General features: G+C 44.4%; 1 protein-coding gene across 3 annotated transcripts; it reads left to right on the top strand.

Moving 5' to 3' along the window:
* The first annotated feature begins 26,196 nt into the window (after positions 1-26,196).
* On the top strand, positions 26,197-55,399 carry LOC138288377 (uncharacterized). Of its 3 annotated transcripts, none has more exons than XM_069229948.1 (7): positions 26,197-26,816; positions 29,943-30,662; positions 33,736-33,831; positions 39,854-39,958; positions 40,583-40,678; positions 42,884-42,973; positions 53,855-55,399. In XM_069229948.1, exons 2-7 carry the CDS (start codon positions 30,254-30,256, stop codon positions 55,192-55,194), a joined length of 2,136 nt encoding a protein of 711 aa, XP_069086049.1. In that variant the 5' UTR covers positions 26,197-26,816; positions 29,943-30,253; the 3' UTR covers positions 55,195-55,399. The 3 variants fall into 3 exon arrangements, with proteins under 3 accessions (XP_069086049.1, XP_069086047.1, XP_069086048.1); XM_069229946.1 differs by having other exon boundaries at positions 29,943-30,911; XM_069229947.1 differs by lacking the exon at positions 39,854-39,958 and having other exon boundaries at positions 29,943-30,911.
* Positions 55,400-72,089: the final 16,690 nt, after the last annotated feature.

Raw genomic sequence — 72,089 nt, 5'->3', positions numbered from 1 at the left:
TTCCTTAATTCTCTCACCATTTTTCACTGGTGAACCAGAAGAGGTCATGAACTGACCACAACTGGCCAAAATCATGGACTATTCCAAATCCATACTGGCTATCCGTATAGATTGTAACTGTCAGCTGAGCAGAAACACTACCTGCTCTAGTAAGGGCTACCAGTTCTGCTACTTGAGCAGAATACACTCCTCGAAGCCAAGAAGCTTCCAAAATACCAGTAATTGTGCACACAGCATATCCTGCTCTCAATGTCCCCGCATTGTCTCTCAGACAAGAACCATTAACAAAGATAATTTGGTCATTTTCTTCCAATCGGGTGTCTCTAATGTCAGGTCTCGGTTTTGTGCACAAGTCAGTTACTTCAAGACAATCATGCTTAACATCTTCCACTTGCTCAATTTCAACATTTTCATTTGGGAGTAAGGTTGCCGGGTTCAGCACTGTACATCTTTTCAATGACACATTTGGTGACCCTAGAATACTCGTTTCATATCTGTTCAACCTCACAACAGTCAAATATTGGGTTTTCGTCCTGGTAAGTAGAATCTCAATAGAGTGAGGGACCATTACAGTTAGGGGATGTCCCATCACAATGCCTTCACACTGTGTAAGGCTTTGACCAACTGCTGCAACTGCGTATAAACAACCTGATAAGGCTGCTGCAACTGGGTCGAAAGTAGCTGAAAAATATGCTACTGGCGGTTTACACCTCCATGGACCTGTGTCAAGACAGACAAAGAACATGCATCACGCTCATGACAAAACAATGTGAAAGGTTTCATGTAATCAGGCATACCCAATGCTGTAGCCTTGCACAGACTCTTTCTCAATTCAGTGAATGCTTTTATTCCAGCCTGGTCTAATACTAGAGGATCAGTGACTTCTTTATGAGTCAGCTTCTGCAATGGTCTCGAAATGACTGAAAAATTTGGAATCCATTGGTAACAATAGCTTACCATCCCTAAAAACATCCTGACATCTCTCTGTGTGGTCAGAAGATTTATCTGTAATATGGCTGTAATCCATTCTCTGGATATCTTTCTTGATCCCTCCTCAATCTGGTGACCCAAGTATTTCACTAATTTCTGACAATACTGCAGTTTAAGCAGAGACACTTTGTGTGACAAAATGGTTCAGTAATGCAATTGTATCGTACTAGCATTCGTCCCTTGTTTTGGACGCAATCAGCAAGTCATCAATGTACTGCACCAAGGTCGATTGGAAAGGCAATTCCAACAACTCCAAATTCTTTTTCGAGATCTGATTGAATATGGAAGGTGACTCTGAAAACCCTTGAGGAATTCTGCACCAGAAAAAACTTGATCCAGAAATTTGAAACAAAAGAGAAATTGACATTCCTCATGAAGAGGCACAGAAAAGAATGCTTTTTACAAATCAATGACAGAGAACCACTCGGCATCACATGGAATCTGAAACATTATCACAGCTTAATCTGACACCACAGGACAACATTTGACCACGATCTCATTTATTTTTCTCAAGTCCTGGACAATTTGAACTTTCCCACAGGACTTTTGCAAACCCATTATCGGTGAATTACATGGACTGCTCAATACTTCCTTCAAAACCCTTTGCTTCACAAAGTCTGCAATTATCTGGGCAACCTTCATAAGGACATCTTGCGGCATGTGGTACTGCGGAAGTTGAGGCAAAACTGCATTCGGCTTTACATTAACTTTAACTGGCTCAACTCCCTTTATCAGAACTACTTCTTTTCCTGAAAAATCCCACATGTTTTCTTTAACCATTCCTTGCAAATCAGGATGAAGCTCTTTCACTATGAACATTACGAAAAATTCAATCAGAGGGTACTCCTCATGTGTAGTCTCCTCTTCTGTCTCTGGGGCTTGGTCATCCTCATCATCACTGTTCGTCTGAATCTCAATTCCATCATTTGAACAAGTTATCGAATATTTCGTTTTACACAGCAAGGGCCGTATTTATACTCTGGTTGCGCCGAATTTGCGTCGTTTTTTTCGACGCAAATTCGACGCTAAACTAACGCCAACTAACGCCATATTTATACTATGGCGTTAGACGCTTCGGGCGCCAAAGTGCCCGGAGTGTGCGTCATTTTTTAGCGTGAACCCCTTCCTTGCGTTAATGATATGCAAGGGAGGCGTTCCCGTCTTAAAAAATGACTCCCAGGCCTTTACGTGGAATTTATACTCCCGGGCAAAAATGACGCCCGGGAGTGGGCGTGGCCAAAAACGGCGCATTTGCGCCGCTTTTTAACGCCTGGGTCAGGGATGGCGTTAAGGGACAAGTGGGCTCAAAATGAGCCCAGAGTGCCCTCCCCTGCCCCCAGGGACCCCCCCTGCCACCCTTGCCCACCCCAGGAGGACACCCAAGGATGGAGGGACCCATCCCAGAGACATTAAGGTAAGTTCAGGTAAGTATTTTTTTATTTATTTTTTGTGGCATAGGGGGGCCTGATTTGTGCCCCCCTACATGCCACTATGCCCAATGACCATGCCCAGGGGACATAAGTCCCCTGGGCATGGCCATTGGGCAAGGGGGCATGACTCCTATCTTTACAATGATAGGAGTCATGTTGATGGGGGATGGGCGTCGAAAAAAAATGGCGCAAGTCGGGTTAAGACGATTTTTTAGCGTCAACCGGACTTGCGCCATTTTAAGACGCCCTAACGTCATTTTTTCCCAACGCCGGCGCTGCCTGGTCTACGTGGTTTTTTTCCACGCACACCAGGCAGCGCCGGTCTGATTGCGCCGTCTAACGCCATTCCATAAATACGGCGCCCGCATGGCGCTTCAGAATGGCGTTAGACGGCGCAAAATATTTTGACGCTAAACTGCGTTAGCGCAGTTTAGCGTCAAAAAGTATAAATATGGGCCCAAGTCTCTTCCTAGTAGGGATACCGGACTTGAATCGCAGACTACGAATTTATGCGATCTCTGAAAATTGCCAATTTTAACCTGAACTGGTTCTGTAATCAGGTTGTTCAAATATTGATTTGCTACTCCTACAATCTGAACTGTTCTACCTGAAAGGGGCAAATTTGGAACTTCTGCACTTCTCACTGTAGAGCGTGTAGCTCCCGTATCAACCAAGAATGAAACTTTGTGACCCATAACCTTTCCCTTCACATAGGGACCTTTTTGATCTACTTCTAAGGAACTTGCAAGCACACACTGCTCCTCATCTGAAATGTAGGTCATCCAATCATCATTTATTCCATTCTCACTGTGTAACGGGAATTGGTGCACTGTGTTACTATTTTGGTTAAGCCTCTGACCTGTGACCTGTTGAGAAAGCATCATCTGTTGCTGTTCCAGTGAGGCTTGAGGTACTTGAATTTGTTGTATAGATACCATGGGAACCTGCTGTTGCATTGGCTGCAACTGTGACATTTGTACACGTGGCGTTTGCACCTGCTGCATGGGCTGAAAAGTCTGCATTTGGTTCACATTATTTGAAAATTTGGATTAGGACCTCTCACTCTCAGTCCTTTCACGTTCTGGAATGAAGTGACGTCATTACTCTGCTGAACGACACCTTCCTGCACTATCATTGGACACTCCTGTTTCCAATGTCCATTGGCTCCCCAGACGTGACATGGCAATAGCTTCTTCATTCCCTGCACATCATTCTGAACCCCTACAGTACCTAAGTCTAGACCACGATTCACATTTCCACCACGGCCTCTACCTATCATTTGAGGCTGAAACATCATGTTCCCCTGCTGCTGCTGCGGTAACTGCTGCGGAAAATTCCCTTGCAATCCTGTCTGAGCTGCTTTAATCTGCATCACCATTGCCTTCTCTTTCAACTTTTTCTGCTTTAACTCAATTTCATCACTACAGTATTTTGCATACTGCAACACCTCATCAATTGGCTTTGCTTGCCAGCAAATGAAATGACTCTTAATCATCTGGCTAATCTCAGGTGTCAACCTTTCCACAAATCTGAACACAAAATGGAACATGTCTTTCGCCTCAATTGTTTCTGTGCCACTGTAACGCTTGAACGCCTTCAACAATCTCTCATAATACACATGTATCGACTCCTTTGAGCTGTCCTGACAATACTCTGCCAATCAATATTCTTGAGCGAAATTCTCATTTTCAAAAATTCAATCACCTTATAGTAATATTTCATTACCTCAGGAGATGGTGCACCTGTATTCTTGTCTCTCTCCGGTTCGCTTGTTGGCCAATCTATACTCCTCTTACACTCGATCCATAGATCAGTTGGAACCACTATCTCTAGTAATGTGTTCAAGTCCTCCCACAGACACTTTGCGAGTTTCACAAACCTGTCTGTCTGCTGATACCACCCTACTGGCTTCTCTCTCAATCTTGGATAATCATTCATAAATGATAGAATATCACCTCTGATCTACGGGACATGAACAAAATTTCCCCCTGGAATCTCTCTCATTGGTAAAATTTTCACTGGATCTATATCCTACTGCACATTTGCAGTCAGCTCCACATAATCCCTTTTTCTCTTATCGCTTTTCTTCACCCATCTGCCTTACCACTTGCCTAATGCTCCCAGATCTGGGGACTTTGAAGCAATTCCTTACGGTGTGCCTTCATTCCGGCATCTATCATGTGTTCAAAATCCTTAGCCTCAAAATCTAATCTGTAACTCCTTTTCAAATGCTTTGTTTTCTCTATTTCTATGCCGTACTTCTCTGCCAAGTCTGCTAGTTTCTGATGCACATTGCTCACTTCCCTCGTAATCTTCGGGCACAAATATCTCAATTCTGCCTCTGTTTAGGATTCTAACCTGTTCACCCCCATAGTTCCCTACTATGAACTATACACTCCTCTCCTGTATGAACACTCTGTGGGGTGTTCAGCGAAATGTTACTTGCTTGGACTGGTGGCACCTGCTGTGCAACTGCATTCGGGGTCTGCGGTGTCAACAACTTCAGACTCTGGCTAACATTTGACCCTGCCATAGTATCTGGAAGTGCTACAAATGGACTAAGGTCTAGCAACGTTCTTGATCCATCAAAAGTCTGTCCCACAGGAGAGACTATCTGAACATTTTAATTATGTCCTCCCCTCATTATACTCTGGGACATTGCTCCCTGTTCACTTACAGTGGTTTTCTTCTGTGCAAATAGGGATAGAGCTGGACCAACAATAATAGGTAGCGATATAGCATCTGGGGTTGTTCTGGCACTAACACTTTGTGGGAGAGTAACTCCCATATTCTGATTCATCATTGGAGTCATATCTGACTGTGTCCCTGTTACTGGAGGAAATCTTGGCATTACCTGCGGCTGCACTTGGGGCAGTAAAAGTGGAGTTGGCTCAGTCTGAACCAATACCGGTCTCCGGAAAACCTGTTTCGTAGGCACCATTAAATTCGAAGTTGTTTCCATAAGGGGCACATCAGGATAAATTCTCTGAACCTGTGGCGGTTGCATCTAATTTTGTACTACAGGAGTAGCAGGCACATTAAGACCACTCTGCATCGCATTCTGTGTCAGGCTAGCATTAACCTGCATCTGACTCATTGTCCCATTAACCAGTGTCGGGGGTGTCGGATCAGCATTGGTACCTGGACCAATCTCATGTGCTGTATATGGTGCTGGGCGATTTCTCAACAACTGCGTAATAAACTCATCATCATCTCATTCCTCCTCCACTGTTGAAGTCTTCCTAGCCTCCCTACTTTCGGACAGACTTCTGTTAGTTTGCTTATTAGCTTTCCTTCCTTTCTTCCCATTGTCCTGCGTAATTGCCTTAAACAACTTAATTCCATGCAAAGTCTCCATCTTCCAAACTCCCTGATCACTGTCCCATCTAGCCTCTGTTAAAGTCTTTTCTGCCTTTCTCATTCTCCTCTTGAATTTCTGTTGCTGTTGGCTACTCGCTCCCAAATCGCTAATGTCTCAAACTGTGCTGGTCTCGCAAGGGGCTTCGATTCATATAGCACCAAACTTAAATGCTCCAAAACCCTCAAATTGAACGTCCCTGTGGTAGGCTACTGGCGGTACAGAGGACTCTGAGCCGTAGGTGTGGTGAGTAATTTTTATTTATATTTTAAGAGGGTGAAATTCAGGTGATGTAAAAGTACTGTGATGACCATAAACCTTGTTGACTCTTCCTTTATCTTTTAACCGTCTCTGTTCTTTCGCTTCCTCTAGGCTTGTTGGACGTCAGCTCACACAGTCTCCCGTTGGTACTGGAAAAAGAACACAGGGTATAACAAAGGTAAGTCGGTTGTGGGGTTCTCTGTGTGGGTTTTAGTGGTTTCGGCTTGCAAGGAGGGAGGGTACTCTGGAGTTAGAGGTGGAGGAATAGAAAGGAAGTGTCCAGTAGTGAGGGTGTGGGTCTCGGGTACTTGCGCAGGCTCTCTCTCTATCTCTCAGAGTTCTGTCCACTAGAGTGCTCCCAAGTGCTGTCCCCGGTGTTCCCTTTTCCCTGGCCCACCTCCACCCCGCCCCTCGTTTCCCAGTTTCCCTTTCCTTGTGCTCTTAGAGGTATTCTAGGTGGTCGCTGTCCTAACAAGGACCGTACCTTGGTGAGCCACGACCCTCCAGGGCCGTGGCGGGATTTGTAGGCCTTGGCGTCTTGGTTCCGCCTTGAATCTGCTTCGCGGGTCTCTGGAGTCTTCTCAGGGTGGACCAACACTTTCTTGGCGTGCGGCGTCTCTTTCTCCTCCGTCTTCCTCGTTTCGCTCGGGAACTCCTCCTCTCCTTCTCTTGAGTCTGTCCTCTCTTTTGGCGGCGAAACCCGGAAATCCGGGTTTGGAGCGTCTGGAGGCGTTCCCATGTTACCATGGGAACGCGGGAGGGCTTCGAGGGAGGCGCGTGAAAGGCGCCAGCCCGGGGAACTGCAAGACGCGGTCGAAGAGACCCGTCTACAGTCCCATTTGTAGGAAATGCTAAGTTCCCATCCTTCTCTGTCAATTTGCACCATTGCTTTAGCCAAAGATGTAAGCTGGTGTATTTTCTGGCAGTGCAGCCTTGCCTATACTCGCTGTAATATACATATCTCCCCTTAAGGCACTCTTTAAAGCTGTGAAAAATGTCATCTTTTCAACCTTTTTGTTATTCAAAATCAATTCAGGAAGTGACTTTTAATCCCAAGATTCCTTTCACCTACCCCTCAACCAATTGCCTCTCATGGGCGGCTGCCAATCGGTGCGCGACCCTTCTCACTACCCGACCTATCCCAGCACGGCTCCAATGACGTCACACTCACACGTACTGTGGCTGACAAAGTCTTGCGGCTTGTCCTCCCAAACTCGGATTCACACAAACTAATGCGAAAATTGGAGCACTAATCAAAACCAAAAACCAAATCTGGTTTACTATAGGAAAGGTAACACAACCGCTTCAGACACCTTATCGATTTTTCACTGACGGGTCTTGCTGTAACAGCTACTTCTTTCTCGCTCTCCCAGATTCGCAAGCAAAATTCAACCCGCAAATTTTACCCTCAACTGATCAGTGGGTCTGTCCTGGTGCATATAGGACTTGCCAAATCTCAGTCGAAATTTTCTTTCACTCACTTTGACTCACACTCTGACTTGTTGACCACACCCGATCAACCTACTAAACCAAACAGATTATAACATAAAACCAAGTATCTCATACACTTTTCAATATACTTAGGCATCTTAGACCACGCAGGGTCCGTACATCAACAACCACGTGGACAATTTTTGAGCATAAAGCGCCACAAACATGTGAAGTTCGACGACTTCCCTACTCTCACACTGCGGAGTACACACATTCCTTCTACAACTTCATTTGGAGTATGCAAACTCCTTAAACCCTTACAAACCTCACAATTCACCTGCCATGTGCATAAGCTGTGCAAGCGCAACCTACTTCATTCACACTGTCACTAGAACGCCAAGAACATCCTCAACCAACCATTAGCAGGATCCAGGATTCTGTGAAAGTCATTTCTGGGCCTAAGGAAACATTTTCTCTCCAGTTAGCATCATTGAAAAACAAAATCCAAATCTCAATAATAATGAACCTTCCCCTCTGTTACTATCTCCGGACATCTAGCTTGGGCTCTTAAGGAGACAAACTTTCACCTCTCTTTACCAACACTGTTATCACCTGTTACCTTGTACCGGACATCTATGATAAGCTCTTAAGGAGACTAACCATTACCTCTGCTCCCATCTCTGTTAGTGTGTCTTACCTTAATAAGCAAACTTACAAGGGGACGCGAATAGGTCGATGAACCTTTTGACTCGCAATTAAGATGTTCTTACCATAGCTCCAGTACATAATTAATAACCAATACACAATATCAATAATCAACAACAATCAATAACAGTAATAAGCAATGGAGTCAGTAATTATCACTCACCGTGACCTTTCAGTCATGAATAACCACACCTTTTAGTAAAAGTTAGAATATTTATTTCCCTATATTATCAATGCTATGGTCATGTAGATTAATCTCAAAATCAAATGAAACACATACAGAAACAATACTGGCTGTCAAAAGCGGCAGAAGAAACGTAATCTAATCATAGCTTGAATTACAACACATTCTAAGGCTACAGTGCAAATTAACAGCAAAGTCGACTGCATGATTACATACATTCGAGTTCAGCAGAGAAATTCTTCAAGCATTATTCCCTATTAGCACAATTTCATTAGTGAGGATCCTTAACTAACATCAAATTGGCATTGGCATGTTGGGCTTCATGTAAAACAATTTAGTAACCCAAATTTGGAAAAACATCTAACTATGGCTCTAGCAAAACAGTGCAGTTGGTACCTAGAAAGAAAAGGCAAATATGCATGATAATCAACAGTCTAATTCATAATACCTATCCTCAGTGTGGATCAGCAAGCAGAGTCAGTCTTCAGACTCAGGACATCAGTCGATCAGCAAGGCATCAGGATTCAGCATCAAAGTTCAGGAAAACACAAAGGGGGTCATTCCAACCCTGGCGGTCGGTGTTAAAGCGGCAGCCAACCCGCCAACAGGCAGGCGGTAAAAAAAATGGAATTCTGACCGTGGCGGAAACCGCCAACAGAGACTGCCACTTTAACACTCCGACCGCCACGGCGGGACAAACAAACAGCGCGGCGGTGACCGCCAACAGACAGGCGGGAGACAATGTACCGCCCACCCTATCACAACCCACCAATCCGCCACCTTTTCCGGGGCGGTAGCCCCGCCGATAAAAACACGGCGGAAACAGACATTACGAACGGAAAACGCTCACCTCTACACACTCCACGAGGAATCTGGACAGCATGGAACCCGAACTACACATCCTACCAGCTATTGTCTTCCTGCTCCTCTACCAGGAGCACGAACGCCGGCGCAGAAGACAACGATGAGTACTGTACCTACGACACAGGGGAGGCAAAAAGATTACGGGGACACACATACGCGACACACCCACCCTCACCCTCACCCACAACTACATACACATCAATGCAGAGCAACAACTCAGAGTGACACCCGGAAGAATGCAAAGACAAAAAATAAATGATCATGAAATTTGAAGTATATTGTACGGCTAAGTTAAAAAATATATCAAACATCTATAACTATATATACATATGTAAATTGTCCAGTCCAAATTGGGTATCAGCCATTGTTCGTGGGCCAATGGGCCTAAACACATGGGCAAAGCCCACACAGGATACCCGGCTCCAATGGAGAGAACACTGCAGGGGCATCAGATAGCAAAACTACAGGCACCACAGGGGGAAGGGAAGGGGGGGCACCTCAGCCAGATGAGTCCACAACGCCAGATCCACGAGGGGCCTCCATGGCCACTGTTCAATCCTGGGGAGTGCAAAGCCACAGTCTCTCAAGTCTCTACAGTGGGTGGATTGCCCACTGTGCCATCCTGGGGAGTGCAAAGCCACAGTCTCACAAGTCTCTACAGTGGGAGGGTTGCCCACTGTGCCATCCTGGGGAGTGCAAAGCCACAGTCTCACAAGTCTCTACAGTGGGTGGGTTGCCCACTGTGCCATCCTGGGGAGTGCAAAGCAACAGTCTCACAAGTCTCTACAGTGGGTGGGTTGCCCACTGTGCCATCCTGGGGAGTGCAAAGCCACAGTCTCACAAGTGGATTACTGACTCCACTGGTTCCGGAGGAGGCATGGTGCCCAGAGTGCTTCGTGCAGCCCTGCCCGACACAGATGCGGGCCTGCCCCTTCTGCCAATGGGCCAGCGGTGCTTGAGACGGCGGTGCCCAGCGGAGCCGTGCTTGAGACGGCGGTGCCCAGCGGAGCGGTGCTTGAGACGGCGGTGCCCAGGAGAGCGGTGCTTGAGATGAAGGGCCCAGCGGACGGTGCTTGAGATGAAGGGCCCAGCGGAGCGGTGCAGAGACGGCGGGGCCCAGCGGAGCGGTGCTTGAGATGAAGGGCCCAGCGGAGCGGTGCTTGAGATGAAGGGCCCAGCGGAGCGGTGCTTGAGATGAAGGGCCCAGCGGAGCAGTGCTTGAGATGAAGGGCCCAGCGGAGCAGTGCTTGAGATGAAGGGCCCAGCGGAGCGGTACAGAGATGGCGGGGCCCAGCGGAGCGGTGCTTGAGATGAAGGGCCCAGCGGAGCGGTGCTTGAGATGAAGGGCCCAGCGGAGCGGTGCAGAGACGGCGGGGCCCAGCGGAGCAGTGCTTGAGTTGAAGGGCCCTGTTCAGCAGTTCTTGAGATGGCGGTGCCCTGTTCAGCGGTTCTTGACTTGAAGGGCCCTGTTCAGAGGTTTTTGACTTGAAGGGCCCTGTTCAGCGGTTCTTGAGATGGCGGTGCCCTGTTCAGCGGTTCTTGACTTGAAGGGCCCTGTTCAGCGGTTCTTGAGACGGCGGTGCCCTGTTCAGCGGTTCTTGACTTGAAGGGCCCTGTTCAGCGGTTCTTGAGATGGCGGTGCCCTGTTCAGCGGTTCTTGACTTGAAGGGCCCTGTTCAGCTGTACTTGACTTGAAGGGCCCTGTTCAGCGGTTCTTGAGATGGCGGTGCCCTGTTCAGCGGTTCTTGGCTTGAAGGGCCCTGTTCAGCGGTTCTTGAGATGGCGGTGCCCTGTTCAGCGGTTCTTGACTTGAAGGGCCCTGTTCAGCGGTTCTTGACTTGAAGGGCCCTGTTCAGCGGTTCTTGACTTGAAGGGCCCTGTTCAGCGGTTCTTGACTTGAAGGGCCCTGTTCAGCGGTTCTTGACTTGAAGGGCCCTGTTCAGCGGTACTTGACTTGAAGGGCCCTGTTCAGCGGTTTTTGAGATGGCGGTGCCCTGTTCAGCGGTTCTTGACTTGAAGGGCCCTGTTCAGCGGTTCTTGAGATGGCGGTGCCCTGTTCAGCGGTTCTTGACTTGAAGGGCCCTGTTCAGCGGTTCTTGACTTGAAGGGCCCTGTTCAGCGGTTCTTGACTTGAAGGGCCCTGTTCAGCGGTACTTGACTTGAAGGGCCTTGTTCAGCGGTTCTTGAGATGGCGGTGCCCTGTTCAGCGGTTCTTGACTTGAAGGGCCCTGTTCAGCGGTTCTTGACTTGAAGGTCCCTGTTCAGCGGTTCTTGACTTGAAGGGCCCTGTTCAGCGGTACTTGACTTGAAGGGCCCTGTTCAGCGGTTCTTGACTTGAAGGGCCCTGTTCAGCGGTTCTTGAGATGGTGGTGCCCTGTTCAGCGGTTCTTGACTTGAAGGGCTCTGTTCAGCGGTTCTTGACTTGAAGGGCCCTGTTCAGCGGTACTTGACTTGAAGGGCCTTGTTCAGCGGTTCTTGAGATGGCGGTGCCCTGTTCAGCGGTTCTTGACTTGAAGGGCCCTGTCCAGCGGTTCTTGACTTGAAGGTCCCTGTTCAGCGGTTTTTGACTTGAAGGGCCCTGTTCAGCGGTACTTGACTTGAAGGGCCATGTTCAGCGGTTCTTGACTTGAAGGGCCCTGTTCAGCGGTACTTGACTTGAAGGGCCCTGTTCAGCGGTTCTTGAGATGGCGGTGCCCTGTTCAGCGGTTCTTGAGATGGCGTGGCCCTGTTCAGCGGTAGTTGACTTGAAGGGCCCTGTTCAGCGGTGCTTGCCTTGGCAGTCCTTGCCATGTTCAGCGTTGCTGGAGTTGGCGCTCCTTCATTGCCCAGCTGGGCTGTGGCTGGCGCTCCTTCATTGCCCAGCTGGGCTGTGGCTGGCGGGGCCCTCCTGTGCAGCTGGGCTGTGGCTGGCGGGGCCCTCCTGGGCAGCTGGGCTGTGGCTGGCGGGGCCCTCCTGGGCAGCTGGGCTGTGGCTGGCGGGGCCCTCCTGGGCAGCTGGGCTGTGGCTGGCGGGGCCCTCCTGGGCAGCTGGGCTGTGGCTGGCGGGGCCCTCCTGTGCAGCTGGGCTGTGGCTGGCGGGGCCCTCCTGGGCAGCTGGGCTGTGGCTGGCGGGCCCTCCTGGGCAGCTGGGCTGGCGTGGCCCTCCTGGGCAGCTGGGCTGTGGCTGGCGGGGCCCTCCTGGGCAGCTGGGCTGTGGCTGGACTTGTCGGGCGTGCTGCCCTTGCCACCCTTCCCTGCTCGTCTGTGGCCCTTTCCTCCCTTTGCCGGTGTGCCAGGTGACACCCCACTCCCAGACGGTGCCAGGGTAGTGCTTTTGGAGCCTGCTGTCTTTGGCCTCTTACGCCGGGCACTGGCTTTCTTGGCTTTTTTTGCAGGGGGTGGGCTGGCCGTCTCTTTACTCCTAGCCGAAGTAGCTGGGCTTGAAGGTGGTGGACTCCACAATCCTTGGACTATTGTCTTTGTAGGTCCAGGTTTTGTGGTGGCTGAGGTGCTGATTGGAGCCTTATGAGATGGAGGGGGTGGGTCAGTTGATGGGAAGAGGTCAAGGTTGGAAAGGAAAAGCAATTTAGTAAGACAGGGACGGGTAGTTGTAGTGGGTATGGGAGTGGAGGAAGAGGATGTGGTTGTAGGAGAGTGAAGTCTGGTGTCTTTGGGTGCAGGTGCTTGTGCTGGAGGCTGTCGTGAGGTGGATGGCTGTTGGGTGGGTGGCCTGCGTTTGTGTGGTTTGGAAGAGGGGGTGACAGACACACTGGGAGAGGACACAGGGACGTGTAAATGGTAGTGGGGGTGCTGACTGCACGTGTGCGGAGTGTTCTGGTGGGTGTGCTGGTGATGGACGTAGTGGCTGAAGATGTTGTGCATGCAAGTGTGAGTGGAGACGTCACAGGGAGGGAGGAGGGAGACGAGGAGGAGGTGGACACAGAGGAGGCAGTGGCTGTTGGCATGTCTGCATGTGGATGTTGCTTGTGTGAATGCTTGTGTGATGTGTGGTGCTTATGTCTGGATGAGCTTCCCTTGGGTGTTCAGGTGTGTGCAGGCTGGTCTGTAGGTGTGTCTGGGATAGGCAGAGGTACAGGGGAGTGGGACTGGGTTGAGGAAGTTGGAGGAGGGAGGCAGGAGACAGGGACAATGGCTGCCGTCAGTGCTGAGGCCAAAGCATTGAACGATCGCTGATGGGCAGCCTGACCCGAATGAATGCCCTCCAGGTATGCATTACTCCGTTGCACCTCCCTTTCTACACCCTGGATGGCATTCAAAAGGGTAGACTGCCCAACAATGAGCGTCCTCAGGAGGTCAATGACCTCCTCACTGAGGGCAGCAGGGGTAACTGGGGCAGGGCCTGAGGTGCCTGGGGCGAAGGAGATGCCCACCTTCCTGGGTGAGCGGGCACGGGGTGAAGGCTGAGGGGCTGCTGGGAGGGCGGAGCTGGTGCGCTGGGTGGCGGCTGTACCTGTTGTTGCGGTGGGCACGGATGTTGCCGCCACCACAAGGGAGCTCCCTTCCGAGGACGTGTCTGTGTCGCTGGTGTCACCACGTGTCCCCGCTGTGGAGCTCCACCGCCCTTCGTCTCACTGGTGAAATCAGAGTCAGTTGCATGGCCCTCCATGGCCATGTGAGATGCAGCTCCCTCGTGCTCCGATGCCACTTCTCCTCCGCCTGATGATGCTAATGCACACATGAACAGGAAGACCACAAAAAAGGGGAGGGGGAGAAAGAAAGACATGTTGAGTGCATGGATTACCGCTACCGTTGGCGGAGAGGATGGACACAGAAGCCCCCTGAACTACGCCGCGCACTTGGGGTACACTACTCAATCCATGGGAGATGACCTACAAGCCTATGGACGACTACTCCACACATAGGTGACACAGGGCCATGATTAGCTGTACTAGGCAACCTACAGAGGTGGGGGGCGGGGGTACAGGGCCATGCCTAACGGAGGGACCTAGCCTACAGAAAATGCCATGGCCTAGGGATACCCACAGCCCTCCTCCCCCACCCAGACACCTCCAATGTGCGCAAAATCAGCAGAATGTGCTTGTACTCACCCCCTTGTGTCTGCTGTGATGTCCTCACGCGCCCATCCAAATCGGGGTAGGCCACCGCCAGGATCCGGGACATCAGGGGGGTCAAAGCACGACTGGCACCCCTCCTATGTTGGGAGACCATCCCCAGCAGAGCCTCCGCGGTCTTCCTGCTCCCGCGGCGGATGTCCTCCCACCTCTTCCGGCAGTGGGTGCCCCGTCTGTTGTGGACCCCCAGGGTCCGGACGTCCTTGGCGATGGCACGCCAAATGTCGATTTTCTGATGGGCGCTGACCTATGTGCAGGGGGAGAAAATGAAACAAACATCACCTTCTACATGCTCGATGTGAGTGGCCCCCCATCCCCACCCTTGCCATGTGGCACATACTCTCATCTTTCGTTTGATGCATGCCTCATTCGCTCCCCTCCCCACCATCTTTCATTCACCCCACTCAACCCAGGCATTGGCCACAAACCATGGTCCCAGTGTACTTACATGTTGGTCTGGAGGACCGTAGAGTAGCGCATACTGGGGGAGGACCCCATCCACGGGTTTCTCCAATTCTTCAGAAGTGAAGGCAGGGGCCCTTTCCCCAGTCGCAGCAGCCATTGTCTCTTCCAGACCTAGGTCACAGCAGCACTTGCAGTATAGGTCCTCTCCTGTGGATGATCAGGTATCGAGTGATTAAGCAGATAGAAAATGGCGGTCACGCCCGCGGCGGTGCGTACCGCGCCCGCCGGCGCACATCCTCATTGGCTCCTGAAACCCATAGGGTTCAATGTTAACCAATGCGGCTTTGCGCCGCGGTCTTCGACCGCCTACCGCCACGGTGTGCCACGCCAGCGCATTGACCTCACATCCCACTGTCGCACTTCACAGGTCAGGCAGCCGCCATTTCAAGGGCCCCCATATCTTAATTTCTACTGCGTCACACATACCTAGGCCTTGCATCAACACTCATACAAGCCATTCAATGCATTGAGAATCGTGTACTGTGCAAGCTGTGGGAACGTACCTGTGGGTTGATTGACTCTGTGCTCCATGTTGTCCTTCCTAGGCACCGTCCGCTGGGACTTGCGAGGAGATGGAGGAATCTTCCCGTGTACAGACCGCTGGTGGACCTGTCGACAATGGAAGAAAGACATGTCATACTGACATACAGGCTTGACAGAGCCACTATACAGGAACTGTGTGCCCAGCTGGAGCCAGACCTGATGTCACCCATCCGCCAACCCACAGGGATCCCCCCTCTAGTGCAGGTGCTGTCAGTACTCCATTTTTTGGCAAGTGGGTCATTTCAAACAACAGTGGCCATTTCATCAGGGATGTCTCAGCCTATGTTTTCCAAGGTGTTGTCCAGAGTGTTGTCTGCCCTGCTCAAACACATGCGGAGCTACATCGTTTTCCCTGAGGTGGGGGATTTGCCTACAGTGAAGGGTGACTTCTATGCCCTTGGACATATCCCCAACATCATAGGTGCCATTGATGGGACCCATGTGGCTTTGGTACCCCCCAGAGAAAGTGAACAGGTGTACAGGAACAGGAAAAGTTATCATTTCATGAATGTCCAGGTGGTCTGTTTGGCTGACCAGTACATCTCCCATTTAAATGCCAAGTTCCCTGGGTCAGTGCATGACGCGTACATCATGCAAAATACCAGCATCCCTTACGTGATGGGACTACTTCAGAGACACCGTGTGTGGCTAATTGGTGACTCTGGTTACCCCAACCTGTCCTGGCTACTGACCCCAGTGAGGAATCCCAGGACAAGGGCAGAGGAACGGTACAATGAGGCCCATGGGCGTACTAGGAGGGTGATCGAGCGGACCTTCGGCCTCCTGAAGGCCAGGTTTAGGTGCCTCCATATGACAGGTGGATCCCTAATGTACTCAACAAAGAAGGTGTGCCATATCATCGTGGCCTGCTGTATGTTTCACAACCTGGCTTTGCGACACCAGGTGCCTTTCCTGCAGGAGGATGGTCCAGATGGTGGTGTTGTGGCAGCTGTGGAGCCTGCGGAGAGTGAAGAGGAGGAAGACGAAGAGGACGACACAGACAACAGGGACACAGTGATACAGCAGTATTTTCAATGACATACAGGTAAGAATCAACACCGCCATTTTACATTTACTTAAAGTTTCCCTCCAATGTATGTTAACTGAGTTGTGACTTTCCCTTCCAATTTCAGAGATGTGGGTCCCACTCCGTGACCTCTGCTTTGTTTCCCCATGGACTACAGCTGTGTGACAGTGGTATGTTGTCATCACAATGTAACTGGACATTTTGGCACGGTTCTGTGTAATACATTTGTTCACAAATCCAGGCAGACTCCAGATTATTTTTGTGCAATAAGTGTGTTTATTAAAGTGCTCAATTTTGGGTAATGGTTGCAATTCGGTGATGGTGGAGGAATGTCCATGGCAGAGTCCAGATTTTCAGTCTCACAGGTGCATTGTCCATATGCCTGTGGAAGGTGGAGCAGGGGCAGTTTAAGGTTGGACACGGTGACAATGTGGGACAGTGGGATGACAATCAGGGGGTATCCTTTCCTAGCGGGGGTCTTGGCATCCTACTCTGTCTTCTTCCTAGATCTCAGGCACCGCTTGCGGGGTGGTTCTCCTTCAGCAGGGGGTGGGGTTCTGGTGGCCTGTTGTTCTTGTGTCGGGGCCTCCTGTCCACTAGCGCCAGCGGAGGTGGTAGCCTGTTCTTGGTCCATGCTAGTGACAGGGGCCCTTTGTGGTGCCACATGGTCCCGCAATGTGCTGACAATCTGATTGAGAGCCACAACGATGGTGCCCATTGCGGAACTGATATTTCTGAGTTCTTCCCTGAACCCCATAAACTGTTCCTCCTGCAGTACCTGGATCTCCTGGAACCTGGCCAGGACCGTCACCATCGTCTCCTGGGAGCGGTGGTATGCTCCCATGATGGAGGAGAGGGCCTCGTGGAGAGTGGGTTCCCTGGGCCTGTCCCCACCCTGTCGCACAGTAGCCCTCCCAGTTCCCCTGTTTCCCTGGGCCTCTGTCCCCTGGACCGTGTGCCCACTACCACTGCCCCCAGGTCCCTGTTGTTGTTGGGGTGGTGGGTTAACCTGGGTGCCCTGTAGTGGTGGACACACCGCTGATTGACGTGTCCTGGAGACAAGAGGCATGGGCCCGCTGGGTGGGTGTTGTGCTGGTGTTCCCAGAGGGGGGTAGGTCTGCTGTGGCCTGTGGCTGTCTGAGGGGAACCGACTGTCCCGAGGTCCCCGATGGGCCGGGCTGGTCATCTGGGTCCAGGGAGACAGAGCTGCTGTCATCACTGTGGGCCTCTTCTGGGGGTGGAATGGACATTTCTGGACCCTCCTGGGCGGTGTTGTGGCGTTCGGGTCCTGCAGGGGTATAAGAGTATGGTTATTGCTTCTGTGTGTGCCATAGCGTGCAATGGGTGGGTGCCCGTGTACCCCAGTGCTGGCATTCCCTTGTGGGGGCTGTTGTGACGGTGGTTTGGGGGGGGATGGGTATGTGCAGTGGGCATCCTTAGGTGATGGGTGTCCATGGTTTGTGGTCGCATGCAGGGCTTGGTGTTGGGATGGGTGGGTTGTGATGGTGAGACATTAGCAAGGAGGATGTGTGATGGGGGTGGGGGGGAGGGTGGGGGTATGATTTGGCCTGCCGGTGGGTGGGGGGGATGAAGTAGTTGAGATTAGACTTACCAGAGTCCATTCCTCCGCCTACTCCTGCGAGGCCCTCAGGATGCAGGATCGCCAAGACCTGTTCCTCCCATGTTGTAAATTCTGGGGGTTGAGGTGGGGGTCCGCCGCCAGTCTTCTGCACCGCGATGTTGTGTCTGGATACCATGGAACGCACCTTCCCCCGTAGGTCGTTCCACCGCTTCCTGATGTCATCCCGATTTCGTGGATGCTGTCCCACAGCGTTGACCCTGTCCACTATTCTTTGCCATAGCTCCATCTTCCTGGCAATGGGGGTGTGCTGCACCTGTGCCCCGAAGAGCTAGGGCTCTACCCAAACTATTTCCTCCACCATGACCCTGAGTTCAGCGTCTGAAAACCTGGGGTGTCTTTGGGGTGGTGTGGATGAGGTGTGGGGTGGCGTTTGTGGTGACGAGTGTGGTGGTGTGTGGTGTTTTGTGCGTGGATGTTGTGTGAGTGATGGTGTTATGTGCCTGTGAATGCTCTGTACTAGCTGGTGGTGTCTCTCTCTGGCCTTAGTCAATAAATGGTGGTCGTAGGGGTTTGTGGGTGATGTGGGTGTGTGTTTTATATTGTGTTGGGTGTGTGGGAGTGGTGTTTGTATGTGTATCAGGTGTGTGTGTTTCAAAATGACCAATGTGGCAGTGTTTTGGAGCTGTGTGTGTATTTTGACCGCAGCGGTGTGTACCGCCAATGGAATACCGCGGTTGAAAGACCGCCGCGTGGATTCGTGGGTCGTAATGGAATGGGCGTATTTCTGTTGGCGTGACGGTGGAGGTTTGGTCATCGCCAGTTTTCCGCTGGCCGTTGGTGTGGCGGACTTTTGTGGATGTCGGGTTTTTGGCGGTTTGCCTGTTGCGGGTCAGAATGACCGTGGCGGTTTCCCGCGGCCGCGGCGGTGTTATGGCGGTCTTCTGACCGGCGGTAAGCGCCTTTTACCGCCGAGGTCAGAATGACCCCCAAAGTCTTTAAGCATTAAAGTTAAGCACGCCTCTTGTCAGGACGCAAAATGGGCAAGAATGAGCTAGCCCTCTCCTGTGCACTTCTGGTAAATTTAAACTACTAAAACTATTTCCCAAATACCTATTGGTCACTTAATCGCATGTTCACACTTTGACCAATAAAACTAAAATTCCAAATCTATGAATTCTACTATTACTCCGTTCACATGTCGTTGATTGGTTGTCCTGCAATGTCCTCATCTTCTGGCTTGTCAGGTAACAATATCGTTGCAGCTTCCACTCCAGTCTGTATCTCCATTGTTCTCCTCCTGAAAAAGTCAGTCTCACACACGCATTACACACAAAATGTTACATTAGTAAGAACAGCATCTTCTAGCAGTCGGATCACATGAGAACATTTAGTTATGAGCACTTTTAAACAATGCAAAATGGAAAAATCACAGTTTTAACTCAGCCATTTACTAAACGTTAAGAAATAGAGCTTTGACATGAGGCCTGGCAAGTAGGCCAAGACATTCTCTAACTTAAGGCCTACAATTAATAGAGGTAGAACATAATGCATAACCCTTAATATGACATATTACTACATTAGTTAACATTTCACAATATTAAACTACTAGTAAGTACATTTAGTGAACATTGGCGGCCACTCATCGTAATCACATTTTCAAATGAGTGCATTATTTTTCTACATTATTATATTTTCTACACAAACCCCTTATTCAAAATACATAAACACTCATTAGTAATTTTTATTAATACACCTGCGCTAGCAGTTCACCACACTCTTTCTGGGTCAAAAGATCCGTCGACCTTGGTGAAGCGCTGGATTCCTGTGAATGATGAAAAATGCGCTTGCACACTTAATGCGTCATGTTCGGTTTTAAGTTGTTGAACTGCATTAACTAGACTGAAAGGGGCACCCACTTAGCTTTGCCAATGCTGGTTTTTACTTTACATGTGCTGCTATTTGTAGAGTCCTGCCAATTGCCACGCATGTCGCGTTAGGGTAACACAATTTAAGTTAAGTTCCTGCATTACCACGTGATCGGTAATTTGTCACACGAACAAGATGAAGAGAAAGCTAAGGATGATATCTCTAATTCCCTGCCTTGTTATGAATGGCTCTACTGTTTTCAATTAGCTGCCAGACAGTGACACCTAGTGGCAGCCAGCTCCTTTGGTCAAAGCAGCTGTAAGAGTTCTCCCAACACATGGCCATCTTACATACACCTGAGAAGAGGGGCTCTTACCCGACCAGGCCTGAGAGTGTTTCAGAACTATGTTGCAGCTGCTGGTAAGTGTATTGGGGCCACGTAGATAGAGCATCTTAACACTTGCTAACTGTAGTGAATGGGTGGCAAAATAAATCCAATATCTTCTCACTGTTCTGCTCGCTACAGACTTGTAAGTGCCACTAGTACCTTCTCCAATCCTTATTTAATTTACTTTTAGTGCATCCTGGGCCTAAGTAAATTTGGCATTGGATTAGTTTGCTTCCATTTCTGGTGCTTTGCAGCAGTTTTAAGATCTTCTTAGAGTTTCTCGGCTTGAATGGTTGTAATTTCTGATATTTATATTTCCTTAATCTTCATTGCTTGATTTTGCTTGCGAGAAAATGTCACTCGTAGTCCTTGAATGTCACTCATAATTACGCCGAAATTATGAAAATGTCACACGTAAGCAATATGGAACCTTGGCAGCTATGTTTATACATACATGCCAACAGACCTGATTCAAGTGGGAGACTCCCAGGGTTTTAATGCAAAACGACTTTATTTTATCAGTCTCCTGTCTGAAATTGCCTCTACTTCAGTGACAGTTTTTGGGGAAAATACAGTCCCTCCATTTTTTAAAATGTGATCTAAGTCTTTCTTATTTCAAAATGTTGGTGTGTATGTTTGTGGTCAAGAAGAAATAGTGTGAAATTAAAAACTTCAATTAGCAGACTGCAATAATTAAAAGGAGGGCTATTAAGGCCTCTTATGTCTGACCCTGATGTGGAGCTTTTGGAAGCTCTCAGTTTATGAAAACTGAAAACTTTTCGAGCATACGCGATAAGAATTTAAGGACACGGAGGAGAGGATTATGCTTCTCCTTCTTTGCTGTTTCTTATTTTGCAAAATCACAGCAGCCAATCAAATACAACTTTACAAAAAAACTACAACTCCCATAAACCTGACGTCGACCCTCACTACCAATGGGCAACCGTACTGCCACATATCTGTTCTGGCTGCCATACTTCCTCCTCTTTGTTTGCAGTGAGGAAACAAAAGTCTCAAAGTGATAAACAGACAGTCTTAATGAAAACTAGGCACTGGATCCAAAAACGAATAGGTCGATTCTTCAAAATGTCAGAGCGCCATAGCAGAAAGAAGAGGTATTCTTCCTTAGTCGCATCACAAGGACTTCTGATCGGATGCTAGAATAGAAGAAAACATGTATGTAATACACTGTTGTATAATTGTGTGACTATATGCAATACACCATGCAATATTAGAAAAGGAAAATGTATGTTGCATCAAATAAATCGAGTTACAAGACCATGATATCACAATGGCATTGAATCATATGAACCAATACTGAACACCAAACTGATATAATATGACTGGGAGGGGAAAATACATCAATTGGTTGGGATAATCCTCGCCTCCATGTCCTTAATAGAACTGAAAATTCTTATTGCGTATGCTTGAACATTTTTCATTCTATAGCAGGACAAGAGGCTCGGATTATGCTTGTTTAAAGCTGTTGGAAATCAACCAAGGCTACATCCAAAACTGGTTTATGAATGCAGAATCGGATATCCAGTCTGCGGCCCTCATTATTTCCTGTAACTGATAACCGAGAGAAAAAGATTTTGATGCCATGGCACCCCTCACCGAGTGGGCTCCAAAGACAGAAGTACCTAGTCCTGCCTCAGACAGAATCCACCTCAGCCAGCGAGCTAAGGTCGCAGAAGATACTTGGTGAAAAGGTTTCTGAAGTGCAATTAACAACTGACCCCCAGGAGGTCGACGAAACTCCCTGCTGCGGTCCTCATACTCTTTTAAACACTGTACCACACATAGTTTAGAATCGTCTGGATATCTAGGATAGGTTACTTGCCTTTAACCCATCTTTGTTATCCTGGAAATCAAAAAAGTTACTCGAAAGTTACTGGGAGGAGCACACAACCAGAAATATCTAAAGCTCTCACATCAGACACCCGTCTGCATGATACCAAACACAATAAGATTGTCAATTTGGCTGATAACTGTTTTCTGGATAACTCTGCATTACAAGGCGTGTCGTAAGAAATTGAGGATTACATTTACATCCCACAGGTGCGTGTACTTCGGTTGAGAATGGTTAGCCAAACGGATACCTTTCATGACTCGAGACACAAGAGGATGCTCCCCTACTGGTTTCCCATCTAGAAATACATGACCCGCTGATATAGCGGATCTGTAGTTGTTTACCGTGCAGAAGCCTAGTCCTTTTGATGCTAATCCTGCCAAAAAATTGACTACGGTAACAACTGGGGCCCCCAAGAGATCCAAACTCCGAGAGTTGCACCAACCCACCCATCGGCGCCATGCCGAGGCATACCGTCTATGCGTGGAGTCTGACCAAGACTCTGATATGAAAGAAGTAGATTGCTCCGAAAGGCCTGGCAGACGCCAACGTTGCCTGAAATTCGCCAAGCTATGAGATGCAATTTGCCTTGGATCAAAAGCGGATGTGTCTGCCCCGCTTGGTCCAGCAATAATTCTGGGATTGGGGGAATTTGGACTGGACTATCTCTGGACATTTCCAGAAGAACTGGAAACCAAGGCTGAGCTCGCCTAAAGGGGGTGATCAGAATCAATTCTGCTTCCTGCTTGACCGACTGAGACGCCATCCTGGGTATCATCACAAAGGGGGGAAAGGCATACAGGAGTGGCCTTGTCCACTATTGGAGAAAGGCATCTGTGGCCATTGTCAGGGGATCTGGTCTCCATGAACAGAACCGTTGCAACTGTTGGGAGAGGTAAGACGCAAAGAGGTCTATGCGACATTGACCCCATCTGGTTTGGAGGGCCCGAAATACAGAGGGATGGAGTTTCCACTCACTGGAGTCCCTGGGGAATCTTGCGTTCTAGTCCGCTACCGTATTGCACCATTGCACCAGCCTGGCAGGTACTCTGTTGTCAGTGAGTTCTTGTTCTGAAGACAATAATGCCAAAACGCCTTTGGTATCTCTGCTAGGACCCGCGACCTCATCCTGCCTAGCTTGTTAACGTATTGTACTGCTGACACATTGTTCATGCGCAGCAGAACGCAACATTTGGAGCAAAGGGCCAGAGTTTTTATGGCAAAAGAAGCTGCCAAAAGCTCCAACCAATTTATGTGTAACGGCGACTCTTTGCGTGACCAACGCCCTCCGGTCGAGACAGAATTGCATCTGGCTCCCCAACCCTACCTGCTGGCGTCGGATTCCAGAATGATATCTGGGCGAGTACCGAAAATGGCCTTGCCATTCCACGCTGCCATGTGGTCGAGCCACCATTGAAGCTCGCATCGCGTCTCCCGAGAGCGAGTGATGAGTTCTGCGTACGAAAGACCCTTTTGAAGAGGACGGATTTTTTGCTGCTGTAGTGCCTTGTAATGTAGGGGCGTTGGAAATATGGCTTGGATAGAAGATGCTAAAAGCCCCATTATCCTGGTTAGAACTCTTAGGGATATCCTGTCTTTCTGGAGAGTGGACCTTATCTCCTTCCAAATTGATTGTAACTTCTGGGCTGGAAGAGATAGGAGAGAAGAAATAGAGTCGATCTGGAAACCTAGAAACTCCATCTGACGGGATGGTGTTAGAGCAGATTTCTTCACATTGATCAGAAATCTCAGCTCTTGAAGCAATTGATTGGTCCAATTTAAATGTTGCATGAGGAGATGAGCATCTTGTGCCATTAGCAGCATATTGTTGAGATAGATGATCATCCTGACCCCTTTGGCTCAAAGACTCTCCACCACGGATACATAACCTTGGTGAAATACCAGGGTGTTGAGAAAGGCGGAATGGGAGAACTTTGAAGTGGAACCATTGGTTGTCCCACTGGAATTGCAGGTATTTCCTGTGAGGGGGAAATATTGGGATTGTGAGATAAGCATCTTTCAGATCGAGGTGTACCTTCCAGTCGCCTTCCCTCAGTGTGTCCTTCAGTAGATGTACCCCTTCCATCTTGAAATGTCGATATAGAACCCAGGTATTGAACTCCTTCAGATTGATCACGAGGCACGACCCTCCACCTCTCCTGTCTACAGTAAAAAATATTGCTGTAGTAGCCTGAAGGATCTGGCTGACACTGAGCCATTGCGTCCTTGAGTAACATCTGTTGGACTGCTTGCTGAATAAAAGTTAGATCTAGTTGGGAAAAATGGATAGGAGGTGGCAAGGACCTTTGTTGGGGTACTCCAAAGAATTCTAGGTGGAAACCCACAACCGTCTCTAGAACCCACTGGTCCGATGTTAATGCCGCCCAGTTGTTTAAGAAAAACCTGGTCCTCCCCCCTAGTGCTACCTGGGCAGGTGAAATCAAGCTTACCTTGAGTGTTAGAGCCCGAGCTGTAGTTGGGCGTGAAATCGCCTCTCTTGAAGCGGGCCTGGCCTGCTTGGGCTCTGGCCGGGTAAAAGGTGTCTCGGGGAGCAGAGAATCCCTTACTTGTCGTGTTGTAGGAGGACTGGGGGCAATTGGAGGCGGTAACTGCTAACTTCGGGTCTATCTGAAGCAGGATGGATTTCCTCTGTTCTATGGAGAGCATCCCAAAAGACAGAGCGCACGCAGCGCCCATCCGGCCAGAGTGTCAGGGTCCACCTGTGAGCCAGACTCCTTTGCTGCCACCGCTAAGTCCAAGATCTTACATAATGGACCAGAGAGGTCCAGGACCTTATAATGGCAGGACCTATCAATCCCTTTTTTGGGGTCCTTTGTGGATTGCTTCAAGAATATCGCTAAATTTTGGTCCAACTCTGCTGTCATAGCCACTTTGTCTGGGATGTCGGGACGTGGACATTCGGACTGGAGGTGACTCCGGATGTCCTGGTCCAGGGTCTTCCTGATGTGGGCATGGGCATAATCCGTCACTGTAGGAAGGAGGATCCAGTCTGATGACCTGGGGTGAATGATGTTGTCAGGATTAAAAGTGAGGGCAGAGGAAGGGCCAGAAGCTTCAGAGGGAGTGGGGCCATGCTGTCCATCAAAGGAGTGTCTGCGTCATTTGTAGGGAAGTGACTCACTGTCGTAACCTGACTGGGACGAGGAGGCGTCAGAGGCATCGTCTGGGGAGGGGTAGGAGAGGGCCTGGGTGCTGGTGGACAGTTGTGCCAAGTGTTGGTGGTCGAAGGGCGACTGGGACTGAGAGAGCCGGGCCATGTGTTCGGAATAGGGCCATTCAGGTCCTGGGGGTGGGGAGGCCTCCTGACTTCTGGAGGAAAGGGGCATTGGGTTACCAAAGGGAGGAACAGTCAATGCATAGAGCTTAAGTTGACTGGCGATAGGTTGAAGCACAACTGCCAGAGCCCGGTTCACAGACTGCGCCACTGAACCGTCCAGGGAATGGACAATAACCTCAGCCTGGAGCAGGTCCTCCTGTTCATTAAAGAAAACTGCATCTTCCGGCGTCTGTCGCTCGCTCATGGCGACAGGAGTACAGAGTTATTATGAAGGAACTCTTGTGAGAGTACAATGGGGGGGTGAATCCCCAAGCGTGAAGTGTCCATGCAGGAGACAACAAGTGAGGAAGAAGCCTCCAGAAACCTCTTCCTGGAGGGTTATATACACAGCAGTATGTATAACTCAATAAAAAAGTTACTCTTCCCCCACAGGCAATGCCTGTAATGGCCAATTAGACAGCCCTGGCGAGTGGGTGTGTGGGGAAAGCTTCTGCTCAACCGAGGAATGACAGCCGGGTCTCTTGGCGTGAGCTCGCTGTCAGTGATATGAAACTGACTAAAAATGACCGCGGCACGAGGAGCGCACGCGCGGGGCGTGCTAAAGGTAGGACTATTGTTCTCGCGTTGTTAGCACGCGCTCCCTTGTCTCCTGGCACGCCGCCGGGTGCAAACACTCGAAACGGCTGATCGCAAACATTATGATAGTGTAGGGCAGCGCGTATGCTGTGCGCGGAAGAATCCGGTTACTGCGTTATTGCTGAAAAGCAAGAAGTTAAAGTAAACAATATGAAACACACTAAGAAGACAATGAGGTACTTATCTGTGTTTCGAGCAGCAAAGAAAGAGGAGGAAGTGTGGCTGCTAGAACAGATATGTGGCAGTACGGTCGCCCATCGGTAGTGAGGATAGACGTCAGGTTTATGGGAGTTGTAGTTTTTTTGTAAAGTTCTATTTGATTGGCCGCTGTGATTTTGCAAACTAATAAACAGCAAAGAAGGAGAAGCTTAATCCGAGCCTCCGGTCCTGCTATAGAATTAGTCAAATCAAAGAAAGGCCACACACTCTGGAATACACCTGCCTTTCTTGTCTTTCTTCTTTGTTGCCTAGTGTGTACTGTGGTAGTCCCTTTTTCGTTTCTTTTTTAGGGTAGTCCTGCTTTTATGTCTTTGCAAATGCATTTTTGGGGGAGGGCGTGTTAACTATCCGATCACCCTACTTTCAAGAGTGTTTTACGTAATACGCTATTATTCAGCAACAACAACAAAAAGGCCTTTACGACCAGTGCATCAGTCATCACCCGAAAGAAAACAGAGGCAAGCACTCCCGGATCAGAAGGGGCAGAGACAGAACAAGCAGCGGAAGCGTCAGACATTTGGAGCTGTGCATGTACTCTTTGTGTATATCCGCCGAGCATATCCTGGGTACCTGTACTGCGAGGATTCATACATTTTCGTCTTCCGATATAACAACTTGCCCTCCCCACCCTTCCCGGTAATCCAGGTGGGTACCATTCATGTAGCTCATTTAATAGTAAAATGAGAACGAGAACGATAAGTGGAGTAATGGAATTGGTGTGCAAAGGACGATGGTTATGGAGGGTGGTGAGGTTGCACCTTATGACGTCCCCTCCACCCTCACACAGGTTTACAGGGTGGACTTTGGACCCTCACTATGGGATGAGAAGAGAATGTTCAAGATGAACGCTTTCTCTATCTCAGTTGGAGAAAACGTAGATCTTCATATTGAATAGCATTAACTGAGGTCGTAGTCGAACTTATTATTGTTCGAGCTTACTAAACCGCAGGAGTGCGATATGAAGCGCCGTATGATTAAAGCATATATTAGAGCTGAAGTTGGTGCATGGACGACAGGCCTGCTCTTTTTTGACATATGTATGTGAGCATTTGATGTCTGATTAGTGTTTTATAACGCTTGCGATAATTACCATAGAACTGCATTTAATGTCTTGGTTGGGACCAGATCTCGGAAACCTGGATTTCGCCTCTTATAATTTTTCCGTGCACATTTAATAAACTACTGGCCTCTGCGCTCCGTGAATTGATCACACTGTTACAGTTAACGATGGCTCACTCTGCTGCTATCCACAAGTTATTAGCTGACAATACGTTTTTTGTGATATGTTTCCAGCGTTCAGGTCTTCCCAAAAATTCTACTTTAATAGATTGATTCTCTATCGGTTACTAAATGTTTTCTACTCTCTTTGAATGATTTCTGCACCTTCATTTCCATACATTATTCCCCAGCAGATTTGAGCTCCATGCATCATTATCATATATTTTTCTTCCACTCAGTACAAATATCCACACGCTTCTTCATCTCGGTGCACCCCCAAAGATAGGCAATCACAGCTAAAACATGATTTTTTATATGGCTGCTCAGCCCGGTCATCATATACCTTCTCAACCGTAAACACAGCACAATTGCTGAAGTGCAGTGCAATTCCAAAGTCCATCCACTGTATCTTTTGGCACACTAAGAGAACAATGTTTTGGTCTCATTAGATAAACCATGTGTTTAATAGGTGAGGCAGAACAGTTTTATTTCCTGTTCCTAAAAATCCATAAAACAAGTACACATAATACTACTATGAGCTTACGTAGGAAATTCAAATCTCGCCATTTAATGGAGGGCAGCGGGAAATATAGAAACTTCAAGTCAAGAAGGAACTTTATTCAATCTGAATAAAACTTTTGAGTGTGCATCTGTTACAAAAAACCTATGTACACAATAAATATGTAGGACAGTCTATCTAATAGACTTTAAGATTCCATTACAAAACTTATACATTTAAAAATCTACCATCTGTTTTTGCATGCTTACTGCCTGCCAGCCACATCCTCAACATAATCTCCTACGCCGATGACACCCAACTCATCCTCTCCCTCACCAAGGACCCGCACACCGCCAAAACCAACCTCCACGAGGGACTAAAAGCCATCTCCGACTGGATGAGAGACAGCTGGCTAAAACTGAACTCGGACAAAACAGAGGTCCTCATCCTCGGGCGCACCCCCACCGCCTGGGACAACTCATGGTGGCCGTCCACGCTGGGTCCCCCACCGACAGCGCACGAAACCTCGGCTTCACCCTCGACTCCTCACTCTCCATGTCAAAGCAGGTCAGTGCCATCTCCTCCTCCTGCTACAACACCCTCCGCATGCTTCGCAGAGTTTACAAATGGATCCCATCAGAAACTAGAAAAACAGTAACCCAGGCCCTCGTCAGCAGCAGACTCTACTACGGCAGCGCCCTCTACACCGGTATCTCATCCAAACTCCTCCAACGCATCCAAAATGCCTCCGCCCGACTCATCCTCAACATCCCTCGCCTCTGCCACATCACCCCCCACCTAAGAGACCTTCACTGGCTCCCCGTCAACAAGAGGATCACCTTCAAGCTCCTCACCCACGCACACAAGGCACTCCACAACACCGGACCATAATACCTGAACAACAGACTCCGCTTCTACGCCCCCATCCAACATCTCCGCTCTGCTAACTTCGCCCTCGCCTCCATCCGACGCAAATCTTCCGCCGGCAGATCATTCTCGTACCTCGCCGCCAAGACCTGGAACACCCTCCCGCCGGATCTACGACAGACCCAGGACCTTCTCTCCTTTAGAAAACTCCTCTTCGAGCAGTAGCAGCACCTCCTCCTTCCCCCCCCCCCCGCGCCTTGAAACCCTCATGGGTATGTAGCACGCTTTGCAAATTGATTGATTGATTGAAAAGTTACAGCTCCTAAGCAGTCCTCTACAGAGTGTAACTATTGCATACAAACGAACGCAGGTCTGCATTGTCTAAAATTAAATTTCTTTAGCAATGGTTTAATAACATAGGCTGTAAGCACACCATAAAACCTAAAAAAAATTGTAAAGGGCAAGGAGCCTTGAGTGGAATACCATCACAGGGACAATTGGGTAAGACGCTCAACCGTTCATTCTGCTTAGGAAAGGTCACAAGGTTGGTGGATCATATTGTACCTAAATCATGTCAGTACAAATATATGGCTAATGCTTGTTACCAATTCTTGGTATGGTTGTATGCTTTCCTTAGTTAATACATGAGAATGAAAATTGAAACGTACTTTCTGACGGTCCCTGTTAAACCCTTTCTCTTCGCACGTGTTTGGATCTCCTTCAAAGACTCAGGGCCCTCGTAGAAATCTGGTCGGTCAAGCCTACCACATTTGCCAAAGTGTAACTAAGGGGTATGCGCCACTCGATCCGAGCCTAAACAGTTGTGCACTATTAAGAGAGTCTTCCTCTCGCGTCCAAATCCTATGCCACAACAGAAGTGGGCTCCTGTTATGAGAGCCTTCCCCGCTCCTCTAGTTATTCCACTGCAGTTGGCATGGAAAAAGCATGTCATTTTCCATAAAATTCACATTACATGTACGGAGGAAAGGTGCGTATAGTTTGTAAATCGTGAAAACCAAGCTCCCAGCTAAGCTGTTTCTGGAATTCCTCAAAGGGTCATTGATTCCCTGAAGCCAACATACTATATTCCTAAGAAACCTGCACACACTGTTAGTTTGGGGAAAATGTCCAGGGACCATCTCCCAAAAGAAGGTCATCTTATAACTTATCTATGTTTGTCATTTCAGATACAACTTATTGACTGCTGGTGAGGTAAAGAGATGGCCAATTCCAGCCACACAGAGTCTAGAGTCTGTAGTCACTGGTAATGCTTAAGGAATATGCCCTGCATTGGAGTGTAGGGTGGAACTGCCAGGAGGCAGTAGTGAGCCTTGCTGAGTTTTTGGTACACGAAGGCTGGACCGCTGAAAGGACGCTTAAATCAACAGGTCTACCTCATGGTATGAAAGAATGCAAGCAACAGTGTGATGGTTATAGGTGAAGTCTGCACATTACTAGTTTGCAGTTTGTGCAGACATTGAACATTGTTAGGAGGATCATGGCATGGCCTTTGGGACAAGTTCATACTCGTATGAAAAATGATGAGAAAGAATTCCAGCTTGACCTCTGGGACAGATTTCAAACTCCGATTCCAGGCAAGGAACTTGTTCAGTTGAAACCGGGGGAGGACCCGGAATATTTCTTGAGGACGTTTGAGCGCATTGCGGAATGTGCTCTATGGCCAAAGCATCAGTGGCCAAAGCGCTTAGCTCCTTTGTTATCTGAGGAAGCTCGGCTTATTTACCAAGCTTTGCCAAGTTATGCTGCCGAGGACTATGATCAGTTGAAAGATGCTCTCCTTAGACATCTGAGTGTGAGTGAGGAAGTTAATCGGAGGAAGTTTCGCAGTGTTTCGTTTTTATCAGAAGCTGGACTCCGTGCTGTGGCCAGTCGGCTGCGGGAATTGGGTAAGAGGTGGCTGAAACCAGAGAGCCGAAGCTCTGAAGAAATTGTAGAGATCATCGTGGTGGAGCAGTTCATCCACATTTTGCCTGGGGATGCTAAAGAATGGTTAAGTCATCACCAGGTGCAGTCGCTCGAGAGTGCAGTTCGACTGATTGAGGGAATCCTTGCTGGGGAACACTACAAGCATGCAGCTGGAGGTTTAATGTCCAGTGTGCAAACCATAGAACTGGAAAAGGTGCACGTGACCAAAGGTATGAGTGCTCTTTCCATTGGAGAACGTACACTTTGGATTTTTGGTCATTAAGTAGGTTATGGAAATATTAAAACCCACATTTTCAATGTAAGTTATTGATTTGTTAGTGAGGCTAACCTGTTAAGTCAGCAATAATCACTTCTTCTATAAATCTCTTATAAGGAACATTGAATTCTTAGATAGGGGAACCATAATGCAATTTGAGAACAACTCCTAGCCTTCCTTCTTTTTAGAATTTAGATAATAATTAGGGCTCACAGTTTTCCATTTTTACTGATTTTTACAGATAAATACAGACAGAAAACTACTTATTTTCCTGCCTGTATTTATTTTTAAATACGGAAATTAGGCCTTTTTGGATGTTTTTTTTTCTACTGTCACTCATCAGCGCCAGGTCTGTAGGCATACAGATTCAAAGTAGGGGGAGATGAAAAAAGACAATAGATTTCCTAATTAAGCTTAATTAAGTGCAGATCTACAGTTATTTATGCTCTTCTGCAATGCAAGAGTTTTCAGAAAACACAACATTCAAATGCGAGTATACATTTATAAGTTAACTAAATGTGGAAGAATACCTATTGCAGCTTCATTTATACAGTGAACACAAAATAAAAATGGATTAAAGCAGAAAACAATTGACAAAAAATAACTATGGGTAAATACAGACGGAAATGTTGAAAAAAAAAAATACCATTAAAGTGGTAGCCCTAACTATAATCCTAAAGTCTGCAGCTTGTGTTGATTGTCTACCCAAGCATTGGGTCAGATGATTTAGGTCACAGGTGCCTATAAACTCCTCAGATAAAGAATACTTACTGAAACAATTAATCATCAGTGTGAATTGTGTGATAATTGCAACATGACACAGTTGGGATTGCTTTGGAGTCGTGATTGCTTTGGAGCGTAAGGTTGAACAGAGCTAGCACAGACTTGAACTGATACTTTAATTATAATCTTTAAAGATTCATTTTGACTGAAGCGCTGCCTTTTTTTTTTTTTTAAAGGTATGAAGTACTGGTAATTATTACTGACTGACAGCGTTTTTGTAGATCAGCCTACACTATTGCAGTCTCTTGGCACCGGTCTATACACTGCCTAGCCGAGCACACAAGTATTGAGCATTTTCCTGAAGCTTAAAGATGAGGCAGAAATCCTGATATCCACAGTCTTGGGGTCTGCTGAAAGAGGATGTGGTCTCTCTGTCTGTTTATATTTGAGGACTGCTAGATTTGCCCTACATTTGCTGCATAGATCATGATTATGGACCTACCACCTGATTTTTAGATGCCAGATATTTAGGAGCTAATTGAAGGAGACACTTTAAATACCGTGGTAGAGATCTTAAAAGCAATGCGGTCTGGGACCTTGAACCACTACGGAGCTCTTACTGTTGCCAAGACATGGTCAGTTTTCTTGAGCTCGAAAACTTCTAAAAATAAAATACTGTTAGTATTGCACTTTTTGGGAGAGAAAAAAAGTAACTGATGATGAAAGCTTTAGTAGTGATTTTAAGTTTTTCCTGGGACTGTCTTGAGTATCAGCGAAGACTTAGGTCCCCAGACTAGTTGGCAGTGAAGAGGAGTTGAACCTCCACACTAGGGGCCAGATGTAGGAAGTCTTTTGCGCCTCGCAAACGGCAAAAAACGCAGTTTGCGATGCGCAAAAGGCTGAACGCGATGCAGAATCACATTTTGCGAGTCGGTACAGACTCGCAAAATGTGATTCCGACTCGCAAATAGGAAGGGGTGTTCCCTTCCTATTTGCGACCACATCGCGATGTAGAGTTGCTTTGTGACCGCGAAAGCGGTCGCAAACCAACTCGCATTTACCATCCACTTGAAGTGGATGGTAACTCATTCGCAAAAGGGAAGGGGTCCCCAGGGGACCCCTTCCCCTTTGTGAATGCCCACAAAAATATTTTTTCAGAGGAGACAGTGGTCTGAGACACCTTTCTGCATCTCGGATTGCGAGTTGCAATTTGCGAGTCGCTATGACTCGCAAATTGCAAGTCGCAATCGGATACCTACCTACATCTGGCCCTAGGTGTCCAGTTGTTAGAAATGTTGCCCAATGTCAAAAACATGCAAGGGACTATGGGTGCCAGAGTGCAGTTGATTTGTGACTTGTCAGACACCCTGAGTAACTGAGGGGTGCAAGTTGTCAAATTTGTTGAGACATTGCCAGATACTTAAGCTTTTTATGGGATACAAGCTGCACCAGTAAAGTTCAATGAAAGGTTTCCAGACTCCACAAAAAGAATTGTGAGAAACATTGTGCTTGATTGTTGTTCATGTTCAGAGACGTTTGTAAGTGTTTTGTGGTTAGTTGGGGTCATAGATTGTAAGCAATGCTATTTTGTACATATTGTATTTTGTGAAATATTGCAAGGGATTATTTGTCCGACTCTTTCTTTTATCAGTTGCATTGGTGCTCGGTTGAAAGAGAGAATTGTATTGTTTCCTGTATGCAGCATGAACGGTGGCCTGTGCACACGTATAAGTGCTTGAAGGATGTCTGTGAGATCATTGTTTCAGGCGTTTTCTTTGACAGGTGGGTGGGTTCTTAATTTAAGCAACTTTTGTGACGGATGGTGTTTCAAGGCTCCATTCAAAATGCATTCCACTTGATTCCAGTCTCCTTCATTGGTAGTGTGTTGAATGTAGAGAAGCCCAGGACACATAGACATACAAAACTCCCCTGTGTCATTGTATGGGAGCACCTTCTGCCACTTTCAAAACAAGGAGATGGTACCACTTTCATTCAGTGCTTAGCTATTGCAGTTACTAAAGCTCACGTTTGTATTATTTCCTCCCTGGTTTTAGATTCTCCAGTTTTCCCAAACCCAGTGTCACCTAATATAAAGAACGAGAAAGAAAAATGCCCTGCAGAGAAGTTGGATCTAAAAAAAAGAACCTCAGGTGAGCAAGCAACTCAGGACGTTAGTGACAGCACTTCTTCTTCGTATCTGTGAGGGGTCTATTTAACTTGGCTCTCTCTCTCTGGGGACATAGAAAAAGTGCTAGTATGCCGTAGATGGTCTGGATCCTCTTGCTACAGCCTGAAATTGTTGTTCTTTACTTGCCACCTAATTTAAGCACCTTTGTTGCGTGGGTACAGGAGCAAATGCAGATAAAAATTTACCTTGAAAGCAAAAGTCAGACTGTTTTTAACAGTAATATTTAAAGCACATAATTCATTATTTTGTATTCAAAGAAAACCTCTTCATAGGATTACAGCAGGTATAACTATGTGTGTCTCTCGTCTTTTAAAGTAATGCTGTTTTCAATGAGAGTGAGGTAACCTACCCCACTGGGTTCAGAGGGACTTGACCCAGTTATGGAGGAAATGGTCTCACAGGAAAGATGGAGGAGGTCACAAATGATATCATACAAATGTCTTGCATTCACGGCAGTAACCATCTGCCGAGCATGAAAGCAAGAGACAGATAATGCCTTTTGCTGACATAGCCCCGCCAATCGGGAACTGCCCCGGCTGTGTGCCTAGGCAAAATGGTGGATTTGTAAAAGTATGGACTTAAATACAAGCTCCCACCTCATCTATATCAAAGCAGGATAACCATTGCAGCACTTTAATGAACTGACCTGACGTGCAGTAAATTAATGATTTGAAATTAATGGGCAGTGAATTCACCTACAATTGTGGGAAGTGCTACTCTCCATCTTTGTGTGTGAGCAGCTGGAGACACAAGCTAGTAACTGCATATTTTGTGTACACGAAATGATCAAAGTGACACTGAGGACTCTAATAAATCTGAAAGGCAATACTCCTTTTGAGCTATTTATAAAGGCTTGACAAGATGGAAGTATTTAATTAACAAGCCCCATTGTGAAGAATGACTGATGTTTTCAGACCCCATTCTTGGAATACATTTGGGATTTAATGACTTTAATAAAGTTCACATGTGTGATACACCTTATATCTTTGTTTCCTGACTGTGACAAAACATGTGCTTTGTTTGGGTTTGTTATTGCCATCAGTACTCTTTGACCATTCAAGGGGTTGAGGACTCATGGCCACATAAGTTCAGGACTGTATGTTGGGAGAGTACTCTTTTATCAAAGGTTTGTTTTGATGATATCATGAATGTTATAATACAGTGGAGCAAGATAAGGATTCATTGTAAGTTGCAAGGGGAGTGTAGTTGACAATGAAATATTAACAAAACATTTATTGATTCGAAATTAATTCGGATTCCCTCCATCTGGATTTTTTAATGGGCCATTATCCAGCTTTTTGCCGTTCTTGTACCAAAAATGGAAGACTAATATTCTGTGTCCCCAACTATATTGTTTGGGAGGGGCGGAAATGGTACCATTCTTGTGAGATTCTTGCAGCATTCTGTGGAATGTATTTTCTACTACTGGGAGACAGGCCTCCCCTGAAGAATTAGAAGGCTGAAATCCCCCTGCCCCTCTCCTGGACCCCATTAGGCAGAGACAGGGTGACCATACAGCACCTAACTATACTGTTCTTTGATCATCCTGTTTTTCCACTGGGCCCAGAGGAGTAGAGCAGGGGCTTCTGTACAGCACTGGTGTTACTGCTGCCAGATCTCTGTGCCCGTTGCCTGGGCCCAACAGCAGTGGAGGAAACTGCACATCTCTTGACTGTACAGCTTTCAGCTCTTGTTCCTCACAACAGAGATGCAATGTCTCAGACTTAAAAATGGCTTCTCACCATCATCTACAAAGCATTTGCAAACTTCCTAAGCAGAGCAGATCATTTATGTTTGTTTTTGTATTACTCATTTACGTCTACTACCCATCCTGGGGTATAGGCCATCTACCAGGGCTCTCCAGCTATCTCTCTCTCCTGGGCTTTTCTTTCAGTCTGACTCCAGGTGTAAGTCGTCTCCCTGCAGTCAGCCTTGAGGCCTCATTGCCAGCTTTTTTTTTTTAGCCTTCCTATTTTCCTTTTCCCTTGAGGGTTCCAGGTGAGTGCCTGCCTGCTTTTGTTTGATGCAGGATTGTAGAGGGTGTGACCTATCGATCCTGTGTCTTTTCATGATTTCTTCATGAGCAGGGAATTGGAAAGTCTGCTGCCATAGGTCGTTGTTGCCGATGGTATTTGACCACTGGATTTGGATGATTTTTCTCAGACAGGTGTTGATGAACTTCAAGACTTTGTTGGCGATGGTTACTGTTGTCCTCCAAGTTTCTGCTCCATACAGAAGAACAGACTTTACATTGATATTAAAAAGCCTGATCTTGGTTTTCAACATTAGGTACTTGGAGCTCCAGGTCTATTTTGATTGAGTGAAGGCAGCCCTTGCCTTGCTGATTCTTGCCTTGACCTCAATATCTGTGCCACTCTACATGTCTATGATACTGCCCAGGTACGTGAAGGCCTCAACCGCTTCCAGTGCATCGCCTGCAAGAGTGACTACAGTTGTGCTAGTGGTGTTAGACATCAGGATCTTGGTTTTTCACTTGTGGATGTTGAGTCCAAGTTATGCTAATGTGGCTGCCACTTTGTCGGCCTTCTCTTGCATTTGCCTATGGGTATGGGAGAGTAGAGCCAGGTCGTCTGCAAAGTCCAGGTCTTCGAGCCTCATCCAAGGTGTCCACTGGATCCCATTTCTTCTCCTTGCTGTGAGTGTCTTCATGATCCAGCCTATGACCCGCAGGAAGAGAAAGATGAGACCAAACAACCATGGTGGACCCTGGTCCTCACTTTGAAGGCTTCCAGGAGTTGTCCTCCATGGACTATCTTGCAGGTCATTCCCTTGTATTGTATTGTATTGTAATAATATTTATATAGCACTTACTACCCCTGATGAGGCGTTGAAGTGCTTTTCGGGGAGTAGCACGCTACTCCAAAACCCAAGAGGAATTAGTGGTGGATTAGTATAGGGAAATATGAGTACAGTTTTAGTATTATTATTATGAGTTAATTTGAGCAGAGGATATGTGAGTTTGTTAGTTGGATTGACTAGAGTAATGGAGGGATAGAGGAGTGAAGAATCCAGAAGTGTTAATTTGGAGTTTATAGTAATAGGATGAAGCTTGGGATGAGTAAAGGAGAGATGGAGGAGAGAAGAGTCTGTGGAAAGGGTTAGGGAGATCATAGTAGCAGGAGGGGTTTTGGATTAGTCAAAGGTGAGATAAATAGGGGAGGCAGTGTTATTTCGGAGATGAAAGTAGTAGAATGGGTTTGGAATGGGTCAAAGTGGGGATGGGGGATAGATTGATAGAGACATGACATGGTGATAGGTAGATAAAGTAAAGCTTACAAGAGAGTACATTTATAATATTTTTATTTATTTATAATTGTGTGTATGTGTGTATATATATGTATATATATATATTTATCATTATTTTTGTTTTTATTTCTTTATTCATGTAAGAGTTCCTGATGATTATTACAAGTTTATCTGGCACACTGTTGTGACAGAGGAGTTTACAAAGGATCTCTCTGTCCAAGCTATTGAATACCTTCTCGTTGTTCATGCAGGTGACATGGGTGGAAGTTCCATTCCTTCTACTGCTCAATGATGATGTGCAATGTTGTGGACTTCTGCAAAGGTAGATCCTGCAAAGACCAGATCGCAACACTGCGCATCATTATTGAGCAGTCAATAAAATTGCTATTGTATCTCTTCCATAAACATACTTCGATTTGTGATTTGTAGTTGACAGTTCCACTTTGATCCCTTCTTTTACACTGCATCTGCCATCCCCCATCAATAAAATATAGAAGTATTTTGAAAAGGCCCTAGATCTCCACCTGGACATAAATGAGGGCCAACAGTGCACTCTCAGGCCCCTTTAAGATCAAGAGTGGCACCAGACTGAGATGCCCCTTGACTCCACTTTTATTTGTGCTGTCAGTTGAGCTCCTGGTGAATGCTGTCAGGATGGGCACACTTCTTGACAGATTTCAGTGCTTATTTTTTCCTGAAACAGCTGTAAATAACATGTACCGGCGTAATACATATTCTGTCTCTATATGTGGAAGCAACTGGACTTAAAGCAGTTTGGAACACATTCGTAGTGGTCCTCCTGAACTGTTCCACTGAAACTATGACATTTCAGTCTCGCCTTCAGATAAGCAGTAGGAGCTTTAAATATTTAGGAATTGACATCTCATTGTGACCTCAGTATAGTTGGCGCCTCATTATCTTCCCCCTTGCTGACGTAACTTCACCGTAACATACGCAGATGGACTGCACTCCCGCTGACAATATCAGGCAGGATACCTCTCTTTCAAATTATATCTCATCTCAGATTCTGCTACATCTTAAAAAACTACCTGTACATTGTCCAGCAGTCTTTTGACAAAGAGAGATCCACCCTGTGGAGGTACTTATATGGCTCGGTAAACAATGCACACAGTCCAAGTATGATGGAGGGCTGGTAATGGCAGACATTCAGGTATATTACTGGGCATCTCAACTTGTAACTATTAATGACTGGATGGTTGGGGACAGATGCGACGAAACATACAGTCTAGTACCACAGTATTTCCAAAACACTAACCCCCAATATATTTTAACCACTTTCACCTTCCCAAGGGCCTATCCCTAATGACAATACTGGTATTAACAGCATGGCGTAAAGCCCAAATGCTCATTACCTGGTACAAACAGATAAAGCTGGAAACTCCTCTATGGAAAGGTGATTGGCTCCCAACGACTAGGATAGCCTTTGAATTTAGCAACTGGGACAGAGTTTGCATCTCCAAGGTATGCGACATTGGAAATGTGAACTGTATTAAATCATAAGCTGAACTTTGCACCCAATTTCACATACGTAGGTCCCAATTTTTTCACTGTCTCCAGCTAAGACACATTTTAGAACCCGTTAGGCACACTTTGACCCAAATTACACCCCCACTCCCGAATTCTATGAGTTGGAACTGAAATTGACAAAGGAGCAACTGATGAGAGGAGGCAATTCAAGGGTTTACTGTTCACTGTTAGTCAGTAGTCCTGAGCCGATGGTATGTCTACGACTCGATGGGAGGCTGACATTTATGCACTTGAGAAGGATGATCATTGCATAGACACCAATATTGTGCAACCTATGCTTGCTATCGCCTCTAATCTCATCCAGTTCCATTATTTACATAGGACTTACTAAACCCCTGAGAGACTGTCCAAAATGAACCCTGGTATCTCCTCGAATAGTACTAGAGCTGCAGTGAAAGGGGCTTTCTGTTCATAGGACATGCTACTGTGCTAAGGTACAACTTTATTGCGTGAAGATCCAGTGGTCACTTGCCAGGGCCCCGGGTCTGACAGCAGAATTAACGCCCAAAATGGCCACCCTGGGACGTCTAGAAGTAATGGTTGGTAATCGCGCAGGCTGCGTTGCTTGAACGCTAAAAGGGATATAGTGAAGAAATTGAAGTTAGAGGTCCCCACCCTTGGGGAGTTGATTCATGGAATTGACAGAGAGTGTACACAGCAATGGACTGCCCTAATACATTTGCCAAAATCTCCGGGCAGTTGCTGGGGCTGTCCAGAGAGACACGGAGTTATCACCATTCGATGCACAAAAACGTTTTCTTTGTTTTCTTATATGTACATGTCGATATGGGGACTTGTTAAAGGGAAAGGGTTTCCTCAGATTGACCTTAACGTTATTGTATAATGTTTTTGCATATTAACTTGTACACCTCTATATTTGCCTGTTTTATAAAATCAATAAACAAGTTCAGAAAAAAAAGAAAGTACATGTTGGTTTATTATAAGTTACAGTTGTAGAGTGTTCATGGTTTTCTGTGTGCAAAGTAGGCCACTCTTGTTGACTTTTTAGCTCCTGGTCCATACTAGCAGCCATTTGTCCTATTTGAAGGAGCCATATTGTATAATAGGAGCCGATTCTGAATGCATAAGTTCGATTACCTCCTCTTGTCTGTTTTGATAGATGCTTGGTTTTTACTACACATGGTTCATTATTGTCCCCCTAATTTCAGATTGTCCTGCTTTCAATGGCGAGCTTCCACTGAATGTAAAATGTGAGGAAGAAGTTTGCCCCTCAAAGGAGCCCGAGCCTGGGGAGTCAGAGAATATAACTTTGGGTGAGCTTCGGCCACATTGTGTTACTCGAAGGAAGGGAACATCGGTGATGCTTTCAACACTGAGAACATGTACTCTCACCTCAGGATCCTGAAACGTAGTTGTCCGATGACGAATAAAGGATGGTGTGGATGATTTTGTTGTGGCTGAGAAAGCTTTGATTGTTGTGACCGTACCCTCGCACCAGCATGTTTTTTGCAAGAAGTAGGAAAACAGTCCTCGAGGAAACCCTGCTTTTTAAAGTTATTATTTCTGTATTTGATGTTGCATTTCTGGAGCCCAGAGTATTGAAACAGCAGCTCTTTACAATGCCCCACCTTGAAAGCCGAGAGTATAATCAAGAGCAACTTTCTTAACATATTTAATACCCAAAAGTCCTGAAGGCCGTTGTCAGAAATATTTGCTGAAAGTTTAGAGTGACAGCGGACACATTGTACAAAACTCCACAATTAACTAATTTAATCAAGTTTCTCAAAAGTTGCCATTGTGGTGCAGAGGCAGGAGGGGTGGCACAGGACAGAATCATGTGGCTACTGAATTCCTCCTAGAGTAGAAACCACCTTGTTAAGCATGTATTAATACATACACACCATGTTTAAGGATTGTATTTTTGGTATTTATTACAGACGGTTCCGCGACAGAAACTGTGCCTTCAGAGAGCATTAAAGATGAGGACAGAGTGGAAGTCCAGGAAGAGATGGAGTCTGAAGGGGACATTAGTGGTGAGTAGGGACATGGGCTTTTGTAGGCAGTGGATGCATGGTTGCTTTTTATTTTGGGTCATTTCACTTATTCCCAATCACTCATCATAGCTGGTATTTTAGAGATAAATGTCATGTCTTACCAATACTGTCTATTCTAAATGGCTATTCTGTAGAACTGTGCAAGCTGCCATTGATAGCTTGCAACTTTAAAGTGAGCCTGGATCAAGGGTCTTACAGAGCTGGTCCATTTAACTCTGTGAAGCTTCTCCAGAATTTAGCTTAGAGGCTCTTCAATAGCTCAGAGGCCCTTCATATGCTTATGTCAAAGCATAATTGTATCTTGATATGTAGTGAGGATAAGGAACTCTGATTCCGACCATGTTTGATGTAATTGTTAAAAAACGAAAAACCTTACAATGTATTCTGGTTAACTGCTGACGTCTCTTCCCTTCCCAAGGGCTTCTGCAGCTGTTACCTAACTATTTCCCAAATGTTTGACTGTCTCTGAAGAGCTGTTTACTCATTTTACGTTGTTTAGCATGGTTGCGCCTGACCCCCAATGCAACTCTTTCTCTATGTATCTTCATCCCATTGCAACGGTTCACATAATAGTCTTGCACCCATTTATATCTGTTTGATGTAAAATGTTCTGCTATAACATGGGGTGATGTAGCTACGCCTAAGACCACAAAATTAACAGTTAATGTACTGCTGACAAAGAATAGCACTTTAACATATAGAAAACGAGAGTATGCCAATGAAATGTATGGCACAAAGTGGCTTTATGAGGTGATTAAACCAGTGGTGACTTAGAGATTCATGTGAATATGGGGGAGCAGGTGCTGAATGCATGTCAGATGATTCAGAGGCAAGGGACAACTGTCTGACCCAGCACATCACTGTGTGCTACAAATTCCACCTCCTATCAGCTAATACATTTTTCCACTGATTTACTTGTGCAGAACTTGGAGATAACATATGGTGCTCTTTGATAAACTTGAGATGAGGAGTGATATGCCCATTAAAGGAGAAGCATAGCATTATTATTTTTTAATTTGAGCAATAATATAGTTCAGTGAAAGAGCTTGGGTCAAGACTGACTTGCATATGGCTGGGTCCGAACTGGGGTGCTGTGGCAAGCAAAATAACGATGGATTAAACCCAGATCTGTGACTGGTGGTGAGTGTTTGAAAAGTTTCAACACTCCGTCCATCATTTTATTTTGTGATGTTGCTTTGTGCGCCATGAGTGGCTAGGGTATGCGCAAACGTGGGTCCCTTGCTCGCCGCACCACTGGATTCAAGCTAGCCTGGCTGATGAAGGGAGTTACCCTGAAACTGGTCCTAGGATGCTTGTTTCCTGCCCAGGGAGGACCTGGCCTAGCAGTTCGGGCTGGACTGCTCCCATGGGGAACAGGGTCAAGACTGATTTGCATATGGCTGGGTTTGAACTGGGGTGACGTAGCAAGCAAAATAACAATGGTTTAAACCCAGATCTGTGACTGGGAGTGAGTGTTTGAAAAGTTTCAACACTCCATCCATCATTTTATTTTGTGATGCAGCTTTTTAAAGCTACCGTATTTCTAGTAAACAGATAACGTTTTTCAGTTTGGAATTCACTGATCACAGTCAAGAGTTAGAGCATGATGGATGGGTGCTTTAAATGAAAAATGATCATCAAAGACAGGTTCTAAAGTTAAAATAGTGTTTGTTTGTTTTTTTGGGGGTTAACTTAGTCTAGATAACTTTCCAGTGCTAGCATACTGAGTTGCAACATTGTCTAGAAGCACAGGCCTGGGAATGACCTTGAGGGAGAAGTAGCTGTCAGTACATTCTTATTTATTGCAACCCTTCTGTTTTAATTATAAACGTATAAAAGCCATTAAGACACAGCGTTGAAGTCATGCATAGAGCTTCAAAACATTATGATGTAACGTGAATTGTAAGACAAAATTGCAAAATAGCCCTCATCATCCTATGGACTTATGGCAGAAACAGATCTCCTTGTCGCACAACATACAGACATCGCCCCACATTCAGTTGCTTTTAATATATTGGTTTTAAATATATTTCTATTTAACTCAAATCCAATTTGTATGAAAGTATTAGTTTGTAATGGTTTTGGTTACTCCTTTTTTGATGTTCTAATTATTGATAAATTGCTTCGCAGATCAAACATATATTAAACTTTTGATGGCTTAACAAGTTTCATGTCCCCATGCAGTTGTGCCTGTTATTATAAAAAATGAGGAAGCCATTTCGGACATGGATCATCCAGACATGGAGCTAGGAGAAAACAGCGAGAGTCCAACAGGTGAGTATGCAGTGCTCAGAGGAACTAGAGAGTGGGATTTTTTGGGTGGTTGCGTCCTTCACCTGGGAAACTTGCCCGCCATCTCTGTGCTGTTCCACGGTAGTCCTTCAACATTGATCATACAGGTGTATCTATTACCTGGTAACCATTTAGAAACATAACCGTTGTTTGGGAGATCCCTTGTAAAGCTTGGATTTCCACATTTTTTGTGTGGGGTTGCCAGCTGTCGGTTGCGTGGCAGAAGGGGTACTCCTTCAATGATGCAACATAATCATGTGTATATTCTAGCTGGACTCAGATAATTGTAAATCAAAGTCAATGATGATGTCGCATTCAAAAGAATTTAGGTGTGGTGCCATAGGTGTCACTGCCATTCTTCTACAATGCATCACATGCAACCCATACTTAGGTGCATCAAAGATGTGCTGACTGACATGACCTGATCATTTCTCCCTTCTGCAACAACTCGTATACAAGGCTGTTTGCAAACCTAATCACTTGGCTAGGGAAATTGGTGCCACCAAGTTACTCATCTGGTGCCAGTAGCCACCACCAGCTTGCCCAAAAGAACACATTTGCACATCCCAGCAGTTTGAAGTGGCAAACACACTCCCAATAGCTCTCAATAGAGAGGGGGATTAAATGCTTCACTCTTTTACTGCCTGTGTTCCATCCACCAACCCTACTCATCCCATCGTTTTATGAGCAGGGTCGAGGTTTTAAACCACATGTTCCCCTTATTTGAGCTTCACAAGACCTGTACTTTTTAGAAAACTATTCAAATTGTTCAGCCTCACAAATGATTGAGGTAGGATATGTGAGTTCCAGTTCCATCCTTCGAAAGGAAGAAAGTGTTATAAGAACATATCTATTTTTGTTGGTGCTGCGTAATATGTCCAACCCATTACACAGTTCATGATGGTTATTCATCTAGAATTTCTCCTCATTCTTTAATGCCTCTACTAAAATGTTTCTGGAAAAAACACATCACTGCCATTTCAAGGAGGGAGTTGTATCAAGAATATGTAAACTCACTTATATTGAGTAAAAAGCATTTTTAGTTGAGCCTTCCTACTTAGTTTTCCATTGTTGAACCACTAGACATTGTTGCTTATCACAGCTTCCAGGCTTGACAACCTAGTATAATGATTGGCAAATCTTCTTATCTCTGTGCCTCTCATTCCGTAGCTGCCTATAACTTGGAGCATTGTGATATGAGCTTGTTTTACAAGCGTCATGAAAATGAGTTTTTATTTCTGAAAAATAATTTGAAGAAATGAGTGGTAAATACAGGTGTGTCACTATTCATTTTTGAGTATGGTGTTAGCCAAGATTGTTTGATTCTACTAAAAGTATACATATAACATATCAATTGAGCCTTTCAGACGTCCCTCTTCATCCATTGGACATTTTCCTGTCACCTCCCATAGCACAGGGTGACGAGTCAGCTCACTTCAATCATTGGCTAATTTCTGTCTGAGTGATGGTGTTACGTGTAATTTGTCTTTTCACAAGGAGCACATCCCCACTCAAAGTAGGTCCCTTTAGGGCCAAGGGCAACGTGTTTTTTCAGACCAAAAACAGTTTTTCTTTTAGGCAATTGTGATGAGTGTGTGCATGTTTTTTTTTTTTTTTTTTTCCAATATTGATGAGGGCCCGACAGAGCCATAAAAATGTTTTGCAAAAACTTTGTCAAAACAAGCATTGACAAAGCCAATATACTGATAGTCCGTGTCAGACTTTTTGGCTTTGTCAGGGCGTGTCGTATAATCTCTTAGAAATCTTTTTATATATAGCTACATGATTTGGAACATGAAAGACTTGAGAGCTAATAAGATTGTGTGGAAAGTTCTCAAACACTACTGTGAATGGACATCATTAGATCGAAGTATACTGTGGAGCGCAGCTGTCTAGTTTGCTAAAGACCTTTTAGGGACATTCGGAAAGCTGAGTTAGGAATACATTCCGCCCATTGCTTACCATTGCCTTTGTGATTTGTAACTCACATTTGCTTTCTTTCTGTTTGCTAGCTTTATTTATTCTAGGCTGTCCACCTTGTCTTTGTCCATCCTGTGAAGCATAGCCTATTTACTGTATTCTTCCACTAGTGATCGCTTTCTGTAAACAGACCTTTATATTTTGTTCTTATCTTGTCACATTTGCTGTGCTTTCAGATACAGAGGTCAAATGTAGGACTCTGTCTTCTGAGAGTGGTTGGTTTTTACTTTTCTTTCAATGACTTCAAACTGAGAGGCATTAGCTGACAGTGTGAAAGGGGGTGTTTTTTCCCCTTTGATTCTGTGTAGGGTTTCCTTGTCTTTTTCATTTGCTTTCCCTGCCTTTGTCACAGCTTCTCGGTTTTGCTAGCGCCGTGACATCTTTGGGTACTGTGCGCTCTACAAATTTATTTTACTTACTTACTAAAGGCTTTTTTTCTAGCACACAGCAACATTTAAATATCTGTAAATGATATGTGGAAATATTTCAGAATATATCAGAATTAAGAAAGCACAAATAAAGCATTTTTTTTTCTGAAGTGTGCTGGAAACAAATATCTGAATACGATAAAAACAAATCAATACACTAGGTGATGCCATTACCATACATTAATGTTTGTGCACTGTATAGTTTTATCAGTAAAACTATATGTCTCTGCAAATTTCGATTGAAAACGTGTTGTCTGTAATGGCAATGCACTACCACACTGTGCATACTCCACTCTACACTACTCTATGCCACTCCACTCTACAACACGCCACTTCACTCAGTGCCATTCTACTCCACTCTACACCTCTCTGTGCCACTCCACTCTGTTTCACTATACGGCACTCCACTACATGACACTCTACTGCAGTCTTTGCCAGTATACTCTACAACTTTCCACCCTGCTCCATGACACGGACACTCTACTCCACTCTGCCTCTTTACGGATCTCTATGCCCCTCCTCTCTACAACACACCACTCTACTCCACTTTATTCTACTACACTATATGTCACCCTACTTTATGACACTATACCACTTCACTATACCACTTCACACTGTATGCCACTCTACTGCACTCCAGCAGCATACTTTACAGCAGTGCATATTATGCCACTCAACTCTGTGACACTTCACTCCACTCCCTGGCACCCCACTCAAAGCCACTCAACTCCATTCCACTCTAATACTTTACTCCACTCAACGTCCCTCCACTCTGCCCCCCTGCACTCTGTCACTCCACTCTGTGAGACTCTACGACATTCTGTGCCATTTAACTCAAGGTTACTCTACTCGACTATAAGACTCTACTCCACTTTGACACTAAACCACTATTGTATGACATTCCTCCACTCTACTCTACAACATGCTATGCCACTCTGTAACATCCTACGCCACTCTATAATATTCCATGCCACTTAACTCAAGCCCACTCTGCTCAGCTCTGATACTACACCACTCCAAGCCACTTTGACAGTCCACTCTATGACACTTTACTCCATGACACTTTACCCCACTCTATGACAATGCACTCTGTGCCCCTCCACTCTACAGCACTCCACTCTACTCATTGCCACTCTGCACCAGTCTATGCCACTCAGCTTTATGACACTCTAGGCCATTTCACTATAAGCCACTGTACTCCTCTCTATGACACTCCACTTTACGACACTTTGTGCAGCTCCATGACACTCTCCACTACAACACTATACAACTCTACAGCACTCTGTGCCACTCCATTTTACTACATTCCATTCTACTACACGCACAGCACTTTATTTTATGAAAATATCTGCTGCGCCACTGCACCCTAACACTTCACTCCACTCTACTCTCTGGCACTCCTCTCTGACACTGTACTCTGCTCCACGCCGTGCCACTCTACAACACTCTGCTCTACTCTATGCCACTTAACTCTAGGCCACTCAATGTCTCTTCTCCACTCTGTGACACTCCACTCTGTGACACTCCACTCTGTGACACTTCACCCTAGGACACTCCACTCTGCCACTGCACGCCACTCTACTCACATGCCACTCTACTCTACAACACTTTACTCCACTCTGCATCTCACTGCTCAGCGACACTCCAGTGAATGACACTCTGCGCTTCTACCATAATCTACACCACTCCATTCTGAGCCACTTTACACCCCTCCACGCTGCGCCCTTCAAGGCTGTGCCTCTCCACTCTTAAAGCCTTCACTCTGCGCCAGCCTGCTCTACCCACTCCGCTCTGACACTTTTCGCCCCTCCAGTCTACAACACTTTACTCCTCTTCACTCTGCGCCTTGCCACTCTGCACCCCTCTGGTGTACTGCACTCCATGCCCCTCCACTCTACAAAACTTTATTCCCCTCCACTCTTGACCCCTCCAAACTATGATTCTCCACTCTATTACCTTTTTCTTTACAACACTCCACTGTGCCACTCTGTGCCACTCCAATTTATGCCACTCTGACACTATTTCTTTCTATGCCACCCCTCTCTAAGACACTGTACTCCATGCCACTCCACTTGACTACACTCTGACACTCTACTTCACTCTATAACACTATATTCTACTCCTCTCTACACCACTTTGGTTCACTCTGCTCCACTCTACGCCTCTCTATTCCACTCTGCTCTACTCTACAACAGTCTACTCCGTGACACTCCACTCTACAACACTCTCCTCGTCTCTTTCTCTACTCTGACACTCTACTCCAGTCTATGACACTTTATTCCACTCTATGCAATGCTACTCCATGCCACTCCTTTCCACGGTACCGCACACACCGCTACTCCATCCCACTCCACTCTACAATACTCCACTCTATGGCATCCTACTCCAATACATGCCACACCACTCTACTACGCTCCGCCCCCCCTCCACTCTGCGCCCGTCCACTCTGACTGGTTTCTAAACTGATGACAGTGTTAAAGTACAAAAAATGAGTAAAAAACATGTTTGTAAACTACATTATTTCAAAGGAAATGGATGCATCAATTGTTAGCCACTTCCTATCAACAAGACACAGTGGAAAGGTCTTTAAATGGACAGTATTGACGGTAGTCCAGCCCAACCCAAGAGGTAGAGATCTAGAGGCAGTTCTCCAACAAAAGGAAGCATATCCAAATTTGCATTTTAATACCACAACTATGGGATCAAATGAAAATTCTGAACTAAATTGACTGTAAAGTGGACCAGAAGGAATGTAAATATTCACAAGCTGGTCCAACAAACGAATATTCCAGTCGTCAGATAGGTTCAGACACAACATTGTCAAATATGGTAAAATGAACTTTAAGTGACAATTGCAGCAAGACAACAATGACACATCGTACCATCATGTAAGGGCAGTGGCGACATAAAGGGCAGTAATCGTACTAAGCACTACAAAGACCAGAATGCCCCTAGCATAATCAGTAAATCGACTACTAGAGTCTAGTCCTAGGACCAACATTGCAAATGTAATTAACTACGTGACCACGAGGCAGAGAACACTGCAGCTAAGGAGCTCAGCCAGAGAAAAGACAAGAAACTTTTCATGAACTGAAAAGTAAGTAACAAATACAAGGCGATTTGTATGTTCAAGAAGCATTTCTTTTAAATCACAAAAGTTGAGATTCATCACAACAATGTAACAGGACTTACTGATTGATAAATAATGAAGCTTGGGTTTTCGACCTGTGTTTACCCACGCAGAATGAAACTTTGCTTTAGAAGGTTGAGAGAAAGCGAAATACATCGCCAACAAGTTACATGTAAAGTCACAAATGAAATGTGGATAAGGCACGACAGAAACTGAGTGACGTTAGAATGAAATGTACCCTAAGCCTTTACATTGAAACCTTTGTTTAAGAGAATGGAAGGAAACAAATGCTTTAACATATTTCCATTCTGCCCTGAACGGAGTTACAGATTGCAGTTGGGAAAGTCTGCACTTAACTGGAAATCGAATAATTAAGACAGAGGCACAGCAAAGCTTAAAATAAGCTGATTTAAAAAAAAGAAAAAATACATACGGGTGACGAACTGAATGATTCAAACATGATGTGAACAGGTGGGATTTCATTTTTTCTCCTCTCATTCTTCTCGTGAAAAGAATGGTGACTGCAAACTGAAATTCAAAGCTAAGGTAAAAAAACAAAGGAAAAAAAGCCCACAGATGTCTTGAAGTGCGTGATGCAATCCTTTTGACATAACATCCCTTTTAAAAAGGAAAAAAAGGAGCAGTAAATGTAAAAAATTAAATGACAAAGATAACATATAGTCCCTTTCTTTGAAATAACATAGTTTACAAAAATCTTTTACTTATTTTTTTGTAGTTCAACGATGGCATTGGCTTAGAAACAAGTTGTGGTTCTGATGATAACCAATAATAAGAGGAATCTGAAATGCATTAACCGTGTTGCGCAAGACAGTTGGCGGCAATTAATAACTGCACAAAGGCAATCCAGAAAGGAACATTGGATGCCTTGGTTTATCTAAACAAAATGGGGGCACAACCCCTCTAGATGTGTTTAAATAAGGAGTGTGCTTAAAAATAAAGCACAATAGGGCAACTCTATTCACTTCTTGAAAATAGAGTTGACTACGACAACTCTATTCACTCTTTGAATTAACGACTGGTATAATGTAATCATGTTTATAGTACTGTGTTTTGTTATTGGTTTGATGTATGATAAAATTGACATTTGTTTCTTGAGGTTGTGTTTTTAAAATAACTAAAGGTTTAACTAAATAACTATGAGGTAAAGAAAATTAAAAACTTGATCACTCTGAAAAACTGTGTGGACAAAATAATTATTAGCAAAGGTATCTATTGTAGTTTGATTTTCAAGGGGCCCAACTATGTGGAGTAAATAGGCCCAACCCTCCAATTTAGTAACTTTTTCTAAAAGTGGCATTTTCAAAATTTGTAATGTTAAATTCAACTTTACCATTAAAGAGGGTTCTTTGTTACAAGTCAATAGATACCAAACATGGCATAGTTACTGCCTCTCATTAAGGAATTACAGCTCATTAAATGTTATAAGGAATACCCAGTGTTAACCTATGGGAGGGGTGGGCCTGACATTAGTGGGAAACAAATTTGGGAGTATTTCACTACCAGGACATGTGAAACTTGAAAGAACTTCCTACCTTTTAATTACACAGCACCCTGCCTAATGGGCTGCCTGGGGCCTTCCTTAGGGGTGGCTTATTTGTAATAAAAGGGGAGTTTAAGACTTGGCTAGGGGGTTCAAATGCCAAGTCAGCATGGCAGTGTGACAGTGCATTCAGGCTGCAGTGGCAGGTCTGGGGCAAGTTTTAAAGGGCTACTTAGATGGGTGGCCCACTTGTAGCATTTAATTTATAGGCCCTGGGTATATTTCATACCGCTCTACAAGAGGCTTACAAATAAATAAATATGCCTTATGGGTATAAACCAATCAACCCATGTTTTAGGGAGAGGACACTTTCGTACTGGTTAGCAGTGGTAACATGCACAGTGTCCTAAGGCCAACAAGAGCAAAAATCTAGCAAAAATAGGAGGAGGAAGGTAAAAAAATGTGGGGATGACCCTGTAGAGAGGGCCATTTCCAACAATGACACTATAATCTAATTCTCTCTATGCCACTGTGATCCACTCTATGCTACTCTACTTTATTCCACTCTGCTGTACTCTACAGCACTCTACCCTGACACTCCACTCTACAAACTCTCAACGCCACTCGCCCTACTCTGACACTCTGCACTACTCCATTCGGCGATCTTTAATCCACTCTACGCCGCTCCAAGGCACTCTGTCCCTTTCCACTCTATCCCACTCCACTCTATCCACACCACTCTACCACACTTCACTCTACGACACTGCACTATGTGAAATTCCACTCTAGGGCATTCTACTCCAATCCATGCCACTCCACTCCACTCTAATACACTCTATCCCCCTCCAGTCTGTGCCTGTCCACTCTTCACCCCTTCACTCTATGCTCCTCTGCTCTACAACACTCTGCTCTATGACACTCTACGCCTTTCCACTCTGACACTTTACTCCTCTCAACTCTGCGTCCCTCTGCTGTATGACACTCTATGCCCCACCATCCCACAACATTCTACGCCCTTCCAATCTACACTTTACTCTGCGCCATACTCTATTCTATCACACTTTACTCTGCTCCAGTCTACAACACTCCATGCCACTAACCTCTATCCGACTCCAGGCTCCTCTATCCCACTCCCCTCTTCAGCACTCCACTTCGTGACATCCACATTACAGCGTTCTACTCCAGTCCACTCCACTCCACTTTACCCTAGGCCCCTCCACTCTAGGACTATCCACGATACTCCACTCTGACACTCTGCCCCACTCCACTCTGCGTCCCTCCAGTCTATGCCTGTCCACTCTTCACCCCTCCACTTGATGCCCCTCTGCTCTACAACACTCCATGCCTCTCTACCCTACGACACTCTCTGCCCCTCCAATCTACAACACTTTACTTCCCCTTCACTGTGCACCGCTCCACTTTGACCCTCCAGTTCATGACACTCTAGGCCATTCCACTCTGTGCAACTCTAGTAGTACTTCACTGTATGCCATCCCACTCTGACACTCCGCTCCACGTCACTCCACTGTCCAACACTGTATGACACTCTACTTTTTCCACTCTGACACTATACTCCTCCCTACACCACTCTGGTCTACTCTCTTCCATTCTGACACTCCACTCTACAACACTGTGTACCACTCTCTCTACTCTGACACTACTCTCCTCCAGTCTACAACACTTTATTCCACCCTACGCTATGGTACTCCACACCACTCTACTATATTCCACTCCACTCCTCTCTATACCACTCCACGCCACTCCATGATACTTCACTCCATGACAATCCACTCAATGGCATTCTGCTCCATTTAGGCCCCTCCGCGCTAGGCCCCTCTACTCTAGGCCCTCCACTCCACAATACTCCACTCTATGACACTCTATTCCACTGTACGTCACCCTACTCTAGAGAACACTGCTCTATTCTACTCCGCTCTATTCTACTCCGCTCTAGTCTACTCCACTCCATTCCACTCCACTCTAAGCCACTAAACAGCACTTTACTACACTCTACGCCAATCCACTCTATTCTTCTCTGGCATGCTACTCTACTCTACTCTACTCCATGCCACTCAACGCCCCTCCACTCTAATTACCCTTAATTCTATACCCCTTCACTCTATGCCGCTCTACACAATTTCACTCCACTCTATACCACTCAACTCTATACCACTCAACTCTATACCACTCAACACTATACCACTCCACTCTACACCATGACACTCCACTCTATGACACAGCATACCACTCCACAACCCTCCAATCTACATCACTCCACTCTGCTCCACTTTACTATACTCTACTCCACTCTACAACACTCTTCTCCACTCAGTGCCACTCTGCTCTACACACTCCATTCTGTGCCGGTCCACAGCCCTCCACTCCACTCTGAAACTCTTCTCCACTCTATGCCTCTCCACTCTGTCACTCCACTGTGCCACTCCACTCCACTTCACTCCACACCAACACACTGGAAAAAACAATAGCTGCCAGTTCAAGATCCTGACACACGCATACAGAGCTCTACACAAGCAGGGACCATCCTACATCAACCATCATGGGAACTTCCACCTGCTCCAAGACACCTGCAATACACCTCACTCGCCCTCGCACACACACCCCACATCTGCCTCAGCAGGGGCAGCCCCTTCTCCTACATTGCTGCAAAGTCCTGCAACGACCTGCCCCTCCACCTCTGAACAACGGACTTCAGGAAGAAGCTCAAGAACTGGCATTTTGATGGCGACACGGCATCCTCAGCGTCCAGATACTCCTTGAGATGATAGATCTGCGCTATACAAATGCTGTTTCATTGATTGAATAGCTCTTGCATAGGTGACACCTATCAGCTTTGCCTGTGCTTGTTTGTCACTCAGTAGTATGAAGTTAAAGACTGCATGACAGAGTTACTCCAGATATCCCCTCATTCTGCCAATTCTTTCTTTTTCACTCATAACCTCCTTCCGCTTCAGTTCCTCACTCTCCAGGATCATGTGCCTTTTCTCCCACAACTAGTCATTCTAACTTTACCATCCATTTTACTGTCTTCCTCTTTCCAGCCTCCCATTCCACTGGTGCACACTGGACGTGATTCACTGACATGATTCACTTCACATCAGATGTCCAGTTGCATAGGGTGAAAGGTGGTAGGGATGTTGTGAAGGAGAAAGACAGGAGTTTATCTTGAGCTTATAGCCTTATTATCCTCCTTGTGGTATAATATTATGTTTTGATCAGTAGTTCTCCTTTTTTGAGCGTTTGTAGCCAGCAGGGTTTAGTGGTTCGGGAGCAGTTATTTAACACTTGGTATTGTCCACACTAGCAAGTAAAATAGATTACTTGGAGAATTACAGTGGCAATTTGAAATTCACGTATTTTAATTTGTCAGAATGCCCTCCCTATATGAAAGCTAAGGTGTAGAGCTGAATTCCACTCATTTTAGAAGGACAAGGGAAATGTGCAGATGGGCACTTGCAAATTAATTTTAATGCTAGTTATATTATCCCCTACCTTCCTTATGTACCCTCACCAGTATTTTAGGCCTATAAGTTTAGAGGAGAGCAGTCAATTGGCTGGCTTCTAAGTTGGTCATGATACTGCAAAACATGTAGTAGAATGAACTTTGGTTATCAGCAAATTGGGATTCAGGCAATGCAGGTAATAACCAACAGAAAAGCCTTCATTTTCTGATTCCTACTGAGCTAAAAACAAGTTGAAATGAAGGACTGTTTTGATATCGATGCTATCCTTACTTTGATTTTGTGGCAAACCTTTTATCTGTACCACTCTAACATTCCTGCAACGACTTATCCTTCACTTTACAGATGAAGATGAAGTGCCACTGACAGCTGATGCCAACTCGGCGTCTCCAGCAGAAACAGTCGACATCCTGTCTAGAAAACGGCATGCTGTTGCTGATGAAAACCAGCTGGATTCTCTTGAAATTGAGAGAAATGAATTGAGAACAAGGCTGCAGACTAAGTGGGCGGTGGACCTCTTCAAAGGTTGGCTGAAAGAGAGTAAGCGAGATGTGTCCTTTGAAAAGTTAAGCAGTGACAGCTTGTGCCAACTATTAAGAACATTCTATGCTGAGGTGAGAAATGCAAAAGGGGAGGAATATCACATTCAAAGTCTTGTTTGTGTCCGGGCCGGAATAAATAGGTACTTGAACAGTCCTCCCTTTAACCGAGCCATAAACATCATGCATGATCCCAGTTTCATATCAGCCAACAATGTGTTCCTTGGCATCATCAAAAGGAAGCGGAGAGAAGCAAAGCATACTGCAGAAAGACACGGTGCTATTACAAGAGATGACTTGATCAAGCTCCGTTCTAGCCCAATATTTGGTGTAACAGAGCCAACCACTTTACTAAACAAGGTTTGGTTTGAGGTCCAGTTACACCTAGCGCGGAGAGGTCGTGAAGGCCTCAGGGTGCTACCACCTGATGCTTTTGCTATAGTAACTGATGAAGATGGACACGAATATGCTACACCCACTTATGAGGCTTCAAAATATCAAAATGGTAACTCTGAAAGAGGCAAGGCCTCCCTCCGAGGAAGAATGTATGCCCAGCCTAAAAGTCCCTCCTGTCCAGTAGCAGCACTAAAATTGTATATCTCGAAAATGCCCCCTGGCGCTCCATGCTTTTACTTACAACCTCGCAAACTATCTGCTCATCAAGCTGCTCGTGAAAAAGTGTGGTATACTGTGAGACCACTAGGCAAAAATGCACTTGGTAACTTTATGAAGAATCTCAGCGTTCAAGCCTGTTTATCTAAAATGTATACAAACCATTGTATCCGAACCACAACTGTGCAGCTGCTAAGTGATGCTGGCCTGGAGACTCGAGAGATCATGGCAGTTACTGGCCACCGATGTGCATCATCTGTGAAGAACTACTGGAAAGCTAATGAAAAGCAACGCAGCTGCTGGTCTGGCATTCTTTCCTCAGCCGGTGTAGAGCTGCCAACACTTTCCACACCACCCCTCCAGCAGAGTGGCACAAGACCAATTGCTGTTAGAAAGGAGGTGGATGATTCTCAGAACCCTTTATGGTTGACTGGCCCAACTAGCCACAACGATCCTTCCTCTTCTGCCGTTCCACCCCCCTATTCATACTGTTCCTTCAATGTAGCAGGAGATGTCCAATTTAAACTGGTTTAGCCTTGAACTTGTTTACATTAATTTAACTTTTTTAAGATGACTGCTCTCTCTTAGCATTGATCCAGACACATCCCCTACAGCCCTCTCCACTCCACTCCATTCCATTTCTGGTCAGTAATAAGCTATTTATTTATTTCTTACCACTAGTTCTTCTCATTTTATGTTTGTTTTGCACCTGAATAAACCATCTGGTGATGATCCTCAAGTACGTTTTTCATGTATTTGTTCAAGTTTCCACCTCTTTATGTGGAATGATAATGTACTTAGATGGCAGCTGGAATGAGAAGCTGTGGCCTGATGAATCCACAGGTCTGGGGTGGAGGAATGCTAAAGTTCATGAACAGCAATAATGACCACATTTATTACAGTTATTATCAAGGTGGATAATGTCTCTTACCCAATCATGTGCCTCCCTCACTTTTGGCTCAGGGTGGATAAACATATCGCGTAGACTAGTGGTTCCCAACCTTTGGTCCGCAAAGCCTCCTCGTGGTAGTCCGCCACTGCTTAAAAATGTAACTAATATTAGCATATTAATGAAGTGTATATAAATAAAGTGGCTAAATGTACAATTGAAATTTTTAAAACATACTGTAAATCTCAAGAAATTTGAAATTGAAGCCTAAAAATTAAATTAGTACGCTCAGATTCATTTGTGGGACTAGTGCAGGTGCATTAAACAGAATATAGTATGGACAATGTGTGGCTTCAATTGAATTTAGAAAAGCTCCAAACTTCCTATTAACATTTAATTTTTTTCATTTATATTTGTTTGCAAATTAAATCAAATGTGTTATCAACTACGTGACAGTTACAAACTTGTCTTTGACAAAAAGGTTGATCTTCCACATTGAGTTATCATTTTAGAAAATTAAAAAATAGAAACCTAGATGTATAAAGTATATTATCATTGTCATTGTTTTATGTTTGGAATATGTCTTTAAAAAAATTGAAATAAAAAAATCCATTACATGATAAAAATGAAATAGTACTGCAATTTTCAGCCCCATAAATATTTCTTATCTAAAATCATGGTTTGCCTTTTTCAACACTTTATATTTCGTTTATACAGTAAAATTCATAACTGTTAAAAACAGATTTGTTAGCACAATTGAGTTTGACAGCGGTTACTGATAACTGCTCTTGCTATTATATGCAGAAGCCATCTCAATCTGGGGTTCTTGTACACAATGCAATGCATGAATGTGTAATGAATGCAAAATGGCACGTACTCATTCTAGTTGGGATCACCTTCCATCCACTTATTTTCTGTACTCTGTTGTAGATTGCAGCTTTCTACGTCATTTTTGCCAGAAGGTAGTTGTGTCTACTGCTGGTGTTTTGTACTTGATAGTCTAGCTTCCAAGAATCAGGATGAAGGAGTGTTGAAGATTTGCTCTTTTACAATGACTTCAATATATCACTGTTAGTCTTGCTTTAAAAGTCTAATTGTACAACAAGTACAGTAAGTGGTTTATTAACATTACAGTAGAAGTGACAAACTATAACCTCTGTTCAGATTCTAAAAAGTGTTGTATACTATTGAATTTGATATTCAAATACAAATTGCAAGAAATACACTCACTGATACTTGTAACTAAGGGATTTATTTGCTAACTTCATGAGGGATGTTATTTCAAAAGGCAGGTGTTCTACAAATGACAGGAAAGGACAATATGATTCCTACATTTTTTTAATGATATCAACTGTCTATTAATGCAGACATATGAAAAGACAGAAGGTATAGAGCTCAGTAAAAAGGTGAACTATACTTTGTCTTTGCCATTTGAATGGTTGCATTTACAGTAACATCATCTAGAAATTAGTAATTCCATTTGTCAGTGTACCAGGAAGTAATTGAAATCTTACTTCAAATGATATTGTTCAGCTGCATAGCAATTTAAAGGTGCAGAGTTTGTTTTTCAGTTCATTAATTTGACCTGGTGCTGTAAGGTGGAAGTGGTTACACTGGTATCACATTGCCAGATATGCCTGAAGTACAGAATGACCTATTGTTTCACATTCTCTAAACTTGCTAAAAGAGTGCTTCCATTGCTATTCACAAGGGCATGGTATGCACCAGCATACATATGTCTCACTCGTACTGCTATTTGTATTTGTGTATGAAGTTCATTTAACAAAGAAGAAGTCATATGAACTGGATACAAAAACTGAACCTGAAAGAGATATTCCGGAATATGCATATTTAATAATATTACAATGGTATTACAAGTTGAATGTCAATAGACATAGGAGTGACAAATCGTGTGACATACCCACCAACTGCTGAGAGTACTGACGATGATATACATAATGGCATAGTACTGATGTACTTATCAATGTACATGTGCCACAATGGATCGACATTTTTTTTTTTTTTTTTCAAAAGTTTGGTTAATAGAAAACTTGTGACAAGAACTAGGTTTAAAATATAAAACTTAATATTATAGAATGTGCATGTATACTTTAAATCCCATTTAACAATCAAATTATCTTGAAACAGTGTCTATAGGATTTCACATTAGCACACCATGGCCAATGCTTTTGTGCAACACCTTCCTCTGTAAATTTCATCCCCTCCAAAAACACAAAAGTAGTTCACATACATTCAGTGACTTGACCATGGACATTGTGAGATATCGATTAATTGGACCTCTCTCTCATTCTGTACTTGCTGAGGCATTGAAGGCTGCTGATGTTCACACTGTAAGTACTACGGTGTTTTATTATATTTAAATATATAGTTTATTATATGTTGTTATAACCTCGTCCTTGTATCTGTTTGTATATCTTATTTTAATTGGGCTCTTTGAAGGAATTTGTGAAAAATGCTTTCAAATATCCCTTATTTTACCTTTTTTTCCTGTAGCAGTCTCGTTGGAACACTGTTTCCAGTTCTATGCTTTAGTGTGATCCCCTCTAGTATTTCTGGTGTTGTAATCTTCATTTGCTTTCACTTAACTAATTAGACTAATCTAACTACCCTCTCCTGAAAATAAGGATTTGTAGGTGAACAGTTTTGTACTGGAAACAACGTCCGCAGTGACTTGGAGTAAGGTGGTCACCCTACATCTCGCTGAAACTGATGACTTTTGGGATCCAGGTGTCAAACACAAAATAAATCTCAAATGTTCTTTCCTTATTTGCATCCAGATGATTGCTAATAATTGAATTTTGAATTAAACCTATTGATTTTCTTAATATCAAAAGTCTTTCTTAAAATTGAAGTGTTTCTTGTTAAAGATTAGGTTTCACCTCCCTTTTCTTTTTATTTAGAACTGTAGACTGTCAAAAACTTAGAGCTGCGTGTAATCAAAAATGATGCTAATCCATTTTATTTTAAACTGTAGAAATGAACTGTATTCTCTATTCGCCTCAGCACCTCTTCTTAATCTTGATTATCCCCAAGATAAATAACACAGTTGCCAAAGGAACTGTGATCTCAGGTAAAAAAAAAATGTAAACTCATGCTGATTATTCAGACATCCAAAACTCACAGATCCATAAATCTACAATTGCTTTTCAGTGAGACATCTAAAAAAAATTTAAACTCTGATTGTGTAAATAGAACCAAAATAAAGTTTGGTAAATCACAAATGTTGTGTATCCACACAAGTCTCTAGCTCCCTTTGCACGAGCTTGCATTAAAGCCATTAAAAGCTCTGACACTGTTTGTGGATTAAGCACAAAAATCATTGTATTAGGTGGTTATCACTTCTGAAATTGTGGTGTTTCAAAAGTATAAAGTGAAGTGCCATCTTTGTAATTAACCCTTAGTAGTTCTGGATTCCCTGTACGCTGAGCCCTTTTTTGATATTTGGGACAGTTTCGGTGTAACTTTTTTTTCCCACACCTCAAATGATATCCAAGACAAATGTGGCTCCTATTTCTCCACAGGTGCCTGAGAAAATAGACAATGTACCAAAATGTTTTTTCTGATTAAGACTTCTGCATATTCCTCACCTTGTGAATACTCTCAGCCCCAGACTGGATCCTGATAATTTTCAATAGCAATTCCCTTGCACGTCTGTAGGTAGTGTCATGTGGCTCTGCACCCGATCCATCCCATCCAGATGTGACATTGGGCAAATAAATCTGCACCACCTATGTGTGCTAACATCAGTTCCTTTCTTTATGCTTCCTCTGACATGAATCTGGAGTGCCATCAATTCCAGTCAGCTTGCCGTAACTCTTTTCACTCAGATTTCCACAGTGTGCATGGGACATGGCCCCACCTAAAAATAGAGGGTTTAGACCAAGCAGGGTCTGTCATTGCCCGATATTGGTGGCCAACACCCACAATCTCTGCCTCTGCATTGTTTGACTGACATACCAAGATAAAACCAAAGGCCATCTGCAGCTGTGAAGCCAAACTTACTGTTGCAAAGCTCCAAAAGAAGTTGAAGACCCACTGTCACTCAGAGGAATCCCAATGAATAAAAAAAAAAGTCCAAACAAGGCTGTCCTTGAGCTCCAGGCAGCATAGTTGTTCCTCGAATATAGAAAAGTTTTGAACCATGCTCCTGACTTTCCCGGGCCTTCAGCAATGCCACAATAGTTTGAGGATCTGGAACTTGCCAAGGACCAGATCTTGAGTACCCTTCTGGGTCCCTCGGGAGCATGTTCACAAAGGCACACAAGGTTGCTGGAGACGTTTTTACCCCGTGGCCCATCACGTACCCTTAGTGTACAATATAAATGAGGCGTACAAAACATGCTAGGTAACGCTTACTGACATACTCGTAGATAATACTCCGGTTGGGGAGGCCACGATGCTCTTTTTACAGTAACTAAACCTCAAAAGAAGCACTTCCAAATATAATCGTAGCAGGTGCCGCAGTTGAAGCTCAGCTTCTGGAAAGGACAAGCTACTCTAACTCTTGGGCTTGGCAAAGATAAAGCAAGGCTGTGCGCTCAGAGATCCCATAGCAGAAAAAGATCTAGAATCCTTCCTGGAGGTGAACTGATGATGTACTGGAGCGTAATCTGTATCTGACTGTGACGCGCGGTTTCTATCTTCAACTCCTGAAGACACAAAGTAGAATGTTCTCCCTTTATAAAGCACTTGTAAGCTCCGCCCGCTGAGCCACGACCCGTCCACCCTCGAAGCAGGTAAAGGAATTCCCGCCTTTTACCAGGTTTGATGGACAGCTTTCCAAAACGACCGCACTGCGTTTTACCGACGATTCCGGTGGTGCGTTGTTGATGTGCAGAAGCACGAGGACATCCCCACAAAGACGCACTAGTAACAATAACATTGCCAAAGGCACACAAGATTGCTGGAGACGTTAACCCCGTGGCCCATCAGGTACCCTTAGTGTACAATATAAACGGGGCATATAAAACATGCTAGTTAACGCTTACTGGCATACTCGTAGAAAATAATCCGGTTGAGTAGGCCACGATGCTCATTTTACAGAAACTAAACCTCAAAGGAAGCACTTACATATAAACGTAGCAGGTACCGCAGTTGAAGCTCAGCTTCTGGAAAGGACAAGCCACCCTAACTCTTGGGCTTGGCAAAGATAAAGCAAGGCTGTGCGCTCAGAGATCCCATAGCAGAAAAAGCTCTAGAATCCTTCCTGGAGGTGAACTGATGATGTACTGGAGCGTAATCAGTATGTGATTGTGACGCGCGGTTTCTATCTTCTTCTCCTGGAGACACAGAGTAGAATGTTCTCCCTTCATAATAGCACCTGTAAGCTCGGCCCGCTGAGCCACGCCCCGTCCACCCTCCTAGTAGGTAAAGGAATTCCCGCCCTTTACCAGGATGATGGACAGCTTTCCAAACGACCCCACTACGTTTACCGACGATTTCCGGTGGTGCGTTGTTGATGTGCAGAAGCACGAGGACATCCCCACAAAGACGCACTAGTAACAATAACATTGCCAAAGGCACACAAGATTGCTGGAGACGTTAACCCCGTGGCCCATCAGGTACCCTTAGTGTACAATATAAACGGGGCATATAAATCATGATAGGTAACGCTTACTGACATACTTGTAGAAAATACTCCGGTTGGTAGGCCACGATGCTCATTTTACAGAAACTAAACCTCAACAGGAAGCACTTACAAATATAAACGTAGCAGGTGCCCCAGTTGAAGCTCAGTTTCTGAAAAGGACAAGCCACCCTAACTCTTGGGCTTGGCAAAGATAAAGCAAGGCTGTGCGCTCAGAGATTCCATAGCAGAAAAAGATCTAGAATCCTTCCTGGAGGTGAACTGATGATGTACTGGAGCGTAATCTGTATCTGACTGTGACGCGCGGGTTCTATCTTCAACTCCTGGAGACACAAAGTAGAATGTTCTCCCTTTATAAAGCACCTGTAAGCTCCGCCCGCTGAGCCACGCCCCGTCCACCCTCGAAGTAGATAAAGGAATTCCCGCCTTTTTTACCAGGATGATGGACAGCTTTCCAAAACGACCCCACTGCGTTTACCGCCGATTCCGGTGGTGCGTTGTTGATGCTCAGAAGCACGAGGACATCTCCACAAAGACGCACTAGTAACAATCACATTGCCAAAGGAACACAAGGTTGCTGGAGATGTTTTTTACCCCGTGGCCCATCACGGACCCTTAGTGTACAATATAAACGGGGCATATAAAACACGCTAGGTTATGCTTACTGACATACTCGTAGAAAATACTCCGGTTGGGTAGGCCACGATGCTCATTTTACAGAAACTAAACCAATAACAATAAAATACACACACACTCCTTTAAACCTGTCAGACTAAGTATTTTTTACCCATGATTCTAATTATGTATTGTATGTGCATATGTGTGTGTATTCATGCGTGTGTGTATATAAATATATATATATATATATGTGTATATGTTGTTTCTGTGCCTGGCATGTTTGTGGATCATTGCATGGCTCCATTTCTCACTCGGACTCATCCCAAATCCCTTCGACCATTTTCATCTCCTAAATATCTCTGCCTAAGCTCATCCCTCCACCTCCACATCTAACTCACCAAACCTCACTCTACCTCTGTGACCTCCCACACAACCCCACTAAATTCTCCTGCATTCATCTCACTCTGCTACTATGCTCTCCCTAACCCTTCCACATCCTCTTTCCCCTCCGCTCCCCTTTTATTCATCTCAAGCCTTTGGATTGAGTAAATGAAGGATATACTCCCAATTAACACTTCTGGATTTCTTTCCTCCTCCACCCCTCCATTACTCCAGTCAATCTAACTAACAAACTCTCATATCCGCAACTCAAATTAACTCATAATAATACTAAAACTGTACTCCTTATTAAATTATACTAATCCATCACTAATTCTTGTTGGATACCGGAGTAGCGTGCTACTCATCGAAAAGCGCTTCGACGCCTCGTCAGGGGTAGTAAGCGCTATATAAATACGATTACAATACAATACAATACAATACATGCTTATTCAACAAACAGGCCAAAAGTTGAATATTTGACTTTTCAGCATGTGAGCTCAGATATTTACAAGACTTTGTTTTGCATCATTTTACTTTTAAAACACATTTGTTTTTGAAAAGGTTGATGTTCTTTTATATGTATTAAATATTTAATGCATATATATATTCAACTGAAAAAATACAAATGCTAAAGTGGAGTTATACATGAGGAAGTTAGTAAGTTTTTAACTAACATTTATAGAAAAAGTAGAAATTAGTTGAAAAAGCACTACTATTTAAAAAAAAAAAACAGGGAAATTTGCTTGTTATATGTAACTGTCATAAGTATATCTTGCACTGACATAGACTTCAGATGTAATCGCTGATGTAAAATGTGAGGTCTTAAGCAGTGCTTCACAGCAGTGCAAGTTATACTTGTGTTAGTTACTCGCACAACACCACAGAAATTCAGCAGTTATAGTTATTGTTCTCGCAAGTAACTATAACTTGTACCCTAAGAACTCGTGCCCCCACCATTCACAGTTTTCTCCTCAATAATTTGACTGTAAATGTTACATTGATATTATCAATGATATAAAAAAATGTCATGAGTGCTGGAATATGTGATGTGATATGTGGGGTAATTAATGCATGGTGAGGGCGCACGTTATAGTTTCTTGAGATAACTATAATTGCTGAGTTTTTATGGTTTTGTGCCAGTAAAATGTGAACCCAACTATAACACCCCTGTAACCTTTGTTTTTTTTTTGTGAACTTCTGTGTTTTAAAAAAAAATCTATTTTCTAACTATAAGGTCCCTGTAAGGTGTGTTTTTTCCGTGAATTTCTCTGGTTTATTTAACGTTAAGTAATATTAATACTTTGTTTATCCAACCACCGTCGAAGGCCGTGCACAGCAGGGGTTGGCTGCAGTGGGCCAACAAACTATAAGCCCCCAACCCTGCACCAAAAACAGCCTTCAGAAAGAAAATAAAAGGGGGCATGGTGGGAATACCCTGACCCCTAAGCCTTTCAGTGGCATGCTGTACAGGCAGGCACAGGGAACAGCAGTGGGCACTTGCTTCACTCCCAGCTATGTGAATCTTCTCATGGGCTGGTGGGAGGAGCAAGTGTCCACATCATCCACTTTAGCCAAGGATATGGAGAAGGTAATCTTGTGGTTATGTTTTATCCATGATTTGTTTCTGATCTGGCAGGGCAGTGAGGAAGAGGCCACTTGTTTAGTTGGAACCTACAATTTGCAGCCCACATTCGTAGGAAATACATTATGTTCTTAGATGTCAAGGTGGTGGTGGTATACAATAAAATCACATCTACATTGCACCGCAAACCTACTGCGGGTGCCAGTCCACTATATGCCCAAAGTAGCCATCCCAAATGGAGCATCTCATATGGGGAGCTAGTTCAGGCTCGTAGGAATTGCAGCGATGACGTAGCATTTGAGAGACAGAAGGTTATCATGCTCATTGCCTAATGGGGTTACCCTAAATGGGTTTGGGCAAAGCAAGTGAAAAAGCCCATGTACCTGGATTGCAATCCTTTGTAGTTGTGGCAATCCGCAAGAAGAGATGAGAGACCTAGAGATAAGAGATGTGAGATTGATTATGAGGTACAAGGCCAAGGGTATTTGTGAGATCCTTAGAATTGGGAACTTTCAAAATGTGACTCAGTGATGGGTGAAATGGTAGGGAGCAGACCCAAGATTACTTACAGCAAGACCAAATCTCTTAAGGACTTCCTTGTCAGGAATAACTTGAGGCAAAGAATGACAGAGGAAGTTCCCTAGACAAGGCTCTACCTAGCTTTCATGTTTGTGGTAGATGTAAGGCATGTTAACACTCATTGAACACTAAAGAAATTACTATCCCAGGTCAAAAACAACGAGATCCATCACCAAATTTATCACTTGCAGTACATTTGTGGTCTACACCCTCGAGTGCCCGTGTGGCCTATGTATGTAGGTAGCACCATACATCCTGTATGGAAGCGAATTTTGGAACATGCGAGAGCCATTAGAAATGAGGACGAACATTATCCTCTTGCTAGACATTTTAAAACACATCATTCCAGTGACAGGAACTTGTTGAAGTACATTGGTCTTGATCATGTTGTGATAGACCCCAGAGGTGGGATTGCACTCTAGCACTTATGAAGCTAGAGTCCAAAGTCATCATACTATTGAACACTACGGTCTCAAGGGGTCTAAACTATGATGAACAGTTGCATGTGGATTAGTAAGGGTACTGGAAGTCTGACAGTAAAGTTCATGGAGTGCTGCTTTACATGATGCTATCTTAGTGGTTGCTGATACACTCTCTGCAGAAGTGTAGGTGCGTAAATGGGGCTTAATGCTGAAATGCATTACAGGGGCTGGAATCTCTTCAATGAATTGGACTTGGATTATCCTTGAGTGTGCGTGTACTTATTTTCTTTGCAAGATATATTCTACTATATATATTCACAGTCACTGAAAAAAAACAAAGGTTATAGTTAGGTGAAATGTTCTATTTTAAATTCTGAAAAACACCTGCCATGCGCAGTGATATCATTACTGTTGTCAAAAAAGTGGGCAATGTAATATGTAGGGTAATTAGCAGTGCATGGTGAGGATGGGAGTTATAGTTACTTGAGATAACTTTAAACTATAACTGGTGAATTTCAGTAGTTTTTAGAGTGTAAAACTGGACATTTCCCATAATCTTAATTAAAATTTTCAGTATGACGTTATTTTTAATATCAGGGTGCATTTTCTTTCTTGGCCAACATTCTGCATAAGCAGAAGACGGGCGCTACCTCCAAGATGGCGGCGCCCGCACTTTTATGCTATTTTTCAGTGGAAACACGTTTTCCTTTAAATATAAGACGGGCGTGACCTCCAATAGGGCGGCGCACGTTCTCAGTCCTCTTTCTTTGTCCAATTTTTATGCAATGCCGGTAATAAAAGAATACCCGTTCAGTCAGCGCGTCCCTAATAATGGCGACGGACGCGCCTGACTGCATTTCTTCGTATTCGTGGCTTCAATTGTAATACGGGTAAGCACTATTCTTGTAGCCTAACACCTTGATTTGGTTTCAATCCCCTTTATTCTTTATCCATTCTTTTCTGTTTGAGAATTACTTTCTTGCAACCTGGTCATGTTTTGTGATATTGATGAACCCTGTTTGGAAACCAAACAGTCCAGGCTCCCATTCTGAATATGTTTTGTTTATAATGATTGTAAAACATTGGCAAACAACTTGTTTGCGGGCACTTGCACATCTAAGGCTATATGTCTCTTATTGTTAGCTTATTTGCTGTGTCAGTAATTCCTTATGTTATCAATAGAAGTCAAAATGTACCTAAATAATGGGATGTTACCTATCTATGTGAGTTACTTCATTGTGCCATTGCTTCTAGTTATTGATGCGCTTTAATGGGAAAATTAGCACTTTTGAATTTCTGAATGAACAAATACTTGATAACAACAACTGCAAAAACGTCTCTTTACGCATCACTAAGATATTGTTTTAAATTTGTTGTTTGATTAGAATTGTTAGTTCTTGATACTGGTCCAAAAAAGATACATGTCCCTTTTTTATGTTTTCGTTTTCAGAATATTTGTTGTGTCAATGGGTGTTCAGGACATCCTTAGAGGTTCAAATGTATCTTTATGGTATGCTATCCTTTTGTGTCAGTTATTCTAGCGTTCAACTCCTTACAGTACTCTAATCCAGGGTGAAGGATCATTTAAGTATACTTTGCGGTGCTGGCACCACTACCTAGTCATAGATCTGAATTATTTAATATAATATTTTCTTCTCCTTACTTAGTTCACAACTTGCGGTTTCATTGTTTAACTTTCATTCTAGGTACCACCATTTGATTATCCTCTTTTCATACCACTCTTTTAACTTTAAATCTGGGATTGCGCTATACCTTGGCACCCCTATTGCATTGATTTCTAATGTCAACCATCATTCTACTCTTCTTCATGGATAGATATGGACAGCATGCAGGCTTATTTATTCTTGACGAACCTTGGGTTCTCACGTCTTGGTGTTCTTTGATTCTTAATGTCTAATGTCCCAGTCTTCTTTGATTCTCTTAAATTTGTAACTCCTTTTACCCTCTACAGCCTTGAGAAAGCCCAGGTAAATACACCCCATTGGGCGAACCACGTTGGCTGGCTGAATGTTCACTCTGTCCTATGATTCAATCAATTAAGCACAATATGGAATTGATCTATTTCTTCTGAATAAAGTTCAATTTGGATAACTTTTTGAGAAGTATCTTCGAATATTTCAAGGAACCCTCAACAATAATTGGCAATTGGTTGCTTTAACTTTATTGCCACAAGTGGGAACCTACCATATACCAGTTAGTTTATGCCAAGTATGGAGAATTAGGGTCCATTTCCTCTGGTTCCCAAGTCTATCGCATGAACAGGCAATTGGTACGGGAAGTACTTCAATTGGATCCTTTGTATACCCTTAACAAGCTTATCTCACTGCTCAGCAGTTCCCACCACTTGTTTTTCCCAACAGTGCCTGCTTCTTTTCACTTAGTCTACCTTTTCCTGCCCTCACACTACCCACCAAATTGAAATTCTATACCTCTGTTATTTTCTCACAGTGCCTAGCATTGTGAACTCCTACCACTGCACAGCAGTGCTAGTTCCTCACATGGTAAACCTGAGCTAGCTCTTCACACTGCTGAACGTGGCACTTCCTCACACCTCCTACCAGTATGATATTCTCATAGTGATTCCCTGAGACATTTCTTCATGCTGTCTCTGGGTTTCCTACCCTTATGTGTAGTGATTGTGAAGCAGAAGCCTTTATTTGTTCCTCTTCTTGGCATTCCTCTGCCTATCTCTTTCTATCACATTGTCCTTCTCACAGGCTCTCTCCTGCTCCCACTTCTGTCCCTATCCTGCGGTTCTAACGCTCTGCCCCCTTTCCTTGCCATAATCCTTTTCACCATTCCCCCTGCTTCATCATTTGATCCTCCTTTCTTTCCGTGATATTCTCCTTGCTCACTAGCTGTCCTGCTCTCTTCTATCTGAACCACTCTAATTTATTTTTTTAACGTTCTCTTTCTCTGTTATATTTCCTCTTCTCTCTCCCTTTTTACTATGGCAATATCCTGCATAGCCTTAAAAAATTGCCTCTTCTCGTTCTGTCTTCTCTTTCTGTGACATCCTCCTCATGTGCTCTCTTCTGCTTCCTTGTCTCTCATACTCTCCTTCTCTAACAGTATCATTCTCTCAGGCTGTCCCTTTCTTTAACATTGACCTTCTCACTCACTTCGCCTAGTCCCTTTTCCTATAATGTACTTGTCTTCCTCCAATCAATATCCAAGTCTTGCTCTTGTCACTATTTCTTTGCATTCACCCCCTTGTTTAACCCTGTCTTCTACTCCATCTACTTCTCTCCTCTCTTTTCAGAACAGTCACCCCCTAGCTCTCTCCTGAGTACTGTTTATTTTTGTGGCTAAAGATAGCAATACAATATAAAAATATATGAATAATGTGACAAATGACAAGTAAAAAGGCACACACATTTTAAAAACACACAATAAACTCAACATTTCTAACAGTTCTTGATAAAACTGGACCTTTTGAGCTTAAAGATCCAGCAACCTTTGACTTGTCAGGTTTAAAAAAGAGTGTACTCTTTCTTGAAATGCTAACTTTTAATTATACAGTTCTTTGACCAGGGGGAAGGACTCATTATGGCGTATAGCCAGTTTAAACTTCACTCATCTTTACCCAAAACGGTGCCCCTTGTTTGTAACCATGCTCCTCAAATAAACATTGTGACTATTCTAAAAATTAGCAGGTTGTCTATTCTATAGATTTGAGACGTGGCTCTCCAACAATCTTTATCTTAAAAAGCCTGAACAGTGGCAATAAAATTCTTCTACACTTCTCCCTTGCCATTGACCACATAACAAAAATGCACCCCATTTTCCAAGCCTCCTTGCGTGCAGTGTCAAAGTCCTCCTGCATTACCATGTTGGTCCCATTTTACTTTATATGCATGTAGCGAAATTGTCCATAATCTAAAGCGGATGTAACATGTTTGACATAGTTCTGGGTTGCACTTATTTAGGTAGGTTTCAAATCCTAGTTATGTCTACAAAAGGAAATATCTGGACAGTAGAGACCGCAATCCCCTCTTGCTTCTAATTTGTAACACCAGTAACTGTCCTTAACCAGATTAGTAGTAGAGCAATTTACAAGGCTGGGATTGTGCCAGAATTTGCTCTGCCCAATCTGCTGCAGTGTCCTCGCTACATGATCAAACCACTTGCAGTACCTACGGTTTTCCAGAGATATTACTGCTAAAAAAGCATTTCTATATGGACTTACACGGGAATCAGCCTGTAGTCTGATCCATAACATAACATGACATGGTGCAAAGGGATTAGATCAGAAATGTTCTTTAGGCGTAAACCAATCCTCAACGCAGCTAGTGGGGGTATGTCTGCAAAGTCTCATGAGTACTCGAAGAAAAAAGTTTTCTTGCTCCTAGATTTTGGTAATTTTGACATATCCCCAGATTTCAGCCTTGTAACTATAGGCAGTTACAGATTTGTCTTTATATACCTGTTTGGTGGCAGCCATTTGCCACCTAATTAATTCTAGCATCGCAAAATCACTCCTATGGTACGACTCAATATTCCCACTTATTTGGTGGTTTGCAGGCCACAGGTCATTTAATGGTCTAACTTTATGCCCAGGTATTCAAAACTACCCATCTTTTTTCCTTTGGTTACTTTTGTGGAAAAGGAAAACTAAGGTTTTTTGGCACTCTTAAAAGCCAATTGTGTTTTGGTGATATTTTCCATGAGATTCTTCTCTTTGCAAACTAGATCAAGCTTCCTTAACAGCTTGTGCATAGACAGTGCTGTAAAATACAAAAGAACAGCATTGTCTGACTTATAAGAGCAATGGCATCTTAATCTCTCCTATTATAGGTGTATCCAGGTTAAGGCTCTCTGGACATCTGGTGGCACCACTGACAGATTGGCTGTAGAGTAAGGGTGCTAACATACAGCCTTGCCTCCTCTTTGCGTTCTCTTAGATGCCCATATCTAACCTTTGATTTGGTATTTCCATGCACATGCTGAATGGCTCTAACTGTTCTCTGTTGTTTAAGGCAATGCCTAATCGGTGAGTGGGCAACAACATAGAACGCATATTTCAGATCAATAAAGATCAGAGATAAGGTTTTTTTTTATGTTTGATAATCTTTTGAAAAACTCATATATGACCCAAAGGCTTGCTTAAAAGTACCATGTCCCTTCCTGAATCCTGCCTTTGTGCTAGTCAGGTGATGCTGTAGGGTAGGTCAGTTCTCTGGACTGGGATTTTACCTATTGGGTGCATTGGCCAGAAAAGAGAAGAATCAGTTTAAAGTATTTTTGGTATACAGTAAGAAAATATTGTGTGTGATGTGTTGAAAGTAGCAAAGAGATCCAGGCGGACCAATTTTAACTGTTGGTCTCACAACAGCTCTTCTAGGAGGTGATCCTACATGTCCAAGAGTGCAGTCCCTGTCCAGTGAACTGGGCATACCCTCAAATGATTTCCCATCCAGAAGGTTTTAGAGTTTGATGTGATTTTAGCGCACTTCTTAATTTGATTAGTATTGACGTGCCCGGGAACTCTCACACTTGTGAATGGTTGTATCTTAATGTTACCAACAACCCTAGCGCTGGATGTAATATGTTGATAGGGGATTTTGTATGTGTTTCATGCCCCTTCAGTTAGCCAAGCACTGAAAGGGGGGTTTGGAAATGAAGAAGAGGTCTGTAGTGCTTTCCTCTTATCTAGTTTCTAAGCACATACATAAACCACCAGAAATACACTTCTGAGTTCAAAGAAGACTTTTATTGTTGTTAATTCTTCCCCAACCACAATTTTTATGTATGACGAATTAGTAGCTTTCAAGCCCGCGTTAATCAAACAAAATATATCAGTTTGCAATATACACAGCAGGTTATATTTATAAGATATTGAATGCAAAGCAAAACAAATACTTCACCGTGTGGGAAACTATTTACAGCTTCATCTTTCTAAGGTCTGCAAGCTGATGACCCCTGTCAGCCGCGAGAAAGAGATTCATCTTCCCACACGGGATTGCTGGCAGCTGGCGCCAAGCTCCAGCACGAGGTCCAGCAGATTCGAATCTGACTCTCTGCAGCCTGTTACATTTGTTACAACGGTGTGCCCCCTCCTCTCAGACCTGGGAAACTGAGCAAGCCTTTTGGAGACTGGCCAGGTCTCCAAGACTACTCCTGTTCCCAAGCTCAAGCGAAGAAAAACAACACCCATGTACCCTCTCTTATCAGGTCTAGTCTACTGTGAGAAAAACATCTTGATTCTCTTGTGCAAAAACACAGCTTGGAAAAATACAGCTTGGATTCTCAACTGCAATGTCTAACTCCACGTTAAAGGCAATAGGCAGCTAACCTAAATATCAAATGCAATGTCATGTTAAAGGCAATAGGCAGCTAACCTAAATATCAAATGCAATGTCTAGTGTCATGTCAAAGCCAATAGGCAGCTGAGCTGAATACAAAATGCAATGTATAATATCATGTCAAAGCCCATAGGCAGCTGAGCTGAATATAAAATGCAATGTATAATATCATGTCAAAGCCAATAGGCAGCTGAGCTGAATACAAAATGCAATGTATAATATCATGTCAAAGCCAATAGGCAGTTAAGCTGAATATAAAATGCAATATATAATATCATGTCAAAGCCAATAGGCAGAATATCTAATAGCATGTCAAAGTCAATAGGCAGCTAAACTGAATACATCATGTCAAAGCCAATAGGAATGCAATGTCAAAGCCAATAGGCGGCTAGACTGGATACAGCATGTCAAAGCCAATAGGCAGAATACAGAATGTAATGACTAATGCAATGTCAAAGCCCATAGGCGGCTCAACTGAATACAGAAAGTAATGGCTAATGCCATGTCAAAGCCCATAGGCGGCTAAACTGAACAAAACATACAATGTGAACATTGAGCAACTAATATGCGCAGTGGTGAAACACAAAGTCATTGGTCTAAACAAAACTTATCAAATGGCAGTACATTCCGCCCTTTGACCAATGAATTTTTGTTTCACATATCTCTTGTTTCAAACAAAAACAAAAAACATCAGCACAAAAAAAAAAACATTATCAGCAAGTCAGATTTGAATGATCAAAGCAATCCCTGTAAAGCAATAGAAGTGGATTAACACATTGATTTCATAACCTTTCACATCAGATACATCTACATAGAAAAGACTGGGCAATTTGTACTCTGAATGAGTCTCTAATTCAACAGTGTTAGCAATTTGATGTGGCATGAGTTCTGCTCATGTAAAGGTGCACGGTCCACCTGAAAGGTTTTCTGGAAGGTAAGCAAAAGTCGGAGTTCCATACGAGAAGGGAAAAAAAAAAAAACACAGCTTAGTTCCAGTGGAAGAATGCAATCAAACAAGTTGAAC

This window comes from Pleurodeles waltl, chromosome 4_1, assembly GCF_031143425.1.
Source record: "Pleurodeles waltl isolate 20211129_DDA chromosome 4_1, aPleWal1.hap1.20221129, whole genome shotgun sequence".
Taxonomy (NCBI): domain Eukaryota; kingdom Metazoa; phylum Chordata; class Amphibia; order Caudata; family Salamandridae; genus Pleurodeles; species Pleurodeles waltl.
Note: the sequence above shows the minus strand (reverse complement) of the source record. Positions and strands in the feature narration are given on the sequence as shown.

Bases quoted from the DNA above. Each gene is read 5' to 3' on its own strand.
- LOC138288377 (XM_069229946.1), top strand. From the start codon at position 30,254: ATGGCATGGCCTTTGGGACAAGTTCATACTCGTATGAAAAATGATGAG. The intron at 30,912-33,735 runs GTATGAGTGCTC...CCCTGGTTTTAG, and splicing joins AAAGGTGCACGTGACCAAAG to ATTCTCCAGTTTTCCCAAAC. The intron at 42,974-53,854 runs GTGAGTATGCAG...TTCACTTTACAG, and splicing joins AAACAGCGAGAGTCCAACAG to ATGAAGATGAAGTGCCACTG.